The sequence below is a fragment of the Dendropsophus ebraccatus genome, chromosome 13 (genome assembly GCF_027789765.1).
Source record: "Dendropsophus ebraccatus isolate aDenEbr1 chromosome 13, aDenEbr1.pat, whole genome shotgun sequence".
In the NCBI taxonomy this organism is placed as follows: domain Eukaryota; kingdom Metazoa; phylum Chordata; class Amphibia; order Anura; family Hylidae; genus Dendropsophus; species Dendropsophus ebraccatus.
The window spans coordinates 41,159,558-41,220,505 of NC_091466.1; the positions used below are offsets into that span (position 1 = coordinate 41,159,558).

General features: G+C 41.4%; 1 protein-coding gene and 1 long non-coding RNA gene across 2 annotated transcripts; one reads left to right on the forward strand and one right to left on the reverse strand.

Annotated features, from left to right (window-relative positions):
* Nucleotides 1-7,329: 7,329 nt before the first annotated feature.
* LOC138771172 (uncharacterized) lies at nucleotides 7,330-38,199 on the forward strand. The gene is made up of 3 exons (XR_011359555.1): nucleotides 7,330-7,512; nucleotides 32,255-32,366; nucleotides 33,663-38,199. It is a non-coding gene; the product is annotated as an uncharacterized lncRNA (long non-coding RNA).
* Nucleotides 38,200-41,096: 2,897 nt separating this feature from the next.
* TMEM179 (transmembrane protein 179) lies at nucleotides 41,097-50,308 on the reverse strand. The gene is made up of 4 exons (XM_069950454.1): nucleotides 49,981-50,308; nucleotides 45,140-45,277; nucleotides 43,826-43,904; nucleotides 41,097-41,801 (listed from the first exon to the last, which is right to left on the reverse strand). The coding sequence occupies exons 1-4, from the start codon at nucleotides 50,280-50,282 to the stop codon at nucleotides 41,622-41,624; spliced, it is 699 nt and encodes a 232-aa protein (XP_069806555.1). The 5' UTR covers nucleotides 50,283-50,308; the 3' UTR covers nucleotides 41,097-41,621.
* Between the last annotated feature and the right edge of the window lie 10,640 nt (nucleotides 50,309-60,948).

The following is a 60,948-nucleotide window of genomic DNA, read 5'->3' on the forward strand; positions in this document are numbered from 1 at the left end:
GGAAATAAGCAGCAGATCTAAATAACTGAACACAGCATCAAATCTGCTGCGTATTTGATGCGTATCTGCTGCGTATACGGTGTGTGGGTTTGTACCCTAAAAGAAAACACATAAACATTATTTAAATTTACACTTACTATTTTCCCCAAAAAAATACATCTTACTGTTTTGGGACCCATGATCTCTTAATTTTTCTGGTGATAGACCCATATCAAGACAGGCTATACTTAATTTTTGCTACCAGTTTGGGACCTATGACTTTTTAATTGATTTTTATGTCTTCAATTGGATTTTTATGAATTAGAAATTTTATAGTATTGTTATGGTATTTACTATGTGGGTACATAATGTAATATTTTAATAGTGTGGACTTTTACAGAATCTGCAAAACTAATTATTATTATTTCTTTTTTTGTTTGACCTCTGCTGCATACAGTGTGTTGCCCTTACTATAGCCTTGTGCATATATTGTGCATATATTGTGCATGACAAAAAAATAAATATATATATTGAGTTAACTACGGAGTGGATTCTAATAGGAAAAAAACGGGACATAGTTTGAAGTCAAATTCCACTGAATTTCACCATTTTGCATCAGATCCTGTGTAAAACCCTATTATGTGAAATTGCCCTTAGTGTTCAGGGGTGGACATACATGTAGCATTGCTGGGTCTCGTACAGAGCTGCTGCCTGCACACAGTCCAGCTACATAGAATGAACAATGAGGAAAATAGGAGAAGGTGTTATAAAGGGGTGAAAAAGACTTTGCAGGTATGGCTTTTCATGGGATAACCCCTTTAAGTAAAGTCTTAAAGTGAGTTTTTCTGTAAGCTGCGTTCTTCCCAGCTGAAGAACAGCCACAGAGCCTTGCACGTGACCAGCAAACATTAACACCAGTTCCTAGCTTTATTATAAAGCCCCTTGACGTTGGTTTGCGCGTTCTTGTCATCTCCAAGAAAATTGATAGTCGAAAATGTTAGAATTCTTTGCGATATAAAACAAGAAAACAAGATTTATAAGGTAAATGTAAAAGCCAGGCAGAGTATTGGGGGGTGCGGAATTAATTTCACCAGAAGTGGAAGGGTTTAATCCACAGCAGAATGGCTCTTGACTCTTTGGGCACATAAATGTCACATTGTGCGGGTAATCCATCATCGTCTCGTGTACGCAGCCTTGTGCTTGATAAGGCCAAATGCTGTGGGAATGATTAGAAGAAAAGAAAAACAACACAACGTGACATTATAAAAAGTACTGGTGGCACAATCCTCCCAGACAAGATGACTTCGCCCTCGTCTGTACAATTTAGGACATGAATATTTATCATTTTAAAAACCCATGCAAATCGGATCAGCCATTATAACAGAATGACAATGGCACACAACTGCAATGATGTTTCTGATTCATTAACCTCTTGGCTGATGGTATTTGTGTACCGCCGGATAGGAGTTAATGTTTTGTAGATTGATGGTAATCAGGTGCTAGACGTATAGAAGCCTCCACTGGGGTAATGTCCTGTGACTGATATGATTAACGCAAGAGTCATGCCTTACTGGGCTGTGACTCTATTAACTTAATGCGACTAAACTTTGCTCAACTTTGCAGTCCGTTTGTTCAAAACCAGAACTAAGGATCAGAGATAAGAGAGGATAAGAGATTAAAATCCAATTCAAGAGTCACTGTAGGTCAGGGATGGGAAACCTTCAGCCCTAAAGCTGTTGCAAAGCTAAAGCTTTGGCTGTCCAGGCATGATGGGAATTGTAGTTTTGCAACAGCTGGAGGGCCGAAGTTTCCCCGTCCCTGCTGTAGGTATTGCTAATCACCATGTGATACTTATATGGGTCCTGGAAGCTGAGATATGGAGAGCTGTTTGTGAAGCTACCTTGGGTGTTCCTCAAATTCCCTGCTGCACACAATAGAGTGTGTGGCCGAAGCCGTATGCTCCATGAATAGTGGCTGCAGAAAACTGACATGTCAGTTTTTTTGCATGGCCTATAGTGATCCTGGCCACAGTGTATACTATGGGGGAGATTTATCAAACATGGTGTAAAGTGAAACTTGCTCGGTTGCCCCTAGCAGCCAATCAGATTCCACCTTTCATTTTCCAAACAGTCTGTGTGGAATGAAAGGTGAAATCTGATTGGTTGCTAGGGACAACTGAGCCAGTTTCACTTTACGCCATGTTTGATGAATCTTCCCCTTTGTGTATACACTCCAGCCGAGATTCCCTCTAGCTGCAGCACAATGTAAGTTAAGTATTAATCACGGCCGTGTTGCAAATCAGCAACAATGACTGTGATTAATACTTAACTTCCGTTGTGTAAACATGGCTTTAAGCTATGCACCTACTATGTATAACAACATCCATTGCATAGCAACGGACCGTGTTATACTGCCAGCCGCGGGTGGCATTTAGCATGTTCCTGCAGCCGATATAGCAGTATCGTCTTCAGGAACATTATGCTGCGTTTACACGTAACGATTATTGGCCCGATCGTACGATTAGCGATGTCGGATTTATGATTCTTTTTTTTATAACGATCAGCGTTTAGACGGTACGATATATCGTACGAAAATTCGCACTGCGATCGTTTTGCGATCGTTTAAGCCTATCTCACACATTGGTGAAATCGGCGAACGACTGTTCACACGGAACGATTTGCGAATTTCTTTGCGTACGATGAACAACGATTTGCTGATCTGATGAAAGATCACAATGTACGATTTATCGTGCGTCGTTCGAATCTTTCGCTGCGTTTACACGTACGATTATCGTTCCAATTCGACCGTTATCGCGCAAATTTGCACGATAATCGTTACGTGTAAACGCAGCATTATTTTTTACCATTGACTTGCAGGCACTGTTGGGTGTGCCTGCAAATCAATTAACCATTCACTACGATGGCGAATAGCACCTGGAAATAGTAGGCATGTTCATTATTTTAACACCTGTTCTAAAGAACGGACGTTAAAATAATGCTGTCGGAACACAGTGCGTGCCATTGCATGGACTTCAATGCAATGCCACCCCTGCAGAAAAGAACAGACACTGACTTCATTTCAATCAGCGTCCGTTCTTTTCTGGGGGGGGGGGGATGTAGTGGGAACATAGCCTAAGACTACAATTTACTGGACCTATTATAGAAAATGATTCTTGGGACCAATCTTTACAGATTGTGTGTAGATGCTTTTAGTTTTGTTGTCATTCTCTTTTCACCAATCTCAGGAGCTCAAAGATTAACACCTTTCTTTTCCACGATTCCAATATAGGACTCTGCCAGCAACTTCTATATACTTGCAACAGTATTTCATACCTACCACTGATGAAACTATCCATCCAGTCAAAAATTAATTACCAGCTCAACTGCTATGTAAAGGGGTACTCCAAAGAAAACAAACTTAACATAAAAATTTTTACATATTAACTGTCAAGCACTTTAAAATTCTCTCCAAAACTATGTGTGAACAAATAGGCTATGTTCACACAACATTTTTCCTCTCCATTTAAAATTGCATCCATCATTTTGAGTTTAAATTTACATCTATCATTTAGCTGTCTGGCCGCCCGTCAGTGCAATGGTACATTATTCTAGTTTAGGTGGACTGATTGCCCCTTGGATCTGTCTTTAATTGAAAAGTCCATTGGATTTAATAGTAAAAACAGTTAAAAGATGGTGAAAAAAGAAAAACTGTGTGTGAACAACTAAAGAATAACGTCCACTGTTTGCAACAGACATCCGAAAATAATTGACATGATCATTATTTTGACGTCAGCACGGGTAATGTCCACCATTTTATACACTTTGTGCATTGGATGTCCGTCATTCCATTGACATCAATGCATTGCATTGACTTCAATCACATCGCGGCAATAACAGACGTCTTTTTAAAGAGAAAAGGTAGAGGCCTTTTCTCATTTTATGACGTCGTGTGAACATAGCCATAGCCTGACTGTGAAGCTCCAATCTCTATAGCCAAAGAGGAACTGTCATGTTTTATTTGTCCTGTGGAGACAGTGTAGGAAAAACCTTCATAATCCATTTTCACCTCAGCGGCTTCACTTAGCTGATCAGGAGGTGATCAGGAGATTATTGATCACTCTGTTCGGCGTACTGTAGCATTTTGGGGTGTAGCACTTGCACTTTATTGTTATTACATGCATTTATGCTTTAACTTTCTCCATCAAAATAATTTCCAGCATTTCAAAGAATTAGAAAGACATAGATGCTTTTTTCAGGAAGAGCACCACACCTGTGCATGGGTTGTGTCTGGTACTGCACCTCAGAATGACCACACACAACTTGTGGCACTGTTTATGGAAGAAGGTAATCATGTTGTCTAACCTGTTCAAAGTATAGAAAAAACTGTCCTCTAAGAGGTAGTCACAGAGACTGGTTGAATATCCTTGAGAATGGAAGGAAGATGACGTTGAAAGATGAAGAAGGTAAAGATTAAGACGTGATGTTTGGCTGTTGTTTTAACAAGACAAGTGAAGCATTAATCTTAAATTGTATATTTCATGGACCATTTATAATGAAAAACATGAATTTGCGGATGTTTTCCAAACTGTATTATGTACAATGATGGAGCAGGCAAAGGTCAAGCTTGAAAATATAGACTTGAGTTTTACAAGCTTATATTCAATTACTACAGCTTACCATAGCCTTGAACAGTATGTTAGCGTACTGGAGAAAAGGGCTGTAAATCTAGCAGTTGCTATATACTACTGTCATTGGTACAAATCCCCTTCAGCTACTGATTTATTGAGCAGAAGATTAGATTCCACTACTTTTTGGTGGAGGATGAGTATGAATATAATGCATAATGATTGGAGATAGAAGGATACAGCTGATGTTTTATATTAAAACCTATATCTATCCCTCTCTGTCAGATTTACAAATCACACTCTACTTTTGTGTCCTTATTTTTTGTGTGTGTGTCCTTTATTTAGTTATGCGACTATCCACATAGAACATTGCAGTTTTCATGTTGCCCACCAGAGCAGACACAATAGGGTTATATTTCCTGTTTTCTGCAGTTCACTTGTGAGCTTTGCTGTACAGACTAGGACAGTGGGAGCAGAGTCATCTCATCATTAGTAAAAAAAAAAAAAAAAAGTGGGTATGTAAATAAAAGGTCTTGTGTACTGCAAGAGAAGTAGACTAGGCAAGATCCTATGTACGACAACCAAAAAAGAGTTCTTATCACGGCACTCACAGATGAATTAAAACAATGCTTTATTCAGAGATTTGGCAGGGCAACAAACAATGCGTTCCACAGATAATGAGCCTATGTTCGATATGCAAAGATATGCATAAGGATCCGTTTAATTGTCTAGGATGGCAAACAAATGTCCAAAATTCAGTTAACAACCTTTTGCAATGTCCAGGAGCACCAAAAATGTTGTTCCTTACTAAACTTGATGTTATTTGCACACGTCTTTTATATGTCCCCATTTTAGTCCCCTGAAGAAACCTTTATAATAACAGGAGAAAAGTGTTGGGACTTTCTGTACTTTGTGTTATTTTTGTGTGGGAATAGGTTTTTAATTTTGTTTCTCACTATACTGTATGTTATTAGCTGCTATTGGATATCACCATGGGTTTGTGATATACCTATTAATATATCTATGGTACTATGGTTTAAACCCTTTCTTTTTATTATTTGTATGGATCTCATCAATGGAATATCGATTTGGATACTTTGGGGGAGATTTATCAAAGGGTGTAAAATTTTGACTGGTGCAAACTGCCCACAGCAACCAATAACAGCTCCTTTTTCCTTTCAGCACTGCCTAAAGCTGAGCTGTGATTGGTTGCTGTGGGCAGTTTGCACCAGTCTAAATTTTACACCCTTTCATAAATAAAAGGTCTTGTGTACTGCAAGAGAAGTAGACTAGGCAAGATCCTATGTACGACAACCAAAAAAGAGTTCTTATCACGGCACTCACAGATGAATTAAAACAATGCTTTATTCAGAGATTTGGCAGGGCAACAAACAATGCGTTCCACAGATAATGAGCCTATGTTCGATATGCAAAGATATGCATAAGGATCCGTTTAATTGTCTAGGATGGCAAACAAATGTCCAAAATTCAGTTAACAACCTTTTGCAATGTCCAGGAGCACCAAAAATGTTGTTCCTTACTAAACTTGATGTTATTTGCACACGTCTTTTATATGTCCCCATTTTAGTCCCCTGAAGAAACCTTTATAATAACAGGAGAAAAGTGTTGGGACTTTCTGTACTTTGTGTTATTTTTGTGTGGGAATAGGTTTTTAATTTTGTTTCTCACTATACTGTATGTTATTAGCTGCTATTGGATATCACCATGGGTTTGTGATATACCTATTAATATATCTATGGTACTATGGTTTAAACCCTTTCTTTTTATTATTTGTATGGATCTCATCAATGGAATATCGATTTGGATACTTTGGGGGAGATTTATCAAAGGGTGTAAAATTTTGACTGGTGCAAACTGCCCACAGCAACCAATAACAGCTCCTTTTTCCTTTCAGCACTGCCTAAAGCTGAGCTGTGATTGGTTGCTGTGGGCAGTTTGCACCAGTCTAAATTTTACACCCTTTCATAAATCTCCCCCATTATGTTAATGCACATATAGTAAAAGTTATATTTAGTGATACATTTCAGCTACATACTACTTGCTTATTGGTATCACAAATTGTTCCTTATCGAATATCAGACTATTTTTATTTCTTTGTGCTAGTCACAATGCTTTTAGCTATTCCATGAAGATGTTATTAAAGGAATTGTCGCAAGAAGACACCCGCTGTCCTTATTCTTTACTAAAACATATGGATACTAACTGGGAACCTGTTTATGAGTCATGTGACACCCTCTTAGAGCTCTGCATATATTATATGGATAGCCGGAGAAAATGTTTTGGGACTGGCACTTTTTGCTGTGTATTGTTGTAGAATATCTCCCATGTTACCAACAATGTGGGCACTGAGAGCTGTTTGCTACTATCGCTCTGGATAATGTGCTCCCATCCACAACCCACCTCCCAGGCACATTCTGTCCCATCCCCTGCCTTAATATTTTATTTTGGGAACAGCAAGTTAAACAAAATTGGAGCCATTACTAATACAGCTAGCTCAGTCCCAGAAAGTCAAACATGTCAGGGTTATACACAATTTGGGTGAAATATGCAGGGCAGCCCAGACACTCATTCAAATAAATGATCTATCATTGCCAGATGCAAGTATAAACACACTTTACATTAGTAACAATCCACAGCATAAGCCCCATGCAGCAAGATATTTTTTAACTATGTGATAAATATTTAGTGTGCTGCCTAATGTTGCCTGAGAAGAAGACGGAGAAGAAGCTCATTCACATCTAAGACCTGAACGGAGAACACACTAGTAGAAAAACTTCCAACATGCTGTACTAGTTCCCCATATCTATGGTTATTACCCCACTGGATCCTTACATTGGTGCTGATTCAATGAGAAAGAAGGAATGACCATGGCTGTCTGGTCCCCAAAAGTAAGTTCCTTGTCCTGTGTAACTTTTTTTAGCTTGAAATTATTTAAAAAAAATCAACTGACTGTAATTTTTATACTAGCTGATAAGGTTATTTTATTCTTTAATGAAAAAGACAACATATCTTACAGGCAAAACATTCCTTCAACAATTTGAGCCTAGAATTAAAAATAAGTTCAATAAGGCCATGTTCCTTGTTAATCTACATAAAAATGGCAAATTTTGTATGACTTGTTGTGTACCAATCCTTTGTTACAGCCAATAGTATTTTCCAGAGCTGCAATCACAATTCTGCATTCCTTGTTTTTGCATAGCATTTGTTCTGGTTATTTGCATTAGGCTCTATAAAGCAATGAGACAATATAAGTATATCAAAAGATCAGTCCAACAGCATCCAATGGTAGAAAAAAGCCATACTCTACAACTTTCAATGTAAACTATGTACACAGTGACTGCACTAGCAGAATAGTGAGTGCAGCTCTGGAGTATGTAAATTATATATAACTATGCTTTGTGTTGGAACAAAGCCAATGTTTATAATAAAAAGAAATGCAATTAATCATTTGAAGAAAAAATCAGACATAGATAGGGGGATGGGGTTTAAAGAAGAGACCGGGAAAGCAATATCCTCTGATGTTTTATAGTGTATTGATCAATGTATTGGTCACTCTATGGGGGTGTTAAAGGTCATAGAAAATTCTATGCTTTTGAAGAAAATCCAAAGCACACTTTTCTCATTTTTCCATGTGTAATTTTGCTGTTTTTCTTTTAGTTTTTTTTTTCTATCTTGGATGTATTTTTTTTGTTTATTTTTTTTCTATTGTTTTCTTTAGTTAAACAACGGCTGCATTCTTCTACCGGAATTTATTTTTTCTATTCTGTTCACCATTTCTCATGTACTTTCCATACTAACCCTCCCTGTTATGATCATTGCTATACAACGTCAATATTTTATCACACTCTTCACATTAAGGTGACCAGAAGACCAGCTTTAATCCAAGACGCTCATAAAATATTCATGCTGCAGGGAACCCCTGTGGCCGCTCCGGCATTCATTTTTCATAAGTGCCCCAACATAAAAGTTGAGGTCCAATCCCATTTTACACATAGCTGCTGGCATAAATGTATACACAGTAGATTAAAGGACTCTTATACGTGGCTGCGCTGTTCCTTGCCTCCATATAAGAGGACCTAGATGGGGCATTTTTCTGTTATGACTGTTTATGTAACCGCTTTATGATGATGGAGAGCAGTTTCGGCATCACCAGACATTATGTTTCTTGCTGCAGCTATGTAGGCCATTAAATATTCATAGGTCTTTTACAATATGTGGTTTTTAAACTTTTCATTTTATACATATCAGGTTAGGCGTTTTGAGTCTTTTTAGAGGAGAACAGGGACATGGTTATGTCTTAGGAGATAGCCTAGTATATTAAAAGGGCATACGAAGCTTATTCGTTATAAAATAAGTATACTTTGCCTATTGATTGGTTTGAAAGATCTCTGCTTGCAGTCTGTGAATGGAAATCTTTATTATGTCTAGAAGGTAGACACGTATAACAGGTGTATAACAAATACAGTACATGTATAACAGGTATATAACAAGTACAGTACAGTGATCACAGATCTCTTGAATGAAACAGATTTCCATACTCATAAGATGTAAGCAAGGATTGTTTTCACTCTCTGACAGCAATTAGAGATTACAGAATATTTAAAGGGGTACTCCAGAGAAAATAAAAAAATGTTCTTAAATGTTTATTTAAAAAAAAAAAAAAAACCTGAATCATTCCAGTACTTATCAGCTGCCGTATGTCCTGCCGGAAGTGGTGTATTATTTCCAGACTGACACAGTGCTCTCTGCAGAGTAGGAGAAGTTTTCTATTGGGATTTGATACTGCTCTGTAGAGTTGCTGTCATAGACAGAGGTGGCAGCAGAGAGCACTGTCAGACTGCAAAGAACACACCACTTCCTGCAGGGCATACAGCAGCTGATAAATACTGGAATACTTGAGATTTTAAATAGAAATAATTTATGAATCTGAATAACTTTCTAAATCCAGCTGAATTTTAATAAATCATCTGCAGTACCTCTTTAAGAAATCTAAATGCTTGCAATTAATTGCAGAAGCCACCATGTTATTTTTCTATCCATGATTCAATAAGCTTTGTCCATCCCTTGACCACAAACATGAAAATAAAAAATACTTAGGGTAAAATTTATAATGTTCTCTTAACAAAGAGGCCTCTCTTCTAAATAGAAATCTGTATAACTTACTGCCACCAGTTAATTAAAAAAAATCTCCAGAATACCCCTTTAAAGGGAACCTGTCACCCCCCGTCACCCCCTGTCACCCATCTCCGTGACCCGACCGGATCCAGAAGCGGGACCCGGCGAGATCAGGTGAGTATAGGGGGCTGTAGCGGGGGGTCGGGAGCCTGTCACCCCGGCACGGGGGGTGACAGGTTCCCTTTAAGGAATTGATCTGCAAACCTTATTAGAACATGTGTACATTAATAGTATATGAAGAATAAAACTCTTTTTTCTGACACTAAATTACCTCCTAAGTGTTATAGGATTGTATTGAAGGGCGTTTAAAGGGGTTATCCAGCGCTACAAAAACATGGCCACTTTCTTTCAGAGACAGCCCCACTCTTGTCTCCAGTTTGGGTGGGGTTTTCCCCTTATTTCCATTGAAGTGAATGGAGCTTAATTGCAAACCACACCTGCATTGGAGACAAGAGTTGTGTTGTCTCTGGAAGAAAGTGGCCATGTTTTTGTAGTACTGGATAACCCCTTTAAGATATGGTGTATTCATTTTATTAATATACTCCTTAGTTGTTTTCAAGATGTCTGCTTGTAGTCATTGAATGGTACCCTTTAAAGAACGCAAATTTATACTGATCATGTGTCGCTCATAGAGGTCCACACCATGTTATGGTTCAGTTACCCCACACTGATATCATCATCACATGACCAGGACAGATTTTCATCCTTTTTAAGGTTTCTATGCAATGAATGCAAACAGAAATCTTGCAGAATTAATGCACAAATTATATTTAAAAGGCTACTTTATGTTTTAAGTCCAAAGAGGTTTACTCCAAAGGTTCCATTCGAGGACAGCAAGCAAACATTTAAAGTACACAGTGCTTTCTGCTGCCACCTCTGTCCGTGACAGGTACTGTCCAGAGCAGGAGAGGTATTCAGTGGATATTTGCTACTGCTCTAAACAGTTCCTGACATGGACAGAGGTGGCAGCAGAGAGCACTGTGTCATACTGAAAAGAATACACTACTTTCTGTAGGACATACAGCAGCTGATAAGTACTGCTAGGCTTTAGATTTTGAAATAGAAGTAATTTACAAATCTGCATAACTTTCTGACACCAGTTGAATTTTATAAAATCCTCTGGAGTACCCCTTTAAGAAATCGAAATGTTTTTATTTGATTGCAGGAGCCATCATGTATTTTTTCAATACGCTTTGTCAATTTTGTACAAAACATGCTCTGTCATTTCCATCACTTGACCGCGAACACGAAAAAAAAAAAAAAACCGCCGGGTAGTATTCATAATGTTCTCTAAACAAACCATCGATAAGAGGCCTCTCTTTTTACAAATTAGAAATCTCCACCATAAAATTTATGGCCCTCCGACTTCTATATGGAAACCGAATCTGGCCACAGAAGCAGGTTCCCCTGGGTAATGATTTGCTACATAAATATGTATGTGTCGCCTTGAAGTGCTGAAAACGCTGATAATAAAGATAAACTAAGTATATATAATCACAATAGCTGTTCTCTTTTTATACGACTCTATTTGCAATAAAACGAGATTCACTGATATGAGGAAATTGCTAGGTTGGGAAATAATTGGACGGGGCTTTAGCGGCAACGCGAGGAAGGAAAGCTCCCAAGTAACATCATTTAGTGAGCGCTTCTCGTGTCACATATTTATTCGCCTGGAGATTGGGAACTGGATCCTATAGTTCTACTATTATTTAGCGGATCTTTTTTTTCAAATGCTTTATGGTGTTGTAGACGTCTCTGTCTGTAATACTGCAGAAAGGACGGCCATCGTCATCCGTAATATATGGCCGGTTTTATTTAGTCTGGTGTCAGGCAACATGCGCTTATTTACGGCAACAGCAAGAGTAATTTAAGTCAGCAATGTCATACAAGGACTTGCGGACACTGAATCATGGAGTGTTATTTCTACTTTTTAATGGTTTTCACTTACAAGGTGCTGTAAAATACCCGTTAACCCCTTGTAGGCTGAAATGGCCACCAGCGTCAACGAGGAAACGGCTCCTTTTGTGTGTTATACGAGAAGAGATATATATGGGTTATATGTGTATGCCCCCCCCCCCCCCTTTCCTGAAAATAATTTTTTAAAAGCAAAATAGCTTTAGTCTGGAATCCATGCGGCCGTTGTGATATTGGGGATTTCCTTTCTCATAAGGGAGTTTCAGTTGTATAAAAGGAATATTCCCATCTTGAGAAGTCATCCCCTAACCACAACTAGCTGGACCCCAGGATCAAACCACTTGCGATCTCTAGAATGGTGACCCCAGTGGAGCAGATTCGTGCCACTGATCCATTCATTCTCTACAGTAGCTGCTTAAAACAGTTGAACACTGTACTTGGATGGTTCCGTACCTCCAATAACAACCCTCTGCACCATTCTAACGGGAGACTTAGGTCCTCTTTTTCTACCATTCATTCGCCACTTACCTTTTGAGATTGTGTGGGGGGGCTTCAATGGCCAACATTGAAGACAATCAGACCCTTGGCCTAACTAATGCCATTAAAGGTGACCAACGTACCAGATCAAAAATTTCCTATGGACCCAATGTGGTGCAATGGGGTGGTTTTTTGATTGAGGGGATTCAGAGCCCACTTTTAGTTGATGGCATTGTAAAGTTTAGCCCCATGAAAATGTGAAGCATCTTCCTCTATTCTGAATGTAAGAATCCTATTAGGGTCCCTTCTTCTGTTAGGAAAAACAGACACATGATACTTTTTAATAGGGAAGGAGGCTAACGGGAGATTGTTATTCTCAGCCAGGCACTGCACTTTTGTTGAACTCATAAATCAATATTGCAAGTGAATGTTAGTGACTTTGTAATATATCTTACCAGTGAAAACTGCCTTTTTCCACTTATCAGGCTCCTTTTCTCCTCCTCCTTTTTCCTAGACTCATCATTCATGCTGCAAAAACTACTCAAATGCATCTCAAGATGGGTCATCTCACTGTATCAAGTTAAAGCTGCCATAGAAATGTATAGGAGCATAATAAGGGGGATGCTGCAAAGTGGAACAGAGGCTAAGAGAGACTTGAATATTCACAGCTTACATTGTTCAATACTGCTGTATAATGTCTACTATGGTGATGGTGATGTAGGGGATCTCCTCTTCTGTGTTTGCTTTGGCTTCCTATACGTTTGCTGCTTTACCTTCGATTGCTGTTTAGTGCTGGATTTTCTTAGGAACCTGTAGGCACGGATTCCTTAAGCTCTGCCTTTTTAGTAGGCCACATCCAGATTTTCCTATTGACCCAGTGCTTAAAGGAAGCAGGTCAATAGGCAAATCCAGCCCTGCTGGTGCCGATAGAGACAGAAGAAATGGCCATAGCATCACTTTAGCTACTAATTTTAACAGTTCCAAATAAAGAACAGGTATAAGGGAAATAACTCCCGAAGGCATCGGCTTTACTGTTAATGTCTTAATAGATGGGAAGATAAATGAACCTTGAAGGGTAACTACACTCAGGAAGATACTTTAGGTTTAGAACTTGAAAAATAATGAATTTAACATGACGATTAAGTATAATGGACGTTCCCTGCAGTCTTATTGTCGTCCACAACAAGAGATTGTATCAGGTACATGAAAGTGAATGGTTCCTGCAGAAAATGCCATTGGAAGCAATTAGGTAGAACTTCACTTAATAGATTTTCTCACCTCAGCTGTAGATTGCCTTTGGAGGGCTTAAAACACAACTTTAGCTAACTCTAGGTGAAGAACCTTGCAAATTCTTCACCTATTTAAGCCAAAAACGTCAAAAACTGCATTGCAAATGGCAATGTCATGCAAATAGAAAAACATTGTATGTATAAAACTAAAGTATTAAAGAGGTGTTTCCATGTTAGTTTATAGGGAATAAAATAGGGAATAGCTTATAGGGAATAGATAGGGAATAAAAAGCTGATCTCTGGGGATCAAACTGCTGTGACCACCACTGATCCCAAGAATGAAGGCGCAACTATCCCCACATTGAATGGAGTTCTCACCAATCTGCTAGACTACAGAGACCTGGCTCCATTGATTCTCTATGGGGTCAATAAAGTCACTGTAGTCCCTATATAGTAAAGTCCTATAGTATAGTCCCTATACTATGTCCTTTGGTGAGTCACACTGACCCCAAAACAAATACAGTACTTATATTTACACTCATAGTAGGGTATCCCTTCCACTAAAGGATTACATTGTTATAGCCAGCCCCATAGAAAATTGCATTCTAGCCGAAACATAGTAATAGACAAACTATAATGCTATAGCCAAAAGGCGTAAACTATAATACTGAATAAAAAGAATAATGCAGAAAATGAAAAGAAAGAATAAAAAAAAATCCCTCGAAATTAAAACCCTTATTTAAAAAAGGCATTTTTCAAACCCAAGCAGAAGGGTAAAAATCATCATCTAAAAACAGCAATAGACACATGTGAAAGACCTCAGGGGCACAGGAGAATATTAGAAGAGAGAAATTACACTGAGAAAAAGGTGAATATATGCAGAAAATGCACTGAACCAAACCAAATGTCCTCCAGCAAAGGTAATCTCCTTAAAGTGAACCTTTTCTGGGATGAATTATTTTTATGCACGTTTTTCATCTCGCCAAATGAGAGCTGGAATTGTGCTGACAGCAGAATATTAGCATTGTGATGGCTCCAAATCCCCAGCATCCAGTTTTAAGCAATTTAAAAACAAATATTATATTTATTGCATCTTTAGAGAACAATAAAAGGCAAAGAAAAAGTTCTGTCTGGCGGTAAAGAAAGGTTTATGTAAAGGCAGCTGTAAAGTGATATGGCCCTAAAGGAGATCTATATTGACTTATTAGGGCCACTTAGTGTGTTTTTACATGCTAAAAGTATACATTTTAGTTATTAAAGGCAGAAGTTACTGTGAAAAATGTAGTGTATTTTTTTCCAGTCTGACATGATGCTCTCTGATGCCACCTGTGTGGCATCCCCCCTTTTCTTCTGGAGTACCCCTTTAAGACTGGTGTACTGGAACTGATGCTAAATGTTCTGCTAGAGCTTGCATTCCCATGAAATAATCCCACCTTTTGTGTACACTTTATGTTATTCCTCCAAGAAATACATAAAGCGATAATTGGGAGGAGGGGGCTGCCCGGGCGATCATTAAGTAGTCCGGGCAGCCCATAGAAGATAGCGGCGGTCTGCTGCCGCCGCTCCTGTTACACGGGCGATGGCAGCAGATCGTTGCCAGGCTGATCGCTTGTGTTTCAGCCTGTTTCAGCCGACATTGTTGTCTTCTATGAAGCGATTATAGATACGATAAAGATGCGATTATATATGCGATGCGATGTGATTGGTGCGATGTTGGCTGTCGGATGTCGGCTGATCTTTGTCTTTCATTAGACTGAAACACAAGTAATCAGCCTGGCAATGATCTGCCACCACAGCCCAACATAATAGGAGCAGCGGCAGCAGACCACCACTATCTTCTAAGGGCTGCTCGGACGATTAAATGATCAACGGGCAGCTCCCCTGTCGGGCAGCTTCATGTAATAGAAGACAATGATCAGCTGACATGCACAATGTTGGCTGATCATTGTCTTTCAATAGGCTGTTTCACAAGGGATCAGCCTGGCAACTATCTGCTGCCATCACTCTGTGTAATAGGAGCTGCTATCTTCTATGGGCTGCCCAAGCGATTTAACGGTCACCTGGTCAGAACCCCCAACGGTAGCTTCCCGCACTGCACTTACCCACTCCCTGTCGGCACGTGTGATATCACCGGCAGCGAGTGATGTCCAAGGAGCAAGCGAGCAATGACCTGACAGTTCGTGCTGGCTTGCTCACCTGGATCGGCCCGTGTAATAGAGGCTTAAGGGCCATTTTTCACAGAGTAATTATTAGCTGAGTAGCCGAATACTACCCTGTGCAATAGGCCAGGTGTTTGCTTAGTTCTGATTTGTCGGCAAATAAGAACTTGTCGGCAACAGATCTGTGTAATAGGGAATGTGCAGATGATGAATGGTAAAAGTGAAGGGCTGCATCCAGTTGATTGACACTCAAAACAGGCAGACATCGACTAGTCTAATACCACTCTTAGGGTATGGTACCCTGTTGCAGCTGCCAGATGCTAATGAAAGCATGCCCACATGTGGCGGCCAATGGCTGCATGGTAGTGCTAGTAAAACTATGGTACTATTACAAAAGTGCCCTTTAATGGAATATTCTCATTTGGATATTAAAAACCTTTTAAACTAACTGTTGCCAGAAAGTGCCTGAGATTTTTAATTTACTTTGATAAAAAAAATCTCAAGTTGTCAGGACAGGTCAGGGAACACACAGGTGACGCACACAGAGAAGTGCAGCCCTGACACTGCCTCCCACGCACTGTTACTGCCTACTTGCCTCGAGGTGACACAGGACAACTTGGAACGGTCCACTAAGCTAATATAGGTGGAATAGGACACGAGACAAATACAAGACAAATACGAGACAAGGACAAATATACACAATGACGGGTGATCAGACGGGGGTCAAACCAGGAGAGGCAGATACTAGTGCAAAGTGACTAGGCATTAAACAAAGTAAATGAGGCAAACCAGAATAAAAAAATTTTTTAACTAGATTTGCATTTCCAGAAATACATAGTGCTTCAAAAGAGCGCCCTTTTAACAGTGACTTCCCTTTAAGAAAAACTTTAACCCTTGATACCCTCCCTTTAAGAGCGACTTTGGTACAGTCCCTTTAAGAGCAATTTTGGTACAGTCCCTTTAAGAGCAACTTCGGTACAGTCCCTTTAAGAGTAACTTAAGTATTGTCCCTTTAAAAGAGACTTAGGTACCATCCTTTGAAGACCAGCTTAAGTACTGACCCTTTAAGAGCGACTTGGTTACTGTCCCTTTAAGAGCAACTTGGGTACCGTCCCTTTAAGAGCGACTTAGGTACTGTCCCTTTAAACCCTTAAGGACTGGAGCAAATTTCAGGAATATGACATGTGTCACTTTATCCATTAATAACTTTGGGATGCTTTTACCTATCCTGCTGATTCTGAGATTGTTTTCTCGTGACATATTTAACTTTATATTTCTAGTAAAATTGAGTCGATACTTACAGCCTATCTTTATGAAAAACCCCAAAATAACATGAAAAATTTAGAAAAAGTGCATTTTTCTAACTTTGAAATGTTGTGCTTGTAAGGACAATGGATATGCCACATAAATTAGATATGAAATTGCATTAGCAACATGTCTACTTTATGTTGGCGGCATTTATTAAACTTGCCTTCAATTTTTTAAGACAATAGAAAGCTTCAAAATTTAGCAGCATTTTTCCAAATTTTCACAAGAATTTCAAAATCTGATTTTTCAAGGGACCAGTTAACGTTTGAAGTGGATTTAAGGGGGCTTTATATTATGAAGCCCCACAAAGCCCCCCATTTCAGAAACTGCACCCCCCACACTGTTCAAAATCAATTCCAGAAAGTTTTTTAACCCTTTAGGTGAGTCACAGAAATAAAAGCCAAGTGTGTTAGAAAATTGAAAATTTCAATTTTCTTTGCAGAAATTATATTGTGATCCAATATCTCTCTTAATAGAAAACCTATTTCCAGAGAAATGCACCCCAATTTTTATCACCCATGTCTGCAGTTTATAGAAATATATGATATGTGGCCCTATTACGCTATTTGACGTAACCACAAGCCTCAGATACAAAGGAGCGCCTAGTGAATTTTGAAGCCTCCTTACAATTGCCCAATTTTCAAAGTACCACTTCTGGTTGACAGAGGCTCTGGGGTGCCAAAACCTAACAAACACCTCTAAAGGGACACCATTTAGGAAACTAGACCCCTTTGAGGAATGTAACAAGGGGTATAATGAGCACATGGACCCCACTAGTGACAGACACAATGTGCCGTGAAATTGAAAAATTTTATTTTTTTACACTAAAACTTGGTCTAGCCTTAAATATTTCAGGTTGACAAGGGGTTAAAAGGAAAAAAAAATTAAAACTTGTAGAGAAATTTCCTCCGAGTACAAAAATACCCCACATGTGGACACAAAGTGCAAAGCCGGCGCATGGAAAGCCTCCAAAGGGAAGGAGCGCAATTTGGATTTTGGAAGCCAGATTTGGCCAGAATGGAGGACGAAGGCCATGTCGGATTCGCAGAGCCTCCGTGCTGCCAAAACATTGTAAACCCCCCACAAGTGACCCCATTATGGAAACTACACCCCTCAAAGATTGTAACAAGAAGTATAGTGGGCATATGGACCCCACTGGTGACAGGCACAAATGTGGAACAATGTGCCGTGAAAATGAAAAATGTAATTCTTTACACTAAAACTTTGGTGTAACTTTGAATTTTTCATGTTCACAAGGGGTTAAAAGAAAAAATAAACCACTAATCATGTAGAGCAATTTCCCCTGATTACAGGAGTACCCCACATGTGGACACAAAGTGCAAAGTCAGCGCACGGAAAGCCTCCAAAGGTAAGGAGTGCAATTTGGATTTTGGAAGCTGGATTTGGCCAGAATGGAGGACAAAGGGTTTGCAGAGCCCCCGTGCTGCCAAAACATTGGAAACCCCCCACAAGTGACCCCAACGAACTCAGGAATCTGTGGTTCGTACGGGGCGGAGTCACCTGAGGGGGCTTGTGGGGCTTCCTGGGGCCTAGTTCTGGGGCGGCGCCTTGGGGGCTTGTCATCACTAAATGATGATGATGAGGAAGAAAAGGAAGGCAGAAGGAACGAGGGATCTTCCTCTTTTCCCTCACTTGTCTCAACATCAGAGGCAATCCAGGTGTATGTGGGCTTTTTTTTTTTTTTTTTCTTTAGGATGCCTTCACATACACCGGATCCGCAGTGGATTTCACGCTGTGGATTCGCAGCGAAATCCACTGTGCATCCAGTGTCGGTGCATCCCTATGAGAATACATCTCGCTGCATGTATATAAGTTAACCCCCCGGCGGCCAGCCAGAGCATACTTCACCTCCTCTCCGCTCTGGCTTGCTTCGGGAATCCCGGCATCTGCTCATTCCGCACAGCCAATCAGTGTGCTGCCCCGCCGCAGCCACTGATTGGCTGAGCCAGAAGTCCTGCCGAGAACCCCCGAAGCAAGCCGGAGCGGGGAGGAGATGATGTATGCTCCGGTCGCCGGAGGGTTAACTTACATACACGCAGCGGGATGTGAATCCCGCTGTGTGTATGTATTCTCATAGGGATGCACTCCGCTGCGGATCGGGTGTGTGCAAAGGCACCCTTAGAGGGGGTGTGTAAGTGTAAGTGTTATGCTTTTACACGTGAAAGTGTTAGTGTGTGTGTTTTATGTGTAATAGGAGAGGGTGGGTGGCAGGACGAAGGATAGAGGGTGGCAGGAGAGAGGGTGGGTGGCAGTCAGGAGAGGGTGGGTGGCAGCAGGGAGGGAGATTGGTTGGCAGCAGGGACGGTGGGTGGCAATCAGGAAAGGCTGGGTGGCAGCAGGGAGGGAAGGTGCGTTAGCACCAGGCGCCCGGCATACCACAGGACCGCACCGGGCGATGGGCTCACCGCACGCTGCTCCCATCATCTCCTTCTCAGCTAGCTGATTCCGGCTAGCAGAGAAGGAGATGATGGGAGTAGTAGTAAAGATCGCCCGTGATTGGGTAACGTCCCTTTAAGAGTGACTTGGGTAACGTCCCTTTAAGAGCGACTTAGGTCCGTCCCTTTAAGAGTGACTTGGGTACTGTCCCCTCTGCTTTGCTACTTTACTGACTGACCTCTGCTACGTCATGTGGGTATCGGCTCTACTACATCACTGTCTGACCTCTGCTACTTATAATGGTAAAGATCATTGCTCGGTTACCATGACAATTGTACTCATGTCAGTGAGACAAAATCGTTAACCTTCCATCTTCTACATCTTCTATTGGACAATAGTGGACATGTAAATGTGTGGATGTTGTGAGGCATTGACTGACAAGACCTTAGAATTTCTATTGGCTGCTATATTTCAGCTATTTGCATATGTGCTGTGATTGGCTGATAGCATTTACTGTGTGGCCATTATTTCCAAAGGGCCATTATTTTCTATGGGAAATTAAGGGTCGTTAAATGTAAGTTTTTTAAAAACCACAAATCCGTTTGAAACCAAAAATAGATAGCACACCTGTCACCGCCAAGTGCTTCGAAACGCAGTTTGAACGGAGTCTGTGCACAAGCCGGTTCGGGCTGTACTAATCGCAGAAGAATGGCTGGAAGAAGAAAAATACAGATTACAATATAGTGCGTTATAAAGCACTATAATAACATCATTAACCACTTAAAGACACAGGGCGTATATTTACGCCCTGTGGCCGCCTCGGGGAGTTCAGAGGGGGGCTGCGCGGCGACCCCGCTCTGAACCGCCATGGTCCCGGGTGCCGCATGTAGCGCGGGACCGCGGCTATTATTAGGCACGGTCCGATCGCTGTGCCCACTAATAAAGTAATCAGATGCAGCTGTCAAAGTTGACAGCTGCATCTGATTACTTATGCAGCCCGATCGGTGGTGGTATAGTGGCGGAGATTGCCCCCCCGGGATGTTGTCCCGGAGGAGCGATCTCTGTGTCTGCTGCCGGCTGGGGTCTGCGCCGTATGGAGCTGATCCCGGCTCAACACTCAAATGCTGTCGGCTGCAGCAGCCGAAAGCAATTGAGTGCCTATCTTATTGATCTATGCTGTATTACTATATACAGCATAGATCAATGAGAGATCAGATTGCATATACTATAAGTCCCCCGGGTGGGCTTCTAGTATATGTGTAAGAGTTAAAAAAAAGTGTAAATATTAGTAAAAAAAAAACCTCCCCTAATAAAAGTTTGAATCACTCCCCTTTTCCCATGTTATAAATAAAAGTAAAAAAGTAAATAAATAAACAAACATGTTTGGTATCGGCGCATGTGTGTTATCGCCCGAACTATTAATTTTTCACATTCATGATCTTGCACGGTTAATGGCGTAAGCGCAAAAAAAAACAAAGTGCAAATTTTTTGGTCATATATGCGCAATCAAGGTACCGATAGAAAGAACACATCATGGCGCAAAAAATGACACCTCACACAGCCCCATAGACCAAAGGATAAAAGCGCTATAAGCCTGGGAATGGAGCGATTTTAAGAAACATATATTTGTTAACAATGGTTTGAATTTTTTACAAGCCATCAGATAAAACAAAATTTATACATGTTACATATCGTTGTAATTGAGGAACATAAGTAACAAGTCAGTTTAACCCCAGGGCGAGCGGCGCAAAAACACATACCCCCCAAATAAACAAAATGCGGGGGGGGGGGGGGTTCAATTTCACCACACATTGAATTTTTGGGGGGTTTTGCAGTGTACTTTATAAAAAAATTCAGCCTGTCATTGCAAAGTAAAATTGTGGGGCAAAAAATAAGGGCTCATGTGGGTTTCTAGATGAAAAAAATGCAAGTGCTATGGCCTTTTAAGCACAAGGAGGAAAAAAACGGAAGTGCAAATATGCAAGTTGGCTCTGTCCTTAAGGGGTTAATAGTATAGTCGTAAACATCATTGACGACATCACTGATAACAATCATTGACAACAATGATAACTTTATCGACAATATCACCATTGACATCATTGATTACATCATCAATGACATCATCGAGTATTGATGACATCACTGAAGACATCATTGATGACATAATTGATGACATCATCGATGAAATCATCGATGACATCACTGATGACAATCATTGACAACAATGATAACTTTATCGACATCATCGTTGACATCACTGATGACATCATTTTACATCATCAATGACATCATTGATTAGTGATGACATCATCAATTACATCATCAATGACATCACTGGTGACAATCATTGACAACAATGATAACTTTATCGACAACATCACTGATGACATCATTGATTACATCATTAATGACATCATCAAATAGTGATGACATCATCGAGGACATCATCAATGACATCTTCGATGACATCATCAATGACATCACTGATGACAATCATTGACAACAATGATAACTTCATCGACAACATCATCGTTGACATCACTTATGATATTTTTGATTACATCATCAATGACATCACTGATGACAATCATTGACAATAATAACTTTATCGACAACATCATCGTTGACATCATTGATGACATCATCGAGTAGGGATGACATCATCAATGACATCATCAATGACATCACTGATGACAATGATTGACAACAATGATAACTTTATCGACAACATCATCGTTGACATCACTAATGACATCATTTATTACATCATCAATCACATCATCAAATAGTGATGACATCATCAATGACAGCTTAGATGACATCATCGATACCATCATCAATTATTTAATCTTTAATGGTACGTTTTATCGGCAAGTGCCTGGTACCGCGATGGGTGCACGTTGTGCGCCTGCCTACGCCAACCTCTTTTTAGGTTGGTGGGAGGCTGTGCACGTGTACCCATTCCGGTACTTTTCTCGCATTGTCAAATGGTTTCGCTACATTGACGACGTCGTATTTTTCTGGCAGGGTTCCGAGGAGGACTGTGACAGATTTTTTGAGGAATTGAATAGGAACAATCTAAACATTTTCCTCACCTCAAATAAATCGCGGACAACGGGCGAATTTTTGGATCTCTGCCTCAAAAAAGAGGGATCTTCAATCAGTAACAGTTTACATCGAAAAGTTACTGCTACAAATAGCCTCCTATACTATTCAAGTTTCCACCCCCTTTCAACACGAACCGCAGTTCCAATAGGCCAGTTTAGATTTCAAGACAGCTGCAGCAGATCTTACCAACAGACTGAAGGCTCGGGGGTACCCGAAGAGAGTGATATCCAAAGCTTACCAACGTGCTCTGAGGAGTGATAGGACAGAATTGCTCCAAACGAAAACTAAAGTGGATCCACCAATTGTCAGACTGGTCACTACCTATAATGAAAACTGGAACGAGGTAAGGCAGCTACTCCCAAAGAATTGGAATATTCTAGCAAGCGACAATAGGATCACACAATTTATTTCGGATAGACCCACTATAACTGCACGTAGGGCGCCGAATTTGAGAAATCAGTTGGTGAGGAGTCACTTTGAGAAAAACAAGGGCAGAAGGCCCCAGGGAATTGTGGGTACGTATCCTTGTGGTGAGTGTAACGTGTGCCCCTTTATGATTTCTAGGAATGATTTTGTAAATCCATCGGATGGACGGAGAATAGACTTACGGGGATATGCTAATTGCAAATCCTATAATGTGGTCTATCTGTTGCTGTGCTCGTGTCCGATGGCCTATGTAGGACAGACCACCCAACCCTTGAAGAAGCGGCTACAAAAACATCTATCCACAATTTCATTGGCTAGACGGGACAAGATGAACGGTAAGACCCTTACTTCAGTGGCGGAACATTTCCTTACTAAACACAACTGTAATACAAGTGATCTTAGGGTTGCCGTGCTGGGAAGAATCCCCTATAATGTTCGGGGAGGTGACATTGTCCCCCCCTCTACTTAGGATGGAGTCACGATACATCTATGAATTGGATACTTTAACACCCAAGGGCTGAACGAAGAGCAACTGTTCTCTGGATTTTACAAAAAATGATTACATCTATATATATCTTGTCTTGCAGGTATTATTTTATTTGTTTCATTCATTAACACACATTATGATTATTATTGTTGGTCTCTAGCAGGCTATTTTTGTACATTCACATTATAACTCACAATTCATATTCATGAGTGTCTTGTACAATATCATCACACTTCATAACACTCACTATTTTTCCAGGCTTTCTATGTATATGGTTCCATTTTCTTCTTTTTTCTTTTTTTCATTTTCTTATTTTTTATTATTTTATTTTTTCATTTTTTTTTTTTTGAGCTTATTTTTTTGAGATTACTCTTTTTATCTCGATATATATTTTATCTAGTTATTTTTTGCGCATTATTCATAATTTTTTAATTTTTATTTCTTATTTTTACTTTTTCATTGACGATTTTTTTTCTTTTTTTTCCCTTCAAGGGCAGTGTTGCTTATATGCACCGCTCTACAAGCTTTTTGCAACTTCTTTGTTCATATCAGAGATAAATTGGGATCGGTAAATATATTTATCCAGACAACCTGTAAGACGCGCCAAGAACAGCTGCCCGGATGGATATTGAAGGAGAAATAATTATTCCTCATATTCCTTATATGCCCCTCTGCTTTAAGGGACATGGCCCTGACTCCGATCTAGATAAACATTGGACTCTTTTGGGACTATAATCTGGATTACTATTGGACGCTCTTTGGAATATAACCTCACAGATTATAGATGACTAAGTAATTTTGTTAGTACATGTGCAGGAGAATCTATACTTTATAATATATATAAATATGTTTTGTTTAAAATTCACTTTCATTATTGTAGGCACTTTATTATGGTTTTTTTTAGTATATAGGTTAAGTATTTATTAGTATAAAGGTTATTATGTACTTATTAGTATATAGGTTATTATATCAGTATATAGGCTATTATGGTGTTTCATTAGCATATAGGTCATATCTTTTTGGGGGTATGTTTAATGGTAATTCTTCTTTGATATGTATTATTACCGGGGACATATTTTATTCCCGGACATTGTATGGGGGGGGGGGGGGTTGTCCTTAGACATGTGCATATTGAGAATCTTTGATTCTGTTTTGCATATTCATTCCTCCATGCAAGTCCAGATGATTAACATTTTTCACAACAATAATATTATTTACATATATTTTTTCAATATATTCACACAACTTTTAATGTCCCCTGTGGTGGTTAGGACACATCACAGATAGCACCATCTTGGTCACTAATTGGAACCGATGATACTCATACACGGTTTCAATGTAACTTTTTCATTAGTATTCTGCTATAGTGTATATACTTTTAAAGTAGTCTCCTAGCATATTTCGGACTTTGGGCCACATATAGGAGCAGCACATAATGTTCGCGGTCCTGTGTCATCGGTCGCTATTTATATCTAGCGCTTTCCATGCGGTGGTTGCCTGCTCAACCTTTAACATATTTGAGCTCTCTGACTTCTATATAGCAATAGCTCACTACCACTCTAACTTGTTCTCTATGTGTGGCTATCTATATCAGTGTCTGCGGTATTCATTTGTTCTATTATATCTGAGCCTTTTGAGCTTCCAACATGTCTGAGCTTCCTGACACTTTGTATAGAGTGCCAGTGTGATTAGCTTATTACTAACCGTGACTATTTACTGTTTATCCGCCGCTATCTACACCTAGCGTTTTCCATGCGGCAGTGATTTGATCTATTTTTAACATGTTCGAGTTCTTTAACTCACTACTATTGGATATTACTGCTTATTTTTATTTCAATATGCTCGAGCCTCCTGATACCAATCGTGACCATTTACTGTTTATCCGCCGCTATCTACATCTACCGTTTTCTATGCGGCAGTGATCTGATCTATTTTTAACATATTTGAGATTTTTACCTCACTACCATTGGACATTACTGCTTATCTTCGTTTCAACATGCTCAAGCCTCCTTATACGCCAATTCGGGAACTAATATATCTAGCTCGGCACTACTGTTTGGATTTATTGATCAGGTCTGATACTATGACATCTATACAGACTCACTGATCAGATCCACTGACCATACTCTGTTATTTGACCCTGACCTTGATGATATTGTTAGACGTCGTTGGGTACTACTATGATGATGAGATTATCCTTATGGGGCCTTGTATCACACTATTTTGATAATTTTATTCATTGAATATGTGGCCAAGTGTTTTATTGCTATTGATAGGTGGCCGCATGTTATAACGTTGCTATAGTCACATGATAATGTATTATTACAATTAAACCGTTGTGATTATGTGGACTCATAATGATACTGCATTATATTAGATATAATTTAGCAATTTTAGTCCCTCACTGTACTCATTAGTAGATTTAAATAGTGGATGTTACTGTAATGGTATTTCCCACCCAAACAAATATGGTAATAGATCTCGATTTTATAACAATATTTTTCGTTAAGCAGTGGAGGTTGCTATTGTAACGGCACTTCCCACTACATCATTATCATGTAAATGATCTACGGCAACCTGTTATTGGAACTAGCAGCTATCATACTGCAGCTCCTATACAACATCTCTTACTTATTCACTGATCGCTGCCTGTACAATGGCTTATGGTAATCCGCATATGGATAGTTTCTTTATATCTATTATTTGTGATCGCCCATCTCTTTGTAGTTCGTGCATCTCTAATTCTCTGTTTGTGCCGTTTTATTTTGTACATTATACATGCGAGATTGCACATGTGTGATGTATCCTGGTAGACTTCCTTATGACATATGCGCATGCGCGAATCTTCCAAAATGGCGCTGTTACTTTATCTATAGTCACGGTCGCCATGTTTTTGTAGTCCTGACAGTTCAGCCTCTTGAGATTATTTCTTTGGGCTTACTGCGCATGCGCAGCCTTTCCAAGATGGCGCCTGCTACCGCTAGACGCCGGATCCACCTGCACATGGTATAATATGATATCTCATCAGGTTTGTAATTGTTTTCACATGTTCTAGATACATATATAGCATGCCCCTTACTTTACCACCCACATCCCTGAGGAAGCCGCTGGGCGGCGGAACGCGTGGGTTAACTCTTTCCCACCTGACCCGTTTTCTATACTCTTTAGGACTGATATGGTTATCATCTTTACCGTTTGATTTCACATATATACCATTGCGGTGTTGTTATATGTTACAGGGATTCTGCTTAGGCAGCTTGGTTATAGTCTAATATTGTGTATACAGTCCAGGGTCGGTGTGGTTGAACAGTCCTTGCTGGCACACCGGCAGGACTTATGTGGACATTTTAATTGTTGGGGTTTGTCTCCCACATTGCTATACTCCTGCATAATTGATTTAGTGATTATTTTTGTACTTGTGGTAATATTATAATAAAGAATTTTTGTGATGTGCTACCTCTTTGTGCATATGCTTTTGTTTTCTTTGGTTATGTGTTACTTATATGCATTGGTTTAGCACTCCCTCAACTATAGCGGTGCCCACTGGTTTTATATATATATACAGTACATCATTTATGACATCATCAAATAGTGATGACATCATCGAGGACATAATCAATGACATCACTGATGACAAGCATTGACAACAATGATAACTTCATCGACAACATAATTGTTAACATCACTTATGATATTTTTGATTACATCATCAATGACATCACTGATGACAATCATTGACAACAATAACTTTATCGACAACATCATCGTTGCCATCAATGATGACATTATCGAGTAGCGATGGCATCATCAGCGACATTATCAATGACATCACTGATGACAATGATTGCTAACAATGATCTTTATCGACAACATCATCGTTGACATCACTAATGACATGATTTATTACATCATCGATGACATCATCAAATAGTGATGACATCATCAATGACAGCTTAGATGACATCATCGATAACATCATCAATGACATCACTGATGGCAATCATTGACAACAATTACTTTATCGACAGCATCATCATTGACATCACTGATTACATCATCGATGACATCATCAAGTAGTAATGACATCATCGATGACATTATCAATGACGTCTTTGATAACATCATCAATGACATCACTGATGACAGTCATTGACAACAATAATAACTTTATCGACAACATCATCGTTGACATCCCTAATGACATCCCCAATGACATAATCTATGACATCATCGAATAGTGATGACATCATCAATGGCATTATAGATGACATCATCAATGACATCACTGATGACAATGATTGACAACCATGATAACTTTATCAACAAGATCATTGTTGACATCAGTGATTACATCACCGATGACATCATCGAATAGTGATGACATCATCAGCAACATCTTTGATGACATCATCAATGACATCACTGATGACAATCATCAACAACAATGATAACTTTATCAACATCATCGTTGATATCCCTAATGACATAATCGATGACATCATCAATGACAGCACTGATGAAAATCATTGACAACAATGATAACTTTATCAACAACATCATCGTTGACATCACTGTTCATATCATTGATTACATCATCAATGACATCACTGATGACAATCATTGATAACAATACCTTTATCGAAAACATCATCGTTCACATCATCGATGACATCATCGAGTAGTGATGACATTATCAATGACGTCTTCGACGACATCATCAATGACATCACTGATGACAATCATTGACAACAATGATAACTTTATCGACTACATCATCGTTGACATCCCTATTGACATCACCGATGACATAATCGATGACATCATCGAATAGTGATGACATCATCAATGACATCATCAATGACATCAATGACATCATCAATGACATTACTGATGACAACAATGATAACTTTATTAACAAGATCATCGTTGACATCACTAATTTCATAATTGAAGAAATCTTCGACATCATCTTTGACAACATCTTCGATGACATCATTGATGACACCACTGATGCCAATCATTGACAACAATGATAACTTTATTGACAACATCATCGTTGACATCACTGATGACATTATTGATTACATCATAAATGACATCATCAAATAGTGATGACATCATCAATGACATCACTGATGACAATCATTGACAACAATGATAACTTTATCGACAACATCATCATAGACATCACTGATAACATCACCGATGACATCATCTATGACATAACTAACATCTATAACATGATTTGCCATTCCAGGGAAATACATAGTACTTGAAAAGAGCGCCCTTTTAACAGTGACTTCCCTTTAAGAGACACTTTAACCCTTGATACCCTCCCTTTAGGAACAGACCTTGGTACAGTCCCTTTAAGAGCAACTTTGGTACAGTCTCTTTAAAAGCAACTTTGGTACAAGTCCCTTAGGGAGTGACTTTGGTGTCAAGGCTTTGAGTGCCCTAAATACTGTCCCTTTAAGAGCTGCTTAAGTATTGTCACTTTAAAAGAGACTTAGGTACCATTCTTTGAAGACAAGCTTAAGTACTGACCCTTTAAGAGCGACTTGGGTACCATCCCTTTAAGAGCAACTTGGGTACCATCTCTTTAACCCTTTAAGGACATGGCCCATTTTCGTTTTTACGTTTTCGGTTTTTCCTCCTTGTGTTTAAAAGGTCATAGCACTTGCATTTTTCCACCTAGAAACCCACATGACCCCTTATTTTTTGCTTCACTAATTGTACTTTGCATAAAGTACACTGCGAAACCAGAAAAAAATTCAAAGTGTGGTGAAATTGAAAAAAAAAACGCATTTCTTTTATTTGGGGGAAATGTGTTTTTACGCCATTCGCCCTGTGGTAAAACTGACTTATTATGCATGTTCCTCAAGTCGTTACGATTAAAACGATATATAACATGTATAACTTATATTGTATCTGATGGCCTGTAAAAAATTCAAACCGTTGTTAACCAATATAAGTGCCTTAAAATCGCTCCATTCCCAGGCTTATAGCACTTTTATCCTTTGGTCTATGGGGCTGTGCGAGGTGTCATTTTTTGCGCCATGATGTGATCTTTCTATCGGTACCTTGATTGCGCATATACGACTTTTTCATCGCTTTATATTACATTTTTTCTGGATTTGATGCGACCAAAAATGCGCAATTTTGCACTTTGGGATTTTTTTGCGCTGACGCCGTTTACCGTACGAGATCAGGAATGTGATTAAATAATAGTTTGGGCGATTACGCACGCGGCGATAGCAAACATGTTTATTTATTTATTTATTTGTTTACTTTTATTTAAAACCTGGGAAAAGGGGGGTGATTCAGACTTTTATTAGGGGAGGGGGCTTTTTACTATTAACAACACTTTTTTTTTTTTTTTTACACATATACTAGAAGCCCCCCTGGGGGACTTCTAGTATATACACTTGGATCTCTCATTGAGATCTCTGCAGCATAGATATGCTGCAGAGATCCATGAGATCGGCACTCGTTTGCTTTCGGCTGCTGCAGCCAAAAACGAACGAGTGCCGAGCCGAGGACGGCGCCATCTTGGAGGCGTCCCCGGCCGGCATCAGTCACGGAGATCGCTCCTCCGGGACAAGGTCCCGGAGGAGCGATCTTCCCCACTAGACCCCAGGGAAACGTTGCCTTCGGTAATCGGAGGCAGCTGTCAACTTTGACAGCTGCCTCCGATTAGCTAATTAGCGGGCACGGCGATCAGACCGTGCCCGCTAATAGCAGCAGTCCCGGGCTACTCGCGGCACCCGGGATCGCCGCACTTCAAAGCGGGGCCGCCGCGCGGCCCCGCTTTGAAGTGCAAGTGAGGACATATGACGTACGCATACGTCCTATGTCCTTAAGAGGTTAAGAGCAACTTGGGTACCGTCCCTTTAAGTGCGACTTGGGTACTGTCCCTTTAAGAGCGACTTGAGTACTGTCCCTTTAAAAGCGACTTGAGTACCGTCCCTTTCAGAGGGACTTGGGTACCGTCCCTTTAAGAGTGGCTTGGGTGCTGTCCCTTTAAGAGCGGCTTGGGTACCGTCCCTTTAAGAGAGACTTGGGTAACGTTCCTTTAAGAGCGGCTTGGGTAACGTCCCTTTAAGAGCAACTTGGGTACAGTCCCTTTAAGAGCGTCTTGGGTACCATCCCTTTAAGAGCAACTTGGGCACCATCCTTTTAAGAGCGACTTGGGTACTGTCCCCTCTGCTTTGCTGATTTACTGACCTCTGGTACGTCATGTGGGTATTGGTTCTACTACATCACTGACTGACCTCTGCTACTTATAATGGTAAATATCATTGCTCGGTTACCATGACAATCTTACTCATGTCAGTGAGACAAAATTGTTAAGGGTTAGAGATGAGCGAGCCGGGTTCGGGTTCAAGTCCATCCGAACCCGATCGTTCGGCATTTGATTAGCAGTGGCTGCTGAACTTGGATAAAGCTCTAAGGTTGTCTGGAAAACATGGATACAGCCAATGACTATATCCATGTTTTCCACATAGCCTTAGGGCTTTATCCAACTTCAGCAGCCACCGCTAATCAAATGCCGAACGTTCTGGTTCGGATGGACTCGAACCCGAACCAGGTTCGCTCATCTCTATTACGGACCTTCCATCTTCTACATCTTCTATTGGCCAATAGTGGACATGTGACTGTGTGGATGTTGTGAGGCATTGACTGACAAGACCTTAGAATTTCTATTGGCTGCTATAATTCAGCTATTTGCATATGTGCTGTGATTGGCTGTTAGTGTTTAGAGTGTGGCCAATATTTCCAATGGGCCATTATTTTCTATGGGAAATTAGGGTTCTTTAAACGTAAATTTCTTAAAAACTGCAAATCAGATCGGAACCAAAAATAGATAGCACACCTGTCACCTCTGAGGGCTTCGAAACAAAGTTTAAATGGAGTCTGTGCGCAAAGCGGTTCGGGCTGTATTACGCGCAGAAAAATAGCTGGAAGAAGAAGAAACGAAAGAAGAATACGGATTACAATATAGTGCTTTTTCAAGCACAATAATAACAGAGTACAAAGATACAGACCAAGATAGAAGGCAAACACATAGTCAAATTCAGGAAACCAATAAATAAGGATAGCAAATCACAGGGTAGAAAGCAAGTATAGGCAAGTATGGAGCAGACAGACAAAAACTTAGACAGGAGGATAGGACTGTCAATCACCGTCAAAGCAAGTTTACTATTGCTGGTAGAATTCACTCAAGAAAATGCACAGGCATTAACCAGAATTCAACAACAAAGGATGCTGCCATGTGTGTCCCAGAGACAAGCAGCATGGTGGCTGCTTACACAAGTGTTCCAGTACTTATCAGTTGCTGTATGTCCTGTATGGTGTATTTTTTCCAGTTTGACACAGTGCTCTCTACTGACACTTCTGTCTGTGTCCGAACCTGTTGAGAGCATCCCAAGAAAACCTCTCCTGTTCTCCAGACTGGAAAGAACACCACTTCCTGCAGGACTTATAACCAATGGAAGACTTGAGATTTTTTGATAAAATATTTAAATATCAGGTACTTAATGGCACCAGTTGGTTTTAAAGACTTTTTTTTTCATATTCATAAAACAAGTGATACATAAAAGCCCACCTGTAGGACCCACACCATCTCAAAATGGAGATCCACCAAGACTCCTTATGGCCTGGTTGTGACTACCATAGGTGGTTGGAAAGACGAAAATAGCCAATCTTGCTTTTTTATTTGCAGTTATTACAACTTCTGTTGATGTTAATGAGATTTACAATGTTGTTTATGTAACACTTGCTACAACTCCTATCAAAGCTTCTGACCTCTACTCAGAGCATGATGGGAGTTCTAGTTTCAGAATTGTTGAAGAGCCATAGGATGCGGAGTGCTGGTCTGTGCGATCAATGATCAATGTCTTCATATATGGAAACTATATGCTCATGATTGTACTAACTCCTATCCATACAGATGCCTCCATCTATACTAAGAAGACGAACAGCGGATAAAAGAGATGAGGGTGCACAACGCAAGTCTGAACGAAGGGTACGCTTTAGGGACCCAGAAGCAATCTACATCCATGGTAGGTAAAAGGAAACAGGTAAATTTGGTAATTAAAGTGAACCTCTACATTAAGAGTTGCCTAAAGGAATATAATAAGGAGTTACATAATTATAAATACTTTAATATGATGATGATATTCTTGCTCATTTTTCTTACATCTTATCTCCCTAGGACTGGCCTGAGAAATAAGAACAATATAGGCTGCCATGTATAAAAGCCTGTACTGTACTGTTCTTGGGAACAGAACTTTATGTCACTCTCTAATATATTTTTAAAGGATATGCCCACTTTTCCAACCAGTTTTGGTATTATTTCAGCACAGTATTGTGTATACAGCATCTATGAAGACTCCATGGTTACAGACTACAATCAGTAGTCTGATCCCAGATCTCACATCTTATTTAAAACATGAGGAATTTTCAGACTATGTTTTCTACCTGCCATCTTGGTACTATGCACTGGTATCTCCAGTCTGTCTACTCTAGGGCAGCGATCTGAAGACTCCCTATGGGACCGTCCACAACCCCTTGCAGGAATTTAATGTTAGCGCACAATCGCTTAGACACCACACTGTAGAAACCTAGTGGGTCCATCATCTCTAAGTTTTGTGACAAATGCCCACTGAAATAAAATGTTTTCTAAACTCTGACCCAACTGAGCTCAGCATTGTGGAACAATCCAATGAAAAATGGGACTGTTGGTATGTATTGTAGTCCTTTAGCTGAAAAGTGGGTCGATCTGGTAAAGTAGATTCAGTAATGTTCTGATAGTACTGACAGAGACCTAACGGAAAGCTCCCGTGCCACAGTAAAATAAATATAATGGGGTCTATATTGGGGTCCATCCATGTGCTACTATAAAAGAGGGGCTTTAGGCCAGGACTACCTTTTCTTTTAGCTACAGTATGTCCCTAGGTATACAAGCTAAAGTACAGTTGCCTGGAGAAGCCCGATGGATCATTTGCTACATAATAGGACAGTATTATCAAAAACAGTTGGAGACCCCCAACTTGTAGGAGCTTCATACCATGTCTATGGTTGGTTGGTTGGATTTACAGTACATCTAGTTGTGCTACCTGAGTAGACAGATATCGCCAAATGGTATCTTCCAATGATCCATATCTCTAATAAAATGCTATAAAGTAGGGAATTTTCCAGCTGGGAAGAAAGGTCACCAGTTCTGGTTCCATTCTTTATGCTTCATTTACAAATTGCATTTTATACAAGAGCAAATAAATGCACTATCCTGTATATACTATCTAAAAATGTGTATCATTTCCTGGTGGAATAACACTGATTCCTCCTTGTTTCTGCAGACAGCAAGCATTGTTTCCATGGCCTCCAGCCCCCCCTCATCATCGGTGTTTGTATTTTGACGATCCTGGGGCTGATTTTCTATTGTCATCATTTGCAGCTGGGAACCAACACATTCAATTCGAGCTTTGTAGTCCTCATTCTCCGCCTGAAGCACAATGCAGCAATCTGCTGGAAATTTTTTAAAGAAGCCACAATAAAATAATGGCAGAACATCAGAACAATAATACAAGACCACGCAAAGTTTCCCCCATCCAGCTGTAAGCTTTTGCAACACTGATTCAATTGCAACTGTGAAAACAGGAGACATAGCTTGAAAGTCTGGAGTGAATAATATCCGGAGCTGAAGCCAAGAAGTGTTGGAAGATTATGAGATGAGTTTCAGGAAAAAGCTTAAGTCCCACTGCTTGGCCATGGACCCAATAAGGTTCCTAAATGGGGAGAGGAATGTTAGATCATGGAAGAGCCACCATTATAGACTTTTAAAGTGGAACATTTTAAATAAATATCTACAAAAGAGAAAACAACATAACCCTATTATTATGGGGAAATAGAAGTTTGTCAAAAACCTCATGAAAAAGAGGGTAAAGGAATAGAAGGAAGAAAAAACAAGTCGCAGTGAATAGAGAGACAAAGGAAAGGTCACTCACCGAGGTGGGAAGACTAGAGATGGAAAAACCACCACTGCAGGTCTAGATGAATCGGAGAAAAAACAGCAAGTCTCGATATTGATCCCTGCCAGTAGAACAGAATAGCAAAACCAATCTGATAGTACTTTTTTGAGACTTTCACAGCCCCCCTTGGAAACCATGGCCTAATTGAGGTCACAACCTCTGCTCTTCCTATAGTTACACCTCTATACAGTATTTGGACTCCATAAAAAAGATATATAAATTTTAGGTAAATAATTGGATTTTTCCCCATTTTTTGTCTAACTTTTAGCACCCAATTAATTATTTTGGACTTTTGAAAAAGTAGCACAAACAGGTGCAGGCCTAAGTCTGGTCAGTTCTAAGTGAATATGCTTGCGCAATTTTTGCTATTTCTGCGATTTTTTTTAGCGACTTTTTACTTAGATACATTTATAGCAGTGCTACATTTTAATAAATCAGTCACAAGATGTTGGAACAAAATATACACCAATGCTCATTAGAAGAGTCATACACATTACACTCCTTAGTAAATGTCCCTATAGGGCCCTAACAGGGGTTTTCTGGTACTTTTTTTTTATCTACCAATAATCTGTTTTCCATAGGCCACAATACATAAACAGAGCTGGAATTAGATAGCGCCAATGCTTGGTTACTGCAGCTCAACTCCCATTCACTTCAGTTGGTACTGAGCTGCAGTAAACCAGCACGGCCACTACACAATATATGGACTTAGGTGAACAGCTGATCGGCAGGCATGCTAAGTAGTGGCACTCAACTGATCAGCCGTGTGCACGAGGCCCTAGAAAAATAAGGCTACAAGATATCCTATAGCAACGGCTCTGAACTGCAGGACATACAGATGTAGCTGCCAACTTTGGCCTTAGCGGGTCTCAGAACATTTTATTATTCAATGATTAAAAGAACACTGAACTAAATTGGTACATCATGTAAGCCTATTGCAGTCTGGAGGTTGGGCATGATACAGGGGTCATGCATACATAGAAGTGTGTCAGCAGAAAAAGATGACTTGGTCCATCTACATCATTCATGCAGCCTGGCCACCAGATTTCTTGTGCCATGTAAGGGCACTGCAAAAGAGCACCAAACTTTCTGATCGGCACTTGTTTGTGGTGGCCGTGGGTGAGAAATCACTGCATGTAAAAGAACTCTTAGCCCTTGCAGCTTCATTGATATCCCTTGGTTCAAATCCTTTTTCTGCTGCTTAATATCAATTTAGTTTACAGCATTGTTAAACGGAGACATGCTTGCTCGTAATTAGAGATGAGCGAACCTGCCGAGGTTCGGGTTTGTATGAACCTGAACTCTCGGCGTCTGATTCCCACTGTCTGCCTGCTCCGTGAAGAGGGTGGATACAGCCGGAAGACCACCTGGAAAACTCGGCAGGTTCGCTCATCTCTACTCGTAATCCAGTGATGTGGGAAGATCTATAGTAGGTGTAATCAGAGTCCTGTTGTCCACAAGATGACTTTCATGTTAGATGTGGCTTCTAGTGATCTGTTCATGATACTGTTACGAGCTTGTTAGATTATACCAGTGGATAACACTATTTCTACTGGTATAATTCAATAACACAGTGTGTGAACATAGCCTTTCTGTGTTTTCAATCCTGCCCTGGTTTTGATTGCAAAATACTGAGCAAAAATACAATATAAGGCTATGTTCACACAATGTATATTTTCGTAAAACTACGGCCGTTGTATACGTTACCTTGCTGTCTATGGGATCCCGGCCAGAGCGTATACACATGGTATACGCTCTAGCTGGGATCCCTAGCGGAGCTGCAAACAACTGACATGTCAGTTTTCTGCAGCCGCTATTCATTGAATAGCGGCCGCAGAAAACCCTGTCAGTGCACACTATGGAGCGAGGGGCTCCGGCCGCTTGCTCCATAGTGTGCTGTGGGGAGTGCTAATGCAGGCGCGCACTGATGCGCCCGCATCAGAGCCCTGAGGCCATAAAGATCATCCGGACGGTACTGCAGTACCTGATGGGATGCTCTTTTTAGAGACTGGCCGTTCCGTGACCCGGACGGGTCACGAAACGGCCAGTCTCTTACGTTGTGTGAACATGGCCTCAAGGGGTTTTCTGAGAGGAAAAAGATTGATGTCTATTGTTTATGGGTAAGGCACCCCCATCGATCACCTGTTTGATCAGCTTCTTTGGGAGTTGAGCTTTAGTTACCGGACACTATCACTATACAATACAGTGAGGATAGGCCATGAACAGCCTGGAAAACCCCTTTAATTCTTGACTTTTTAAAATGTTTAAATTTACCAGTTTACGTAATAAAATTAGATCCATCGTAGACAATTGTCGCTTTGTCTATTTCTCTACCTTGTTTTCCCCCTGACAAATATTGAAGCATAATGGGCATAATCCCATGCATTGATTTTGTCCGGGGTGCCCCTTTAAGCTTTATATTTGTAAAAACAGAACATTCCTTTAATAAAGTTTCATCCATTCTGCTTTCATCCTTCCACCTTCCGTGAACAGTGTATTAAATAGCCTTGAATCCTGAATACAAGCTCGTCGAGACCATTCTACCGTATACCCACAGTAACAGGTGTAAATGAGACACCAGTCATAAATCCATAAGGTTTAATCAGAACATAAACCCGGAGAGTGTTCACTGCACAATTTATGATGTTAATGAATTCATTACATTGACTATGTGGAAACATGTTTATCCGCCGTGTTCTCTTCTATGGCAATTTACAGAACAACAGAACGTTTCAATCTGCTGCTTCCAAGGAGTCGGCTCTTGTCTTATTCCACTGCCTGCACCCTAATGAGTCTCACAGGATCCTCGTCGCCTTTCCTGAACTGTGTATAATACATGTAAAATTGGTCTTTATAGACGAAATTGCCTTATATTTATCACAAGAAATCCATAACCTGTTGCAACCGGCTTGAGAACCAGGGAATTATATAGAAAAATAATCATTTATACAATTATTGAGGAAGTTTTACCTTTACTTGATCTCCTGGATTCCTAGATGCTGCTGGTAAATGCTGCCCACCACCAGGTTGAGCTGGCTTTGTATGAATTTAAAATGCTTCTATTGACTTATATACCGAACTCCCTTTAGTTGACGGTTGTTATAATACACATGCATGCTTATCGTGGCTGACTGTGCACATGTTGTTGATGGAGAGAGGGGAGAAAGCTTCAGCCTGACTCCTGGGTGGTGTCTTATCAAAAGACACCACCCAGGAGACCCCTTGGCTGGGCCTGATGAAATATGGGTGAATCAGCTTTTGGCTATGTTTACACTACGTAAGAGACCAGCCATTCCGTGACCCCGGCTAGCTTATCAATTTAAGTGACATTGTCACCCCCTTTTCTCACCACCCTTCTTAAGCTTATATTCTCGACATTTCATACCTTTCGGAATACACAATTTTTAAGTGGTCCCTGCGCTCAAAAATGCATGTTATTGTTGGTGGACAGTGCCGTATGGGCAGGGCTTCATGGCCTTGGTGTCCCAAATCCCTGCCTAAATCAGTGCAGTAGGCCCCGCCCCCTCAGTAATGTCAACTGTGGTTATGGCCCAGCCTCCTCAGTTGTGCAATCAGAATAGGCCTACCTAGAGGCATAGGCCCTGCTCCCTTTGTGACGGCCAGATCAGAGGGAGTGGGGCCTAGGCTTCTAGGTCGGCCCATTCCCATGACATCGTCAAGGAGAAGGAGCCAAAGAGCAGATGATTTTGCCGAGGAGGTGGGGCCCATGGGTATATTAACGAGTATATGGGGCACCATGGCCGTTAGACCCGCCCATATGGCACTGTCCACCAACAATAAGAAGCATTTTTGAGGGGAGAGACCACTAAGAAATAAGAAAAATATGAAATGTCCAGAATATAAGCTTAAAGGAGATCTGTCACCCCCCGTGCCGGGGTGACAGGCTCCCGAACCCCCGTTACAGCCCCCTATACTCACCTGATCCCGTCGGGTCCCGCTTTTGGATCCGGTCGGGTCACGGAGATATCAGCTCCCGAAGCCCAGCGCGTGCGTTGACAGGAGAGTCCGATGCCCATAGAGAATGAATGGGGAGTCCGATGCTCCGTCATTCTCTATGGGCATCGGACTCTCCTGTCAACGCACGCGCTGGGCTTCGGGAGCTGATATCTCCGTGACCCGACCGGATCCAAAAACGGGACCCGGCGGGATCAGGTGAGTATAGGGGGCTGTCACCCCGGCACGGGGGGTGACAGGTCCTCTTTAAGAATGGTGCTGAGAACTCGTTATATGGAAGGAGATGACAAAGTCACTTTAAGGGTTTCTATTTCCAATAAGGTTTCAGTGGGAGTCAGACACCTAACACATCTGTCATCCAGCAAACACATTGGACTGAACCTAAAGCAGACAGCGCCATACATGGTATAGCCTGAGTCCCAAAAGAAAGCTGGGAGCACTATGTCACTTCTCCCGTCAGCCCATTCTTTAGAGAAAAAAAGCAATGTGTGAACAGCAGATGGAACTAAAGTGTTGCTTTTCTAGATGCCATATGAATGTCTTCTAGTAATTGTTGTGGGTCTTAGTGATAGACCCTGTTCAGCTGGTCATATGCCACCAATGTGTTTACATAATTACTGTATATGTAAAAAAAAAAAAGAGAGACATGTACGTCAGGTTCAACCAAGGAGGAGATAATAGGAGATACTGTAGGTGTATAATACTGATAAATAATAATGAATAGAAACTCCAGAACGTATCCATCATGATTTATTTCAGGTATAAATTGTGGTATTCTCTTACTTTACATACAGCTTTGAAATAAGCATAAAAGGCCCATAATAGACAATAATATTACCATATGACTATTTTATACACATAATACTTTGTTTAGCAGCACATAATAAACTGCAAGCTGAGCAGTAAGGATAACAGCGTTACAATCATCAGAGATCCTATAGGATGTAAAGTTTCATCAGTGCATGCGGGGGGGGGGGGGGGGGGGGGAGTCATATATACATATATAATACTTGTGGGCAGAGTATATCCCAAACATCACAGGCTTGGTACTGTACCTTTTAAAGGGACAGGCCATTCTTGGAAAACTTTCACCTTTTTAGCATCTATATACCCTCCCGCAACTTTATCTATCCGTGGAATTATAGCAAAGAGGAGCAGAGTTTATTGTTTCAGTTAAAGTATAAATTATATTTGTTCTAGTGGAGGTAGAAGGGTATAAATGATGCACTACATGCATCACATTTACATTGTGAACATGCAAAATGACCCATGAGATACAACATATAGCACTAGACAAACACAAAGGAATTATATAATGGTTAAAGTTGCAGGAAGGTATATACCTATAAACATACAACACATACAGGGCTTAAGACCCTAAACATACTACTAAAATCTAGAGATTTGTTGTGTGCTGAAGGAAATAGTTCTCTGTTACAGAATTTCCATGATCATACTCTATTGGTGCTATATGACCTGTATAGATGGCAGGAGAAGACAATGGGGGAGATATAAACTGTCTATTTCTTAGACAGTCTCCACTTAGAATTTCTCAAACATAATCATCCTCCTCCTCCTCTCCTGCTGCTTTCTATACCTCTAAGGCCTTTATGTTTATTCTACTATATTATATTGTCTACTTCATACCCGTTTAGTTCTAGGTAACCTAGTCCAAACTAATATAGTCACATGAGTGCAAAAGTCATTGCCTCCTATAAAATGGGCACACTCCTTATTCCTGAATGTTTTGGCTTTGGCTCCTAGATGACATATGGCATTCATTATATATCACTATACACTATCATCGTTATCATTATGTATTCAAAACATCTTAAGATGCAGAATATGTGCAAAAATACATTGTATAATTTAATATGCTTGATAAATACTGTACACTGCTATACATAGAAAATCATGCACAACAGAAGAGAATAAATATAATGAATACATGACAGATAGATAGATATATAGATAGATAGATAGATAGATAGATAGATAGATAGATAGATAGATAGATAGATAGATTTCCAATCATAGCAAGAATAATAAAGACATCATTTACAGGACTGGATGTATAATAATTATTTGATCTTATTCACATACAATCAGAGCAGACCGGATAAGATCTGCTTAGGATATGTTGAATACAGTAAAAGTGCAGTTTCATATAGAAAATCTGGATGTTAATATTTGTCAGAATGTGATAGGTCTGTCAGGTCACCTGAATACAGTACATGGATGACTTACAAATTTGGTTATTCTAAAATCCAGCCCTGGTTGTAGAACTTTGTTAATGGCCGTATATAACATGCCAATAATACAGAATAAGTTCTGCAGAGTCTGGGAATACCCAGCAGCCCCCATTATAATAAAATTACTTCTGTTATTAATAGAAGAGACATTTCAGTAATGGAATTACTAGTTCTACAAGTCCTAATTATATTCTATAGTGTTAAGATTAAATCAACAAAATCATGAATGTTGGATACATACAAACGTCACATTTAAAGGGAGGGTCCCCTTTTACAACCTTAGGCTTCACACAAGCGTATTATAGCTGTGTACATGCATCTATATAATTGCCACAAGTCCCACCTGACTGCAGGTCTAATGCCCCACACTGACTTGCAGCTGTAATACGTCAGTATGAAGTCAGCTCCAATGCATCTGAAATAGAAAATGAAGCATTCTTGATCAACATTCTATATTTCTAATATATATATATATATATATATATACTGTATATATATATATATATATATATATATATATATATATATTCTTCCATTCTATATTTACTATGCAGACCAATGTGTTCCCACAGTTACAGACTACAAACAAATCCTGTGTAGTCAGATCTTGCAATCATGTTGTGAACTGTCTCTCTCTCTTTCTTCTTGATAACCTGCAGGATCAAGGTTTGCAGGTAATCTGTAACCAGTGGAGGCACAAAGGTCTGTATGGGAGCTGTATACCCATTTTAAATGCATTGGGCCAATAGCATGATTGCAAAGATTATACAGTTATAGAGAGAGGAAAGAATATACCCTTACACTGAGTCATCTTTCACAAGTTTATGATCCACCAAACTGCTATTTTTTGGCATCATTCAAAACTATTGACATACAAGAATGTATTACCAAACATAAAAGATTGTAGAATTGTAGGATATATGAACCTCAGCATCAGCACATCACCCCTATTCTTGCACAATCCCCCAATGAGGTCATTTAGGACCCCCACACAAATGGATTTTGATAAACACATCCACTATAACGTATGTCTGGCAATGGATCTGGTCAGAGAGACATATTAAATCATGCCGCTTTTCTCTTCATGTAGAGTACTTCTTGAGGCAGACTTCCCAATCAGGAGTTCCTTCTCTTGAATCAGACTGTCCAGCAAATCTTCCTGTCGATAGTTGTGGTAGACCTTCAAGAAGGCAAGGATTGTAATACCAAGCCATGAAAGCCAGGCTGCCCATAGTCCGAACTAAAAAATAAATACAGAAAAGATATAAACATCTTAGAATGACTCTTTTCAAGTGACATTAAATGGGTTGTCTGCTTTGTTCCCAGGCTTGGGGTATATAAATAGATTAAACATGCTATACTTACTACTGCAGTCCCGTGCAGCTGCTGCAATGACAATCCTGGTCCTTCTCTGGACTCCTCTTCATCTAGGTCAGGGATATGAAACTTAGGCCCTCCAGCTGTTGCAAAACTACAATTCCCATCATGTATATCCAGTCATGATGAGAATTGTAGTTTGTAACAGCTGGAGGGCTTGAGTTTGACACCTTTGATCTAGGTTGTGTGCCATCCCAACAGGACCTGCCTGCTCAGCCAACCAATGGGAACAGCCATGTCCTGCATCAGTCACTGATTGGCTAAGCAGCCACGCCCTGTAAGGTTGAAATGGCACACAACCCTAAAGACACACAGAGAACCAGGAGAACTGGTGCAGCAGCTGCAAGAAACCAGCGGTAAATATAGTATATTTGTTTTTTTTACACAACTCCTGCTGGGATCTTCAGCAATCAGTATACTCTGTTTAAACATGGCATTAAGTCTTTAATTTCCCTGCAGTGCCACCCCAAGGGAAATTACCCATTACATGGAGCCCACTTTAAATCATTGATTTGATTGCATAGTGTAGTAGAGGACAGATCGTCTGGAGGGAGAGATGTTCTTTGATGTCACGCTACACTCTACAGTGCCTTATATATTTTTTTGTTCCCAAAGAGGCACTCGGGTGTCTTATTTCTTGGGAGTGGCACAGGAGGGAAAAAAGGGCTAAGCGGCACAGGAGGGGGACCAGATCTAAGCAGCACAAGTGGGAGAGGAAGGCTGAGCGGCACAGGTGGTAGAGGAGGGCTGAGAGGCAGGGGTGGGAAAGTTAGGCTGAGCGGCATGGGTGGCAGAGGAGGGATGAGCGGCAGGGGTGGGAGAGGAGGGATGAGCGGCAGGGGTGGGAGAGGAGGGATAAGCGGCAGGGGTGGGAGAGGAGGGATGAGCGACACGAGTTGGAGAGGAGGACTGAGCGGCATGGGTGGGAGAGGAGGGCTGAGCTGCACGGGAGAGAGAGGAGGGCTGAGTGGCACTGGAGAGAAAGGAGGCCTGAGCAGCACAGGAGGGAGACGGAGGGGTGAGTGGCATAGGAGGGAGATGGAGGGGTGAGTGGCACGGGAGGGGGAGGGGGGCTGAGCAGCACGGAAGGGAGAGGAGGGATGAGCGGCACGGGTGGGAGAGGAGGGATGAGTAGCACAGGTGGGAGAGGAGGCATGAGCGGCACATGAGAGAGAGGAGGGCTGAGCAGCACAGGAGGGAGATGGAGGGGTAAGCGGCACAGGAGGGAGAGGGGGGCTGAGCGGCACTGGAGAGAAAGGAGGTCTGAGCAGCACAGGAGGGAGACGGACGGGTGAGTGGCATGGGAGGGAGATGGAGGGGTGAGCGGCACGGGAGGGAGAGGGGGGCTGAGCGGCATGGGTGGGAGAGGAGGGATGAGCGGCACGGGTGGGAGAGGAGGGCTGAGCGGCATGGGTGGGAGAGGAGGGCTGAGCGGCACGGGTGGGAGAGGAGGGCTGAGCGGCACAGGAGAGAGAGAAGGGCTGAGTGGCACAGGAGGGAGACGGAGGGGTGAGCGGCACAGGAGGAAGATGGAGGAGTGAGCGGCATGGGAGGGAGAGGAGGGGTGAGCGGCACGGGAGGGAGAGGAGGGCTGAGCGGCACAGGAGGGGAGACTGGTGGGCGGCATGGGACAATCATGAAAAGGGAGGGGGTGAGCAGCAGCAGGTAGTGGAGGACAGCCTTACTTTCAGGGTTGGGGTGCCTTATTTTTGGAGGGTGCCTTACTTTGGGCTACTTCGGTAGATTAGTTGGGGTGTCTTATTTAAGAAAAATGCCTTATTTTCAAGGAAACACAGTATTCTGAACAGAAGTCACTTTATTAGCCAGAATTCCCTATTCAGGGTGAATAACAATAGACAACAATAATAAAATGGTGAACACACTTGCCTGTGCGATGGCAAATTGATCATAGAAGGATGAATTTTCCAGGTTAAGCTCAAGATCTCTATCCTGGAGTTCTTCACAACTTTACAAAAAAAAAATATCAGTAACAGTAATTATTATCTGACTAGAGACTGTAAAGCAGTGACCCACTCTTTGTTTATCTTACCATGAATTACCATCCCTCTAACAGTATAATCTGGGGCTTACCGATCCTTCTACCAAACTTGAGGGTATATTCACACTACGGAATTATCTCTGCTTGAAGTCCTGCCTGTTCTATAGACTCTTTGGGAAACATTTATTAAGTCCGACGTTTTTTACGCCGGACTTATAAATGTCCTCGCATCTCCGGCGCTACGGAGATTTATGTAGAGACGGACTGCCTCTACATAAGTCCCGTGCGCGTCGGTGCGCACAGCCGAAAATCTACGCCACCTGAAAGATGGAGTAGGTTTTCGGCGTATCTTTTAGTTTAAAAAATGATGAATCGCGCGGACTATGAGTCCACGCCCCCCTGTCCTGCCCCCTTCACACCCCCTCCGCACACCCCCTTTGCGAATAAAATAATAAGCAAATCGTCACTTTCCGCCGAAAATACACAAACCGCCTCTTGATACATGTCGCCCTTTGTCTTTGTCAATTCTTTGGGCAGATGGCGGAATTCGATGGCAAATATCACTGAGCCTATGTAACAGGTGGAACTTCAAGAGGAGGGCACCGAGCAGAATGCGCTTGAAGTCTTTATGGAAATTTCGTAGTGTATACGTACTTTTAAAAAGACAGAAAAGTCCTATGGTCATTGCCCTTCTTTGGAACTGAAGTGAGGGCAGTTTTTTAGGCTTCCCTGGCTGGAGAGGGGTCTGGGACAGCACTAGGTGGCCCAGAGCGATTAGCCACCCTTCCCGATTCCCAGGGCCCACTCTGCATCAAGATCCTTCCCTTCACTACTTCTCACCTTATCCTTTGTAAACAGAAAATACCGCTCAGCATTTGTGGTCTATGCTGAGCAGGAATTCTTGTCCACATAGCACATTAGCAGAGATAGTGAATTGGAAGACCACAAAAGCAGGCACTTGGGTAATGGATACAGCCTTGATATGTTTCCTGTAGACCAGGCCATATATTAATAAATACATTAAAAACATATATTAATATAAAAATCCTTTACATTTTCTAAAATGGGTCTTAGCTGCAATACCAAACATAGTCCATATACAAGAGTGGCGCTGTGTCTAGAAAAAAAAGTGATCCTTGCCTTCTAATCTCACACAACTTCCTTTAACTTTGGTAGCGGAGGACATAAATTTTCCTACTAACCTGTATGGTCTGCTTCCCTTCTCGGTAATGGCATCACACCACATGTTAAAGCCAACGCTGACAATGGTGCTGGCAATAAATGTTACAAAAACCACAAAGGAGCTGATCAGCAGATTCAGGAAGGCGTAAAAGAAGGAGCTGCAATAAAAAGAAACACAATATAATTCATAAGAACACAAAAACAGCATCAGCAGAAGCAGCAAAGAGCGGACGGCATGCGAATAGCTGGAATAAGTGGTCTCTGAAGACGGCGGCTGTAATTAATAACACCAAGGAGATGGCCCAGGTCTTGAGATTACTCTTCTCTTGTCTCATTATCCTTGTCACTTAAATCCCTTTATTTTTCCACTTAATGAGATTTTAAATCATATGCCCTAAACTGGCGCCTCATAGTAAATCACTGTATTCAATTACAGGCAGGTAGCAGGCAGCACCCAGAGTGTACGCTCCTGTATATCTATGGACAGTGCCATGTAGCAGCTAGCAAACTAAGACAACTCGCAATCTGCAAACTTTCTATGGAGCAGGTATTACAAACCTATAGATTTCCTCATAGCAACCTCAACCCCTTCCTGACATCCTGACAGAGGTTGGAATCAGAGATAACTCTGATCCCTGACTTAAAGGGGTTGTCCAGTGTGGGGGCACTTTTTTGGGGGGACCGGGGAGGAGGTGGCTGAAATAAAAGACGTCCACTCACCTCCCCGGTTCCAGCGGCGGCTCACTCATCGCCGCACTCCGGTCCCCGGTTCCCGTCCGCTTCCGGGTGTCTGACACCACCCGAGACGCTACGTCTCAGAGCCGCTCAGCCACTCAGTGAAAGAGGCGGGATCCTAGTGGACTTTACACGGATCCCGCCTCCTTCACTGAGTGGCTGAGTGGCCCTGAGACGTAGCGTCTCGGGCGGCGTCAGACACCAGGAAGCGGCCGGAAACCGGGCACCGGAGCGCGGCGATGAGTGACCCGCCGCTGGAACCGGGGAGGTGAGTAGACGTCTTTTATTTCAGCCACCTCCTCCCCGGTCCCCCCCAAAAAGTGCCCCCACACTGGACAACCCCTTTAAAGCCACTTAGATGCTGCAGTACTGACTGCAGAATGGCAGGTGGCTCTGTCAATAAATCAGGACAGGGGTGCCACTGGGTTGTCATGACACCTAAGAGCTTAACAAAGACCACATTAATACTTCTATACTGAAGCAAAGTTTAAAAGGGTGCTGCAGAAAAATGTTTTGTTTTGTTTTTTTAAATCAACTGGTACCTAAGCATTATAAAGATTTGTAAATTACTCTTATTTGAAAAAAAAAAAGCCTTATAGTACTTATCAGCTTCTGTATGCCCTGCATATTGTGTATTTTTCCAGTCTTTCAGTGCTTTCTGCTGCCATCTTTTTAGGTGTCAGGAACTGTCCAGAGCAGCAGCAAACCCCTATAGAAAACCTTTCCTGCTCTGGACAGTTCCTGACACGGACAGAGGTGGCAGCACTGTGTCAGACTTAAAATGATACAGTGTGTTCCAGTACAGGGTGTTGCTTTGTCTGTAATTGTCCAATTATTAAATAAAATGGGGATGTTTTGGTCATATTTTCACCCCCCCCCCCCCCCAAAAAAAAAAAAAAAAAAAAAAGTACCAATAAAACCAATTTTACAAAAAAAAAACTACAGCTCCTCTTGCAAAAAAACAAAACCTTGCAATAATGGAAAAATTAAAACATTATGTGTGTCACAACATAGGAGTACACATAAGAGGTGCATATGGGGTACATGAGACTCTTAATCCTATCTTTGGGAGGGGAGGTATCCAAAAAACAGTAGTAGTTGTGTAGGACATATATATATATGTCATGATTTTATTATTTTTTTTGTTTATTTTTTCATTATTTGTTTTTACTCATTTTTAATTTTTCCTGTTTTTAAATGGGCACTGTCACTTTAAAATAAAATTTGGCCATGTTTTACCTGACATATCAAAATTTTTATTGGTAAGGGTCTAGGTGTTCAGACCCCCGGCCTCCATTGTAACTGTATTTCCTACAGTAAGACAGAAAAGGCAGCGAGTCAGAGAGAGAAGCGCTTAGCTAAGCACTCCTCCCAGCTCTATCTAATGATCAGTGTGAGTGTGAACACTACAGACCCCAACTCATCAGAACTTTAGACACATTTCTAGGATACGTCAAAAGTTATTTTAAAGTGACCACTAGACCACTAATACTATTAGCTCCCCACATTCAGATTCAGGTACAGGTGGTGTTTGGATTTTATAAGGTGCATCGGTTTCAGTGGGATGGAATTTGCCTTCAGCATGGGCCCAAACTTGTAGCTGGGATTATGTACTATACTGACAGTATGCTGCATTATACTATGTAATGGGTTAAAGGGGCATTCCCTACAAAGCATAACATTCTGACGTGACCCATATGGCTCTTACCGATTCCAAGAACAAAGGGAAAATGCACCCTGGAAAGAGCACACTGTGCATGTGAGGCCGGCACTCACTTCATTGTCTATGTGGCCACAAAACATTGCTGAATGTGGGATTGTCCCATTGTATGAGGCTGACGTGTATCCAAAACCTCACCTGAATCCACAGTTTGCAAGCTGCAAATCTAAAGGCCCTATTACACGGAACGATTATCGGCCATATTCCGCTGATATCGGCTGTTACGGCCAATGATCGTCCCATCTAATAAAAGGCAAGAGAAGACATGGAAGACATAAACAATGTCGGCTGATCATTGCAGTCGTTTCTCTTTCAACATGTTGAAAGACAAACGACTGTGATAGCAGCGATCTGCTACCGTCGCTTCGTGGAATAGGAACAGCGGCAGCAGACCGCCACTATCCTCTATGGGCTGCACGGACGATCTAGCGATCACCGGGGAACCTAACCTGCTGACAACCTCCTATTGTGCACAGGGTGCTGAGGAGGACGGTAGGTATCTTACCTCCATCCTCTGTGCCATTCATGTGCTGTCAGGTAATGGTAGTGGTCATGGTGTGGTGATAATATATGTTTTTCATATACTGGTATTATTGGTAATGGTCTTAGTTTACTAGATTTGGTCAGTAAGGCTATGTGCACACTAAGGAATCTCGATGGAACACCCCTCACGCATTCTGTAGCTTGCACCCACTCGTGGACTCGTGGCTGCCACACACATCTCCGCTGCTCCCATAGGCTTCGTTCCGTGGTTTGTCAGATTCCGCTGTCCGCCCGAAGAAGGAACCCGTTCTTTCTTCGGGTGGACAGTGGAATCTTGCAAACCATAGAATGAAGCCTATGGGAGCAGCGGAGATGCGTGTGGCAGCCAGAGTCTGCAAGCGGGAGCGAGCTACGGAATCCATGACTGGTGTTCTGTTGGCATTCCGTAGTGTGCATATACCCTAACAGTGTGACAGTGACATGTATGGTGATAAGCAGTTGTCCAGGATTAAAAAATCATGGCCGCATTTTTCCAGACAGCACCACTCTTGTCCTCAGTTTGGGTGTGGGTTTTGCAGCCCAGTTCCATTAAAATGAATGGAGCTTAACTGTAATACCACACACAACCTGAGCACAGGGGTGGTGCTGTTTTTGTAACAATGCTATTTCTAATCCTGCATAACCCCATGTTTTTACTCTATCCCCTATTAGTTCAGTTCTGGGGTCACTTCCAAACACTGAGCCCCCACAGATCTATGTATTCTGATCTCTCACAAAGCAACCAGTGTACACTGCATCGAGAACCCTCCAACTACAACAGCTGCAGGCACTACAACTCCAAGCATTTACTGACAGTCTGCCAGGAGTTGTAGTACTTATAACCAGATAATTCTCTGATAACCTCTGGCGCTGTAGAAACATTTTTCAATGGATGTTCAGGGTTAATGGTTGTGACCCACAGAATGCAGCCACCAGGAGTCTCGAGATAACTAGGTCTTCCTCTCAGAAACTACAACTCCCAGCATATGCTGAGAGCTTCTTAAGTATAGGGCATTCTGGGAGTTGTAGGACACAAATAGAGCTGAATCCAGGAGAGAGAGCCAGGTCAGCATGTTGCTTCTCACTGGTACTTCAATGGTGGGCCCCAGGATCATTTCCTCTGATGGGCCCCAGGTACCCCAGTCAGACACTGCACTCATATACCCAATACAGTCATGCGAACCCTGTTGTTCTGTGTATATTGACATTCCATGCTGTCTATACTGTGTCAACCCCCCAACAATTGGACCCCCAATATATACTGATAGCTGTGCATGGGGTATATACTGTAGATAGATAGATAGATAGATAGATAGATAGATAGATAGATAGATAGGAGATAGATAGATAGATAGATAGATAGATAGATAGATAGATAGATAGACAAGATAGGTATGAAATAAATAGAAGATAGATAGGAGATAGATAGATAGATAGATAGATAGATAGATAGATAGATAGATAGATAGATAAATAGACATAGATAGATAGATAGATAGATAGATAGATAGATAGATAGATAGATAGACATAGATAGATAGATAGATAGATAGATAGATAGATAGATAGATAGATAGACAGACAGATATAGATAGATAGATAGATAGATAGATAGATAGATAGATAGATAGATAGATAGATGAAAATGAGGGAGAGAGATATGGGATGAAGGGATGGATAGATAGAGAGATACAGACATGGACTATACTCATGTATACAGACATGGACTATACTCATGTATACAGACATGGACTATACTCATACAGACATGGGCCCTGCAGTACTAGGGCCCCGGGGTGTTTGCAGTCTCATCCCCCATTACATGTAGCAGAGCTGACAGTGTGCAGGGCGCTATCCCCCCTATACAGCCGCTCTCATACTCACTCCTCATGGCCCTTGCAGAGGAAGAAGAGGCTCCTCCAGGCCTGGACGGCGGCGGCCAGCAGGGCCAGCACCCCGGTGAAGACGCTGAACCTGCAGGCGGACTCCGGCCCCCACTCCTCCACCGTGAAGTGTTCCCGCTCCAGACTGACGTTACCGCTCAGCCACAGGCCCTCCGTGAACAGGAGGCATTTCCCGTGGAAGTCCGCGCTGTTCTCGGTCAGAGGCACCACGGCTATGAAGCTGAAGAGGAAGGCCAGGAAATACAGGATGCACTGGGCGAAGAGGAAATTATTCAGCGCCATTTTCCTGCTAGGAGGTCGGACACTGATAGAGGATGCGCAAAAGGCGCAGCTGCCTGGAGAGAGGATGCGGGGGAGGCAGCGTCATTAATCCCTCATCCCTGGTCCTCCTCATCTTCCTCCCTGGTCCTCCTCATCTTCCTCCCTGGTCCTCCTCATCTTCCTCCCTGGTCCTCCTCATCTTCATCCTGTAGTCATCGTGATCTCCACCCCTGGTCCTCCTCTTCATCATCTCCATCACTGGTCCTCCTCATTATCTTCTTCATCCCTGGTCCTCCTCATCTTCATCTCCATCCCAGGTGCTCCTCATCTTCATCTTCATCATTCTGTATCATCATAATCATCATCATCCCTAGTCATCCTCATCATAATCTCAATCCTTGGTCCTCCTCATCTTCTTCTTCATCCTTGGTCCTTCTCATTTTCATCTCCACCCCTGTTTCTCCTCATCTTTTTCCCTGGTCCTCATCATCATCTTCAATCCTGGCCATCATCATCATCATCCCTGATTCTCCATCTCCATCATCTTCATCACTGGTCCTCATCATCATCATGCCTGATCAGGGATCCCTAATCCATAGCTAGTCCCATTGTCCTGTTCTCCTGCAGGGTCACCTCCATGGAGCTGGGATGGTCATTGCTTTGCAGGCTTTCAGCACCATGGACAGCACATAGTCCTCCCTGCAGTCTTCTTGCCATTACTTCATTGTATAATACAGGGTTCTCCCACTGTGCATCTCCAGCTGTTTCAACACTCCTATCAAGTAATTTTGCAGCAGCTGAAGAGCCACAGGTTAGGGAAGAGCACTGTAGTGAAAAGTTCTTACAACATACTACCACACCTTTAAACCTCTTTTCTGCTTGCTGTCAGTGAATGGAAACGTCCATTCTGACATCCTGAGAAGGGAAAAGAAATTAAAAAGGACGGAGTTTATCAAGCAGTGTATGTCAGTTTTCTAGCACACAAAATTAGCAATTTTATGGAAAAAATATGCAACTTGTGTGTGTTTTTATGCTGCCTTTACTGCTAGTTTTAATGAGTGGGGCTTAGCTGGAGGGGAGGACCAAGTGTTTAATAAGTAACATCATAACACTGGGGTAAATTACAGTAGAAATTATATATATATATATATATATATATATATATACACATATATATATATATACACACACACACACACACGTACATACTGTAGAAATGTACTCAGCTTCTATCTGGTATAGATTATAGCACATTTGATACCAGGTGCCACTGAACCTTCAATGTCCGTGCAGCTCTTGCCCACAGTTAATACATATCTGTCCATGTTCTCCTGCACTCTGCTTCCTCCCTGGTCCCATGTGTTGCAGGGAGAAGGCAGAGTGCAGGAGAAGACCAGGAGCTGGAGAGCTAATGTAAACTGTTTGTTGAATCATCATCAGATGATTTTAGGTCTGGGCCTAAAGAAACAATCAGCCAATGATTGTGTCACGTAACCAGGGAAAAACACATAAGAAGAAGATGAATTACATAGCTTGTGTAGGAGTTGTACTGCAACATGATAGACAGTAAAGACCCCATAATCTGCGACATCCAGACTTCATATCCACCATATAAGGCTAGAGCTACAGGGTCACCAGGAACCAACGTATTGTGCATCACCATTCACTTGTTTGAGTGATAGAGTCACCTGACCAGGCTGCCGATCAGTGAGATTGTCGCTCGTTTGCTGGACAAATCTGAATTAATTGTGTGGCCAGGCCAAACAAAGTAAGGGTCCATTTACACAGAAAGATTATCTGACAGATTATATCTGCCAAAGATTTGAAGCCAAAGCCAGAAACAGAATATAAACAGAGTTCAGGTCATAAAGGAAAGCCTGAGATTTCTCCTTTTTAAATCCATTTTTGGCTTTGGCTTCAAATCTTTGGCAGATAATCTGTTAGATAATCTTTCTGTGTAAATGGACCCTAATAGCTGCAAAGTTTATCCAGCCTATTAACTTTATGATCAGCTGATCGCTGGCTGTTTTACAAGGGCCGATTTTTGGCAGGGAGGATTTATGTCAGCTGTTTTGTCCATGTAATAGTACCCTATAGTTCTTCACTAGTGATGAGCGAATACTGTTTGATTGAATAGATATTCGATCGAATAGTAAGGTATTCGATCGTATTGAATATAAGCGATTAGTTTGCCGAATATTCGATAAATATTCGATGAGTGTTCAAATCCCCCTTCTTCCCTGTTTTTTTAGTCAATCATCATGCAGAGAGGCTGCCACAGCCCCTTGGTGTACATAGCATCGCAAGAAATGAGAATAACAATGATTGGATGGCATAGTCACATGACCCAATAACATATATATGTGTGTGTTCATCCAGTGCTACGTACTGCTACGTCATACATAAATACAAAGGGTAGTGCAAGCACTCTGCTCACCAAGTGCTTTGTGCTGCTGATACATGCTAGACTGCTCGATCTAATAAAAAGAGTAGTACTTGTGTTCATCCAGTGCTACGTGCTGCTACGTCATACATAAATACACAGGGTGGTACAAGCAGGCTGCTGTGCTACTATAAGGCACTCTGTTTACCAAGTGCTACATGGTACATAATACAGCCGATCAGCTGTACCTATAAAATATTCATACACCCTTTAATAACCAGGTAATTCACCTGTATAACATCAACTTGTGACTTTATTACCTGCGATTTTGGGGTGTTAGATGCTTTCCCTGCTGTCCTAGTTGCATTCCAGTGGTGTTAGCATCATTTCCTGAGGTGTCATTGTGGACCTAATGGTCGAATAGATGTTTTTCAATAAACACTTAAATACTTGTTCCCTTAGACTTTAAAGGGATCGAAAGTTCGAATATCGGGGAGAATATTTCACTATTTGCTCATCACTATTCTTCCCTTACGGTATGTGCACAATTAGGAATCCTCGCGGATAACTTGCTGTGGATTCACCGCTCGTCCCCACGCACTCCCACTTCATTTTCTCCCCATTCCTTAGACTCTATTCTATGGTCAGGCAGATTACGCCATCCGCACAAATAATGGATCAGTCCATTCTTTGGGTGGATGGTGGAATCTGCCTTACTATAGAATGCAGTCTATGAAACAGGTAGAGAGTGAAGCGGGAGTGCGCGGAGACGAGCGGCGGAATCCACAGAAAGTTATCTGCGAGAATTCCTATGTGTGCACATTCCACTCAAATTCTTCTCAAATTATACTAGAGCTCAATAGACAAGGATTTTCAAGCAGAAAACGTTCCTCTTAAATTTCTCACCTATTCCTGTGTGCACATAGCCTAAAACAGTGTTAAAGCAACTTCAGCTTCATCTCCCTCCTCCTGCTTCCCACTTTCTTGTACTTTACTTATACTAGATACATTTTTTGATGAACAAGATGGTTTCTAAACCTTTGCAGCCAGCCTGCAAGCAAGAAAAAAGAAACACAGACAGCTGGGAGATGATAAGATATACCGAAGTTTCACATTACTACTGATTTATACAGAACTTAACAATGAATGCAGTTGGTAACATATTCTGGAGGAATAAAGAAGAAGCATAAGAGCTAAAGAAGATTTCTTAATGTGTTAATTACAATGTATCCCACATGTGACTATAACAATGTAATAATATGTGAAAACACAACCTCCAGGAGTTCCGGATCCATTGTGGATGCAGCACATATGGACTCTGTCATTGAACCGGTGTAATCACCACGGCTCGTGAATGTCAATTTACAGCTAATTGCTCTTTACAAACAATATTTATGCAAATGACACTCTTTAGTCTTGGAATAATTATGATTATCTGACTTCTACTCTGGCTCTAGGTATTCCATCACTCTCTAGAACGCAGGCCTGGGTTACATTACATGACATACTCCTAATTTGTGCAGGTTTCAAAGGTTTTTCCATACAGATACACACTTGCCTCTGCAGCCATCTCCTTTACCTTAGCGCTGTAATTACTCCTCCTATCTCTCTCCTCTGTATTCTTTTCTGTAATTGCTTCATTTAAATAATTACAGCCGTCCCTGACACAAAGAATTGCAATATTCTTCCCATTGTGTGGGAGGTAAAAAGTTAATCTCTATGATTTGCATCTATTTATGCACTGAAGGCAATGTTAGATTCCATCGAAGTTATGTTATCTAAATAGCAGAATGTTCTAGAGGAAAATTCAGATTTCAATACGGATCTGTTTTGCAAACCAAGCAAAGACATTTAGGGCCGTCACTGTTATCCCACTTGTACAATCACCAAGCCTCCAAAGTTTGTTACTTATTCAATCGCATCATGAAAGTTGGGGAGAAGTGAAAAGCAGGGTGTGGTGGCAGCCCTGCAGCCGCGGCCGGTCACTTGCTAGGTGGTTAAGTGTGACGCCACTTATCATGGTGGTCCGGAGTGGAGATATGATTCACCTGGCGACTTGGAGAAGAGCAGAGAGTTCAGAGAAGTGGAGAGGAGTTTGTCTTGAGATTCCCAACCCAATGTAGTACTGTGCTCTGACGGAACTTAAGAAGAAGAATACTTGAGAAGTTGAAACTTGAGAGAAGAAGAATACTGCCTGTGTTTCGACCTTTGTCTCTATACCACCTTCTGACCTGTAAAGTCAAGTTACCCATCCTGCCAGGGTGACACAAGCCCCAGTCCTAGTTACCTGAGTTGAGCAAAGTGTCAGAAATTTTCCGGTGTCACCTGCGCTGCAAGATAGAGTAAGTAGACCTTTGCGGTAGCTGTGCACTATCCGGATCAGGTCCTCTGCTTTAGGATACTGTCCTGCACTTTTAGAGATGTTCACGGCGTGGGTTGGGTGTTCTCTGACTTTAGTGTTTAGCTCTTTATTGTTATTGGAAGTGTTGCTTTAAGAAAGAAATTATCTTTCCATACATGTACACTAGAGCTGGTCTGTCCCGGACAGGGAACCTGGCAGAGCCAGGGATGCCTGATCTGTGTGTGCTACTCCTCAGAATCAGAGAAGAACTAAACTGCACTTTCTCTCCACTACTTCCTCCACTACTTCCTACAGGGTGTATGTAACAACCTCTTTGAGTGGTGGAGCAGAGAGTGTGAGAAGAAAAGGCAATAGAGTTAGGTAAAAGAAAAGAGTCTCTCTCATTGGTGCACAGAATCACAAAATACAATACAGTAACCCTTAGGTGACTACAGCTGTGATATATAGAAATATAAATATATGTACACATAGTGACATCTAGTGGCAAAACCTGTGGGACACCACTCAGAGTTATAAAAATAAGTGAATGGGCCAAGCGCTGAGCATTTCATATACTTTTCAATCCATCATCAAAATATGGAAGGAGCAAGGCACAACTGAAAACCTACCAAGACATGGCCGTTAGAGGTGAGCACAACTTTAGTTTGTGAATGTAGAGTGAAACAATGTGGAAAAATTCAAAGGTGTGTAAATACTTTTTTAACGCACTGTAGCTTGGATAAGAGCTCTGAAATGCGCTTCACTCCCCAACACACCATTCAGTATATATATATATATATATATATTTTTTTTTTTTATTTTTTTATTATTATTATTATTTTTTTTTTAATTGACTGGGATGTTTTAAAGGTGTTAGATCTCAAACAGTATTTATCATTAGAGAAGAGCGAATGTACAGTACTCCCAAAGCGAAGCAATTCGTTAGCTCGGTAGGCAGCTTATCAGAAGTTTCCAAGGACTGGATCCAGCTTTTCCAGGCTCCCGGAGCCGAGCGGCACAGAGTTCAAAGGCAGCAGGCTGAAAAGCTGACTGCCATGCTAACGAAGCCCTTCGCTTCATTAATACTGTAAATTTGCTCATCTCTATTTATCACCCGTCTACAGCATAGGTGACAAGTGTGATCACTTGGGACCCAACAATCACAATAACCAGGGTTGGCATCCTCTTTGAATAGAAGAGCATCGTAGAATGCAAGCTGCTGCTGCTGCCAGGGCCGGTTTTAGACTAGATGTGGCCCTGGGCAAAGTTAAAGGTGGGGCCCCAAATGCTGAAATATTTTAGCAACAATTTAAGATCCCCATACATTTTACTCTTTTGTTGGTGGTACCTGTTGCTCCTGGTGGGTTCGGCCATCAGTGTAAGGTGTATGGGGCTCTCTGGACAGTCCTCTGACAGATGATATCAGTGGACATAGGGGATCAAGCTTGATGGAAAATCAATGCCCAACCTCTTTGTTCTAAGAGAGATAAGCCGCCATCAGATCTGTATGGCTATGGCTTTACCCTCTCATAAAAAACACAGGAAAACTCAGATGTGCCAAATTTCTGTGTATGGGGAGGACGGGACCAGATGGGAGAGATAATTGTCAGCTGAAGGATTGTTCAGCCAGCAGTTATTGGAAGCATACGGCCACTTTTAAGGCTGTATTACACGGCCTGATATTCTGCAGAAGTGAGCGCCAATCTGGTAGAATGGAGCTCGCTTAGAGAGCCTACTACAGCAAAAGCTATGGAGGAGATTTATCAAACTGGTGTAAAGAAGAATTGGCTCAGTTGCCCCTAGCAACCAATCAGATTCCACCTACTTAGAATCTGAGTAATGAAAGGTGGAATCTGATAAGTTGCTAGGGGCAACTGAGCCAGTTTCACTTTACACTATGTTTGATAAATCTCCCCCTATGTGTATATATACAGTATATCATTAGTGATGTGTGTGCAATCCTTGCTGTATATAGTAAACAATAAAGATATATATACTACCTGATCACGTTCCCCGGTGTCCTCAGGCCGTGTCTGTGATATATACTACCTGATTACGTTCCCCGGTGTCCTCAGGCCATGTCTGTGATATATACTACCTGATCATGTTCCCCGGTGTCCTCAGGCCTTGTCTGTGATATATTCTACCTGATCATGTTCCCCGGTGTCCTCAGGCCTTGTCTGTGATATATACTACCTGATCATGTTCCCCGGTGTCCTCAGGCCTTGTCTGTGATATATACTACCTGATCATGTTCCCCAGTGTCCTCACAGAGCGATAGCGTCCTGATTCGGACAATTTTCGCTCCATGTATTAGGGCTCTTACTCAGTTCAGAAGTTTACATGCCGCTACATGTCAGGACTACCGCTACATGCCGGGACCGCAGCTACATGTCGGGATCACCGCTACATGTCGGGACCGCCCCTACATGTCGGGACCGCCCCTACATGTCGGGACCGCCTCTACATGTCGGGACCGCCCCTACATGTCGGGACCGCCCCTACATGTCGGGACTGCCCCTACATGTCAGGACCGCCGCTACATTCTGGGACTGCCCCTACATGTCAGGACCGCCGCTACATTCTGGGACTGCCACTACATGCTAGGACTGCCGCTAAATGCCAGGAATGCCGCTAAATGCCATGACTGCCCCTACATGCCAGGACTGCCGCTAAATGTCAGGACTGCCCGCTAGTGGTGTAAATACAAGAACTATTTATATGAATTGCTTTAAAAAAATAAATTAAAAAAAAAACACTATAATCAGGACCAAATATTACCTCCATACCGTTATTGAAGAAAACACACTATATATAGGCCAATATTACCACCATAAAAGTGACCGCCCCATAATGACTCTATATACACTATATACAGACCAATATTACCGCCATAGAGTGACCACCGCATAATGACTCTATATACACTATATACAGACCAATATTACCGCTATAGACTGACCACTGTATAATAAATGACTGTATATACACTGTATACAGACCAATATTATGTGGCTGTCACCCCATGGCTGTACTATTGGTGTATATAGTGTATATATAGAGTCATTATGTGGCAGTCAATCTATGGCAGTAATGACTCTACGCTATATACAGACCAATATTATTGAAATAAGCTGACCCCTGTATAATGGCTCTATATACACTCTATATACAGACCAATATTACCGCCATAGAGTGACCACTGCATAATGACTCTATATACAGACCAATATTACTGCCATAGACTGACCCCTGTATAATGACTCTATATACACTGTATGCAGACCAATATTATGTGGCGATCACTCTATGGCTGTACTATATATACTGTACTGTGGCTGTACTGTATATAGTATCATTATGTGGTAGTCAATCTATGGCAATAATGACTCTATATATACGCTATATACAGACCAATATTAATGCCAAAGAGTGACCACTGCATAATGACACTATATACAGACCAATATTACCGCCATAGAGTGACCACTGCATAATGACTCTATATACAGACCAAAATTACTGCCATAGACTGACCCCTGTATAATGACTCTATATACACACTATATACAGACCAATATTATGTGGGCGATTACTCTATGGTTGTACTATTGGTCTGTATATAGAGTCATTATGTGGTGGTCACTGTATGGCGGTAATATTGGTCTGTATATAGTGTCATTAAGTGGTAGTCAATCTATGGCAGTAATGAGTGTATATATATATACGCTATATACAGACCAATATTAATGCCAAAGAGTGACCACTGCATAATGACACTATATACAGACCAATATTACCACCATACAGTGACCACCACCTAAAGACTGAATACCACCTTATTTTTTTTTCAATAAAATACACCGTATTGCCTTAGTGACATCATCATACACTATACATAGGAGCTGCAGCAATTACATAGGACTGATGAGGCCGGAGAATGGCTGCAGCTCCTATATACAGTCTATTCACCTCAACACTTGGAGTCAGCAGTGCTTATACACACACACCATTATATATATATATATATATATATATATATATATATATATATATATGCGAAGGGAAAAGTCCAGCACCAGTGCAGCGGGTAAAAAACGTCCTTCTTTATTTATGCAAACTTCACATACAGGAAATAGACATGCGGTAGGTTGACGCGTTTCGGCGTATCTCACGCCTTGTTCACAACACAATATACCATATACTGTTTTCCCACAAGCTTATATGGGCGGTATCAGACATCACATGACACATAATTAAAAATCACAAACACATGAATTTAAAAACAAGCACAAAAAGTTGTACAAAAAATAAACCAAAAGGATTGGGAAACCTAAAGCAAATCCGTTCTTAAACATATCTCAATGGCATAAACAGAAATGATACATAAACAATTTTAAGTTTTAGTATGTCATAATAAGATCGTGTCTAGCGCTAGACACGATCTTATTATGACATACTAAAACTTAAAATTGTTTATGTATCATTTCTGTTTATGCCATTGAGATATGTTTAAGAACGGATTTGCTTTAGGTTTCCCAATCCTTTTGGTTTATTTTTTGTACAACTTTTTGTGCTTGTTTTTAAATTCATGTGTTTGTGATTTTTAATTATGTGTCATGTGATGTCTGATACCGCCCATATAAGCTTGTGGGAAAACAGTATATGGTATATTGTGTTGTGAACAAGGCGTGAGATACGCCGAAACGCGTCAACCTACCGCATGTCTATTTCCTGTATGTGAAGTTTGCATAAATAAAGAAGGACGTTTTTTACCCGCTGCACTGGTGCTGGACTTTTCCCTTCGCATGTGTTGCCCTGGCTCCGGGCTTTGCCGTGCACCGTGAGTGGAAGTAGCAGGTGAGCTGACCCCAAATCAGCATTTATATATATATATATATATATATATATACACACACCATTATATATGTATATATATATATATATATACATACATATACACACACACTCACACACCCACACACCCATGAAAACACATTATACAGATACAAACCATCCAGTCCACACACTATACACAGGACATGTAACACACACTACATTCATGCATTATACACCTATATTCATACACATTACACACTACATATACAGTATACTTACCCCCTCTAGCATGCTGGTTGTAGTGGTGAATCCCCCTCATGTTCCTTGCAGCAGCAGGCTGTCATCCTCACCCGGCAGCCCTCTCTTCCATCGTCCCGACAGCTCCACACCAGAGCAGGAAGTCACGTGCAGTGAGAGGAGCTGGAGGGAGAGGGAGGGGGAGCAGACACGGAGCAGCGTCCTGCAGCCTCTGCGTGACCCCTGATAGCAGCAGCCAGGGATCATTCCCAGACGCTGGAGGACGCTGTCTGTGCTCTCCTCTCCACTGGAACTGCGGTAGGGGACCCCTGGGGGATGGGGGCCCTGGGCATTTGCCCTGCTTGCCCCCCCCTAACGCCGGCCCTGGCTGCTGCATTCAAAGGTTATGGAACTGACAAAAAAAAGCCATCTCGGTTTAATAGATTTGAATGGTGGAGCAACAGCTTGCTTGATTGCTGCTGGTTTGAAATGGGGGACTTAGAGCCCTGATGATGAGTGGGGGTCCCAATGTTCATATATTGATCACTTTTCTGTGAATAGGTTAAAGATGTTTCTTTGGTCCAGCCCCTTTTATTGTATAATGACAAATCCTTAAAATTTCTACTAACATATTTTAATACATCAAAAATTAAAAAAAAACAACAAACTAAAATATAATAGCAATCACTGTTGTGGATTATGTTGTGGATTCACTAAATATCCAAAGAAATCTATGGTCTTTCAATGATACCATACACAACTGAAATTAAAATGTCAATCACCTAAAATTGCTCTGATGGGAAGAGGAGTAAAAAATAAAAATCATCTGCTTTTGTATAGTACCTTAAGGAAGTGACCATGCGAAAAAAGGAAGCAGTTAATTTCCA

Bases quoted from the DNA above. Each gene is read 5' to 3' on its own strand.
- TMEM179 (XM_069950454.1), bottom strand. From the start codon at position 50,282: ATGGCGCTGAATAATTTCCTCTTCGCCCAGTGCATCCTGTATTTCCTG. The intron at 43,905-45,139 runs GTTAGTAGGAAA...TTTTTTGTAAAG, and splicing joins AAGGGAAGCAGACCATACAG to TTGTGAAGAACTCCAGGATA. The intron at 41,802-43,825 runs GCAAGTGTGTTC...TTTATTTTTTAG, and splicing joins ATCAATTTGCCATCGCACAG to TTCGGACTATGGGCAGCCTG.